The sequence below is a fragment of the Panthera pardus genome, unplaced genomic scaffold, assembly GCF_024362965.1.
Source record: "Panthera pardus isolate Hobbes unplaced genomic scaffold, ASM2436296v1 HiC_scaffold_27, whole genome shotgun sequence".
Classification (NCBI taxonomy): domain Eukaryota; kingdom Metazoa; phylum Chordata; class Mammalia; order Carnivora; family Felidae; genus Panthera; species Panthera pardus.
In genome coordinates this window covers 46,662,389-46,734,477 of record NW_026526843.1, presented here as the reverse complement: position 1 = coordinate 46,734,477, position 72,089 = coordinate 46,662,389, and the positions used below count along the sequence as shown (strand labels likewise).

The window sequence follows — 72,089 nt, the reverse complement described above, 5'->3', positions numbered from 1 at the left end:
GCCATCTGGATGTCTTCTTTAGAGAAGTGTCTATTCATGTCTTCTGCCCATTTCTTCACTGGATTATTTGTTTTTTGGGTGTGGAGTTTGGTGAGTTCTTTAAAGATTTGATATACTAGCCCTTTGTCTGATATGTCATTTGCAAATATCTTTTCCCATTCCGTCCGTTGCCTTTTAGTTTTATTGATTGTTTCCTTTGCAATGCAGAAGGGTTTTGATGGTTTCCTCTCTCACATTCAGGTCCTTTATCCATTTTGAGTTTATTTTTGTGAACGGTATAAGAAAGTGGTCTGGTTTCATTCTTCTGCATGTTGCTATCCAGTTCTCTCAGTACCATTTGTTAAAGAGACTGTCTTTTTTCCATTGGATATTCTTTCCTGCTTTGTCGAAGATTAGTTGGCCATAGTTTCGTGGGTCCAATTCTGGAGTCTCTATTCCATTGGTCGTTGTGTCTGCTTCTGTGCCAATACCATGCTGTCTTGATGATTACAGCTTTGTAGTAGAGGCTAAAGTCTGGGATTGTGATGCCTCCTGCTGTGGTGTTCTTCTTTAATATTACTTTGGCTATTGGGGCCTTTTGTGGTTCCATACAAATTTTAGAATTGCTTGTTCTAGCTTCAGGAAGAATGCTGGTGCAATTTTGATTAGGATTTCATTGAATGTGCAGATACCTTTGGGTAGTATTGACATTTTAACCATATTTATTCTTCTAATCCATGAGCACGGAATGTTTTTCCATTTCTTTATATCTTCTTCAATTTCCTTCATAAGCTTTCTATAGTTTTCAGCATACAGATCTTTTACATCTTTGGTTAGGTTTATTCCTAGGTATTTTAGGCTTCTTGGTGCAATTGTGAATGGGATCAATTTCGGAACTTCCAAACAATGGAAAATCATGCACTTCTCATAAAGTATGTGTATAATAACCCACAAGGGCATAGGGAAATTCTCATTACATAATGGTAATAAAACAAAGCATATAGATATATAAATACCTAGATTATAATCTCAATTATGTAAGGAAAATGCACCAATTATAAAAAGACTAGAAGACAATAAGCCATATGTTTTTCGTATTTGCCTTTTGATAGTTAAATTGTGCTCTTTTCCCAGTTTATTCTTTGTTGTGCTTTCCGAATTTTCTACAATCATTATAATCACAAAAATTCAAATGAAAACTTGAAAACATTGAAGATTAGGTGGAGATATAGAAAATGTTTAGTATATGATGCTATGAGAGAAGAGTAGAATACAAAATTATGTTCATTTGGATTGCAAACATGTAAAAAATGTGTATGCAAGTTGCAGTGATTTAAGGTGAATAAGTCTAGAGATCTGGGGGCACCTGGGTGGCTCAGTCACTTGAGCATCCAACTCTTGATTTTCGCTGAGGTCATGATCCCAATGTCATGAGGTTGAGCCCCTTATCACTCAGCATGAAACCTGCTTGTGATTCTCTCTCTTCTGCCCTACTACCCTGCTTGCACTCTCTCTCTCTCTCAAAAAATTTAGAGATCTAATGTACAGCATGATGATTACTAATAATACTGAATTTAATATGGGATATTTGCTAAAAGAGCAGATTTCAGGTGCTCTCATCACAAAACATGGTAACTATGTGAGAAGATAATATATTGATAAGTTTGACTGTAGTAATAATCATTTCTTTATGCATAGACATATCAAATCATAATGTGTACTTTAATATATATAATTTTATTTAAATATAAAATGAAACAAAATTAAATAGTTAATTAAATTGGATGCAGACTATAAGGGAAATGCAAAAGTGAAAATAGCTGCTGTGTTAGAGGGCTTGTGGATGATTTACTTTAAAAGTTTTCCTTCAATGTTGTCATAATCTTTTATTGAAATAAAAAATATGACATGTATTTTTTCAAGTTTTTATTTAAATTCTAGTATCTCTATTTTTTTAACAAGTTTGGGAAGAATTCCTCTTTAAATATATGGTATAATTTCCCAGGTAAGCTATCTGCCTCTGGGTTTTTGTTTGCTGGGAGATTGATTATTGATTCAATTTATTTTGGTTATGGGTCTATTAAAATTTTCGATTTCTTCCTGTTTCCATTTTGGTAGTTTGTATATATCTATGAATTTATCCATTTCTTCCAGCTTGGCCAGTTTGTTGGCATATAATTTTTCATAATATTCTCTCATAATTGATTTTATTTCTTTGGTGTTGCTTGTGATCTCTCCTCTTTCATTTTTTATTTTATTTGGGTCCTTTCTCTTTTCTTTTTGATAAGTCTGGCTGGAGATTTATCAATTTTATTAGTTCTTTCAATGAACAAGCTTTTAGTTTGGTTGGTCTGTTCTGCTGTTTGTTTGTTTTTTTTTCATTTCCATATTGTTTATTTCTGCTTTAATATTTATTATTTTCCTTCTTCTGGCTTTAGGTTTTATTTGCTGTTTCATTTCTAGCTCCTTTAGGTTTAAGGTTAGATTATGTATTTGAGACTTTTCTTGTTTCTTGAGGTAGGCCCATATTGCAATACACTTCCTTCTTAGGACTGCCTTTGCTGCATTCCCAAATCCCAATAGTTTTGGACTCTCGTGTTTTCATTTTCATTTGCCTCTATGTATTTTTTTTTTAATTTCTTCTTTAATTTCCTGGCTAACCCATTCATTCTTTAGTAAAATGTTCTTTACTTTCCATCTATTTGTGGTCTTTCCAAATTTTTTCCTGTGATTGATTTCAAGTTTCATACTGTTGTGGTTTGAAAAAATGCATGATATGATATCAATGTTTTTGTAATGCTGAATGATGATTTGTGACCCAGTATGTGATCTATTCTGAAGAATTTCCCATGTGCATTTGAAAAGAATGTGCATTCCACTGCTTTAGGATGAAGTGTTCTGAATATATCCGCTAAGTCCATCTGGTCCAGTGTGTCATTGGAAGCCATTGTTTCCTTGTTGATTTTCCATTTAGATGATCTGTCCATTGATGTAAGTAGGGTGTTAAAGTCCCCTACTATTATTGTATTATTATCAATGAATTTCTTTATGTTTGTCATTCATTGATTTATGTATTTGGCTGTTCAAGTTGGGGGGAATAAATGTTTACAATTGTTAGGTATTCTTGATGGAAAGATAATCTTAATTATGATATAATGTCCTTCCCCATCTCTTGTTACAGTCTTTAGTTTAAAATCTTGTTTGTCTAAGTATGGTTATTCCAGCTTTCTTTTGGCATACATTAGCATGACAGATGGTTCTCTGTCCCCTCACTTTCAATATGCAGGTGTCTTTAGGTCTAAAATGGGTCTCTTATAAACAGTATATATAGATGGATCTTGTTTTTTTATCCATTCTAATACCCTGTGTCCTTTGATTGGAGGATTTAGTCCATTTACATTCAGATTGATTATTGATAAATATGAATTTAGTACCATTGTGTTATCTGTAAAGTTGGTGTTTCTGGTGATGTTCTCTGTTCCTCTGTAGTCTTTGTTGCTTTTGGTCTTTTTTCCCCCTGTGAAGACTCCCCTTTATTATTTCTTGTGAGGCTGGTTTAGTTGTCACAAACTCATTTAGTTTTTGTTTGTCTGGAAAACTCTATCTCTCCTTCTATTCTGAATGACAGCCTTGCTGGATAAAGTATTCTTGACCACACATTTTTCCCATTCAGCATGTTGAATATATCAAGCCACTCCCTTCTAGCCTGACAAGTTTCTGTAGACAGATCTGCTGGAAATCTGATGTCTTCCCTTGTAGATTAAAGACTTTTTTCCCTTGCTGCTTTAGGATTCTTTCCTTGCCTATGTATTTTGTGAATTTGACTATGATATGTCTTAGTGATGGCCAGCTTTTGTTGAATTTAGTGGGAGTTCTCTTTACTTCTTGGATTTTGACATCTGTTTCCTTCCCCAGATTATTGAAGTTTTCAGCTATAATTTGCTCAAATAGACATTATTTCCCTTTGTCTTTCTATTCTCCTGGTAATCATATGATGTGAATATTATTACACTTTAAGGAGTCACTGAGTTCCCTAAGTCTACATTCGTGATCCAATACCTTTCTTTCCCTCTTTTTTCAGCTCAATTATTTCATTTTCAATATCACTGATTTATTCCTTTGCTCCATCCATCCTCATTGTTATTGTACCATTTGGTTTTGCATCTCAATTATACCATATTTTATTCTTACATGACTAGTTTTTAGTTCTTCTATCTCTGCAGTAAGGGAATCTCTAGTGTCTTCTATGTTTTTCTCAAACTCACCTAGTATCCTTTTGCATTCCTGCTCCTGAAAGTAATGGCTATATTCAGAAGACAAAAAGAAAAAAAAGAAAGAAGAAAGAAAGAAAGAAAGAAAGAAAGAAAGAAAGAAAGAAAGAAAAGAAGCTAGATCCTAAGTGAGTTTTGGTCTGTTTGTTAAAAAGAGGCTAGATCCAAAAAACTTTTTAAAATATATGTAAAACATGTTAATTTTTTAAAAAAGAAAGCTAGATCCTAAGTGTGCTTTGGTCTGTTGTTAAAAGAATCTAGATCCGTGGTGCCTGGGTGGTTCAGTCAGTTAAGCATCTGACTCTTGATTTCTACTCAGTTCATGATCTCATAGTTTGTGGGATTGAGCCCTGCATCAGGCTCTGTGCTGACAGCCCAGAACATGCTTAGGATTCTCTCTTCCCCTCTCTCTGCCCCTCCCCCACTTTTGTTCTCTCTCTCTCTTTTGCTCTCTCTCGCTCTCTCTCTCAACATAAACATTTATCTAAAAAAACTAGAGTAAAAAAATAAAAATAAAAAAATTTTAATTATAATTTAAAAAATTAAAAAATTGCTTTCTGTATCCCATTAAAAAAAAAGCCCAAAGGAAGCTATGTCTTATTTCCCCTAGAGTTGAAGTTTTGCAGCACTCTATGATCATCAGATGACATCTGTGCAAGGGATTTTTTCAGGTCTTCTGGAGTGGGGCCTGCTGTGCTGATTCTCAGGTGGACTTGCCCTAGAAGAGATGCAAGTGCAGGGCACAGGGGAGAGGGGCTTGGTGTAAGCAGCTCCGACCTCCACTTGGTGGCACTGTTTTGCTCACTGAAGTCAGTCAGTATTGATGGATGGGGTGGAAAATGCTCCTTCCCTGCTCTCTCATCCCCAGAGTGGGAAGCTTGAGCCTGCCATTCCTCAGGAAGCTCTCACAGAAGAGCAATCTCCCCTCCTGTGTCCCCAGCTTCCATCAGATCCCTGCCTTCACCCTGCCTGTGTCTGAGCCATCCACCAGCCAGGCAGCACAGCAGTCCTGTGTTTTTATCTCAGGTGCATGGCTGGGTTTCAAAATTCCAAATCCTAGAGATCCCTACGGTGTGGAGGCACTGATACTCTGGAGTAGGGTCTCTCCATGCTGTGGCCAGGTGCCAACTTGTCACATAAAACAATTGTGTAACCACACAATGGCTCTGAGTTTATGGTAAAGCACAGCAAAAAAACAGCACCAAGGTTTGCCACCCTCAGCCATCATCCTCATTACAATGTTAGTGAACAGGAAGCTCAATGACCTCCACTGGGTCTCTTTACCCTGGAGAGGCTGTGCCACCTCTCCCAAATGCACTCCAAGAAATGGAACTGTTTCTCCCCGTGCAACCCAGAGGATCCTCAGAGTATGCTGCCTGCTCCCGGGACTCCGCCTTCTGTCCCCACCAGAGCACAGCTAAGCCTGCCAGGTGCGACCTGCCAATGGTGCACACCTCCAAAACTCCAGATTTTTCACTCTGTTATTTACAAATCTTGCAATATTCAGCCTCTCTCTTTTTCCCAGTCAATGGTCTTAGGGAAGAGTTTTTCTCACGCAATCTCCTGCATGTGTTTTCACTCTTTCTCTCTCTCTTTTTCTCTTGCTTCTCTCTCCGTGATCAGGACTCCTTCCCTTCCACAGCACTCACAGCTCTTTTCTATCACCAAATCAACTCTCTGCAGGTCCTACCTTCCATGATGCGGCAGGTTTTTATTTTCTCTCTAGTTGTGCAGTTTTTTTCTCTTAGACTTTGGGTTCAGTTATTGGATGTTCAAAATGATTTGATATTTTTTGAGCTGTGTTTGAGGGATAAGGCAAATCTAGAGTCCCTCTACTCCTTTGCCATCTTAACCTCCCCCAACATGTAATTTTTAACCTATTTCCTTATCCCAAAATATTTACACTTTCTAGTATTTATTAAACTACAGTTTGAGCCTTAGCTGTGTATGATATTTTTCTGGATCAACTACCTCATGGGATACAACCTAAAATGTTTTGTGTTCATTCCTCAACTTAGTTTATTCTTCAACCAATCATTCAACCAGGTTAAAGTAAGGGTTACTCAAAGGACAGGAGGAAGCATTGCTAGTGATGAGTTTCTATAGTATATAATCTAATATTCTCCTGGCTATTTGCTTTTATCTCCTTTTCTACTTGCTACTACAGTTCAGCTAACAGTTCAGGGCTGTTTACAAGTTAATAGATGTGTGCTGGTTGTCCTGTGGGAGCTGGTGATGGGCTTTTGTCATTGGTACATCCTTCTGTAATGCTGGACACTTAAAGCCTATTAGAAGGATGCCCAATAGACTGAAAGTGTTTTAGTTGGAAAGGAATACATAAGTCTCACTCCTTTTAGCTTATGTTCCTCCACACAAGCACTCCAGTAAAATGCTGCGAAAACACCCTTATTTTTCCTGCACCCATTTGAACTCTGACCAGGCATATGCTACTCCTCTACCTCTGGTATTGGTACATCCCAGCTCAGCTGAAATGAAAATTGACAAAATCTTATGGGAAACAAGCTGGAAAGATGGTAATAAAGGTGTCTGCAGTGTCTACTTAAACAAGAAAGAAATTTCAGACATCTTTCTTGCTTGCATCTTCATTGTGTGACTGCTGTTCTGTTGCAGAGCAAGGACACTGCCCAGCTGCAGCAGTAAATCTTGTCTGCCAAAGCTGAGAAGGAACTCAGATGGATGGCAGCCGAAGAGATCCAAACTGTGTTCAACCCTGGAGCTGGAGATCAGCTGTTTTTTTGCTATAATCCTTTCCCCAATCAAAGGAACAGCAAAGTTATCTCTTTAAATAGAAAGTGTTTTTGTGTACAGCTCTAGCAATGTCTCCACTATGCAAAAGATAACTTTCACTAAATAGATAGTTTATTGGGAATAATCTATGGATTATTTGAAGCAATCTAATAATTTGAAAACAAGGAACATCTGATCAGCAGGCTGATCAGAAATTGGCATTTGTGAGAAAAGAAAAATATTCTAGGGTTCATCAAGCTTTCAATAACTGCTAAGTCATAAATGCTATAACTTGCATGCAAAATACCTGAAGCCCTTCTAGTACTTCCCAAAGGCACAATGCTGACATGTCAAATAACTGAGAGCAATAACTACTTGAAGAAGAATCTTGCCATTGCTTTGGGGGTGAGTTTTCCTAAAATCCCTACTTGAAAATGGCTAGTCATCCTCAGAAAAACTGTAAAGTCAGTAATTTGGCTTCCAAATTTCCAATCTTTCCCTTCTCACACTCCCTGTGCCCACCATTCCCACTTTCAAGCAGGCCATACTCTTGGACTCTATCTTTTCTATCTGCTAAGAAAATCTGCTATCAAAAAGATCTAACACTTCTGTGTAACTGTGGTCATGGCTCCTGTTAGAAAGATTGGGAGGGTAAAAGAAGGATTATGGAATGAAAGGCTCTGTCACCTTCTAAAATAATTTTACTTAGGGCATATGGGTGGCTCAGTTGGTTGAGTGACGGACTTCAGCTCAGGTCATGATTTCACGGTTTGTGAGTTCAAGCCCCGCGTCGGACTCTGTGCTGACAGCTCAGAACCTGGAGCCTGCTTCAGATTCTGTGTCTCCCTCTCTGTCTGCCCCTCCCCTACTCATGCTCTGTCTCTCTCTGTCTCAGAAATAAATAAACATTAAAAACATTTTAAATAATTTTACTCATCTGCCCGTAGGTAGGAGAAGTGATATATTTTTGGGAATGTGACCCCTGAAATCCTACTCCTTGGGTTTCTACTTTTCTATCTAGGGCAAATTTTTTGAGGCTTGAGCTAATTATGCAAGCACAAAGCCTCCGGGGCTCAGACAAATTTTTCCAGCAGTATTTCATCTCCCACTTCCTTTTGGGTGAGGCTCAGACCCACTGATGGAGTTCTGGAAAATAATGGTTGATTACCCCTTGTGTTTATCAGTCTGAAACTGTTACATTGGCTAATCTGTTGATTATGAATTGAGTCTAACTTTGGCCAACAAACTGTCCTTATTGTAAAGAATCTAACTCTAAACTTAAATTGCAGGAAGATACACATAAAAATTGATTGTTTGGCATTAAAAAGATATTCTCCCTGGAAACTCAAAAGAAGGTAAAGTCATCATTGATAGGGTGGGACTTGGTAGAGGTGAAGAGCAGACCTCAAGACAGGTTTCACTGTGATCACAAATTTCCAGCCAGTCTGAAGTAGTTTACAAAAAGAGGAATATTCCATCCTCAACTCCCACATAGGAAACTTTTCATGGTCACGTTTCTCTCACGGGACTGCAAGCTTTTCCAAGCACACCAAGCCCTTGCACTACACAGGCCAATGAGAGTTCAACTGAGATTCCTTTAAGGTCTCACATGTGTCTGATCCTGCCAAGTTTTTCCAGTGGAAAGTTTCAGATGTTTCTATTTCTGATCTAATGGCAAGGCTCCTCTGCCTTCCTTTCTGTTCCCTTCATGCAGTCCTTTGCTTTTAGTTGTGGGTGGAATAAAATTACAGAGTATTTCTCCTTGTCCATCTCTAGGTCCATAGGAGGGATGGTGGCAGAAAGTAAGTGTCTTGTTCTTAATCATGTGGACCTTCATCATTTCACAGGCCATTTTACCTCTGCATCATCTCTGTTCCTAGAAGGTACTTCTGCCCCTCTCACCATTTCAATTTCTCTTTTTCTAGTTGCCTTTAAAAGTTTTCTTTCCCATCCTCTTTATCTTTCCACTGGTTTGCAGGTCAAGTCAACCATTCTAGAATCACAGGCTCTCCTATAATTCATTCCTTTTCTCTGGTATCTTTAGCACCAATGATAACGCTTCCTTTATCTATGCTCTGGGGATTCCATGATTCTGAAGGATCAAAGAAGTACAAAAAATTAAACAAAGTACAAAGAAAATTAAATACTTCAATGCTTTGGGGTAGCTATTTAGTATGAACCATTTCTATAAGAAGATACTTTTTGAGGGGAAGACAGCTCCAAATCTGTGTAGAATGGCAAATGGAGTAGGGCACTCACTCAATGGGACCTCACCTCTATGAATGCTCTCTTTTAAAGCAATGCCCATGGGGTACCTGGGTGGCTCAGTCGGTTGGGCATCCCTTCGGCTCAGGTCATTATCTCGCAGTCTGTGAGTTCAAGCCCCACATCAAGTTCTGTGCTGACAGCTCAGAGCTTGGGGCCTACATCAGATTCTGTCTCCCTTTCTCTCTCTGCCTCCCTCATTCACACTCTGTCTCTCTGTCTCTCTCTCTCTCTCTCTCTCTCTCTCTCTCTCAAAACTAAAATAAAAACATAACAAAAATTTTAAAGCAATGCCTTGACTGAGATCTTTAGGGAAGGCCAATGTGGACATGTTTTGAGAAAGTTAGTGTAAAGTAGTGATAAGCATTTGTCAATCCCCTGCTGTGCTCCTGCCATCTGCTCTCCTGAGCTTGAAGGGGAAATCACAGGTTTATGACATCCTATTTAGGGCATTGCTTTTTCTCATCAGAGAACAAGGGGAAGCTCCTTTTTCAAGTGCTTTGCCCTATTGAGGTTAAGGTGTGGCATTGCTCACCCTCCCCAGGCAGCACTGTCCAAGAGGACTCCATCTGGAAATGTTTCCTTTTTATGTATTGAGATGTTCAGACATACTGGCAGAAATGAATCACACCCTATGTAAGTACCACTGTGCCCTAAATAAGAAATCTGGACTAAAGCTTGCCAAGAGACTAATTAGAGGCACTGGTCATGTGATCTGTCCTTACTCTAAACTGCCTAGCAGGAATCATTATCCTTGCTGGAGGGAGATTTAGCCTTCAGGTACTGTCCGTTTATTACTCAAGTGTAGGAACAGTAGGGAGGTAGTGCTGTACATCAGAATGGTCTAGTGACACAGTTCTAGAGTTTGCCATTCAGAAACAGCCAGGAATCTTGTTCCCCTTTTCCATTCGGAATGAACCAGCTGAGCAAGTGGGAGCAATGGAACTAAGGAGAAAGCCTCTTATGTAATTCCTTTGATGACATAGGAAAATATCTCCAGGAGAAATTAAACCAAAAATCAAGGAAACTAGACCATTTCACACCAAAATAAGAAAGTGGGATAAAAGCCCAAATGCAAAATGCTATTCCGAATACATCCCATAAGAAGTGAAGTGTTTTGATTTCACATATCTATAGGCAGATGAAATTATTGTCTAAAGAGATCAATAGAAATATTAAAATGTATATTTAAGGTTGACAAAAGAAGGTAGTAACTTAAAAGGGAGATCTTTCAGAAAATGGTAAATACTAATAAGGAAGGAACTGCTCTTTTCAGGACACCAGTGACCTCCATATTGACAAACTCAGGGGAAACTTCTCTATTCTCTTAACTGCTCAAAAACATTCAACATGATTAAACACTTTCTCCTTATTGATAATATTTATTCTCTTTGCTTCCATGACACCACACACCCTTCTAGTTACTCCTCATCAGTCTCCTTCACTGGATCCTCCTCTCCCTGCCCTCTAAATGTGATAGAACCCCAGGGCTGAATTCTGGTTGTCTTCTCTTGAGAAGCAAATAATAGCATGGTAGTTAAGAGAATGGACTTGGAAGCTAAACTTCTTGGTTTTGAATCCTATCTGCTATTACTTAGTGTGAAATTGTGCAATTTACCTAATCTATCTTCATCTGTAAAGTATGGATAATAATAGCACCTACCTCATGGTGTTGTTTTAAAGATCAAATGAGTTTATATAAAACCCTCAGAATAGTATCTAACATAATTAACGCTATATACATGTTTGTTATCATTATCATCATCACCATTACTATTATTATTATTCTCTTCTCTATCTATACTCTTCCTTTGGTAATCTCATTCACTTTCATAATCTTAAATACTATCCATAAGCATATGACTTCTAAATTCATATCCCTCTCTCCCATGACATCCAAACTCATAAGTCTAACTGTGTATTTAACATTTCCTCTGATATCTAATAAGCATTTCAAATTTAACATGTGTCTTAACTCAGGCTGATATAACAAAATACTATATAAACTGATAGTTTAAACATTTATTCCTCACAGTTTTGGAGAAATCCATAGGCTGAGAAGTCTAGGATCAAGATACTGGCAGATTCTGCTCCTAGCAAAAGCCTTCTTCCTAGCTTGCTGGCTGCCTCCTCACTGTGTTGTCACATGGAAGAGACAGAGCATGCAAGAGAGCTCTGATCTCTCTTCCTTTTCTTAGGCCCTACCTTCATGACTTCTGCTAAACTTAATCACCTCCCAAAGACCCCACCTCTAAATACCATTCATATTGGGGGTTAGTGCTTCAACACATGAATCTGAGGGGACACAAACATTCAGTTCATCACATGTCTTAAGTATAACTCTTGTTTTACCTCCCAAGCCTGTTCCTTTCCCTGACATTCTTATTTCAATAAACTCCCCCACTCACCCAGTCGTTCAAACTCAAAGCTAGTTATAATGTTCAATATCCAATCCATTTTCCAGTTATAGAGGTATCTCAAACATGACCATTCCTCTCCATTTCCACTGCTACTTGCCTACTTCCAGTACTCGAACTTTTAACTTAGACTACTTCGCTAGGATGCTAACTGGCCTCACTTATTCTATTCTTGCCCCCTTAAAATCCACACACCATACAACAGCCAAAGTTGGCTATTAAAAATATAAATCAAACTATGTCACTCCTCCACTTACAACCTATTTATAGCTTCCCATTTCATTTAGATTAATCCAGAATCCTCAACAGAGACTAAGAGACCTTTAATGATCTGTCTCTGTCTGTCCCACCTCATTTTCTATCTCTCTGCTCCTCACTCTCTAGATGCCAATCATCTTGGCCACCTTTCTCTTCTTTGAACACTTCCATCTCATTCTAAACTCAAGGCACTTATATGGGCTTTTCTTCTTCCTGAAATGCTCATCCCTGGCTCTTCAAGAGGCTAGCTCCTCCTCATTCTTTAAGCCTTAACATCAGTAGCAGGCCTCAGATGCTCTTCTTGACCATTCTTTCTACATAAAACAGCCTTTGAGTTACTCTATTTATTTATTATATAAATATTATACATTTATTTTTAATTTATTTACTAATTTATTTCATTCGTCTTCCACACTAGAATGTAACTCCACAAGGTGAGAACTCTGTTTTGTTCTCTCAAATACCCAACAATTATTGTAGTGCCTGCCACATATCAGTTGTGCAATAATTATTTCTTGAGTGAATGAATGGATGGATCGATGAATGAATGAATAAAACCATGTACTGAGCACCTTTACTGTTCTAGGTGCTTTAAACACATAATTTTATTTAATGGTCAGGATAAGACATTGAAATATCTTTTATTCTTACTGCACTAAAGAAGAAACTGAGACTCAGAAAAATTATATAGCTTTACCAGAATCACACAGCTAGGCAGAGCCAGAATAAAGATAAAAGTTTTCAAATTCCAAAAACCTTATACTTTCTTTTTGAGCAAAATTAACTTATTCATTCATTCAACAGTTGCTTAACATCTGTTTTTGCACCAAACACTGTGCCAGATCCTGGGGATACAGAAAACACCACCTCTGCCCTGCACAGAATTTTCAATCCAGTTATGGATACAGACAAGTAACCAGGTAGTTACACTAGTGGCAATAAATGTTACATTAGCTATACTAGGGAAGGGAGAGACAGTAGAGTATAGGCTTTGTAGCCTGAATGCCTGAGTTTGAATTCCAGTTCTGCCACTTCCTAACTTTGTTACTTTTGACAAGTTGTTTAACCTTTGCCTTAACCAATGCCTCAATTTCTTTATCTGTAAAATGGGAATAATAATAATAGATTGCCTATCTTAAAGAATGATTGTGAGGATTAAGTTAGTTAATATATGTAAATTCCTGGAACATAAGAAGTACTTAATAAATATTAGCTGTTATTAGAGGTGCATAAGAGGGGGGACAAGATGAGAAAGCCATGTTTACTGAAAGCTTCCCAGAAGAGGTAAAGATGTCTGAGCCGAGCTTTGCAGAATTACTAGATATAATAGCTAGGTTTAGAAGGCTGGGAATGGCACTCCAGGTAGAGGAAAACACATTCAAAGGCCTTTTCCTGTCAGCCGATTTCAGGCTTATCAGCCCAATCACAATTTATTCAGAAACTTGACACTGTGAACCCTGTTTTCTTTAAGCTAAAATGGCTTTCACATAAATCAAATGGCTCCAGTGATGTTCCTAGAATCCCAAAGATATATAAAATTAAACTAAAGAGAGAGGCAGAAGTTGTGAGAGCTCTGGATAGGCTGGTGGGCATGGAAAAAAAGTCAGGACATAAAGAAGCATATACCATATATATTGGTCTCTGTCCAAGTGCCTTGCAGCAGGGAAGGTGGCTAAGGAGGACAGGGAGAGAACCAGAGAGGAAACTAGGGTCCGAAGGGAGAAGTCTACTGCTGAGTTAAGATAGTTGGGGCTGATGCAGAAAAGATGAAGAGAAGTAGAAGCAGAACAAATATAAAGATAATTTAAAACTCTTCAAAGTATGCGCTCCCAATTAAACCAGCTAGCTTTATGCAGTTTCCCGAAGTCCTAGCAATCATTTTAATTTTTTTAACGTTTATTTATTTTTGAGACGGAGACAGAGTGTGAACAGGGGAGGGGCAGAGAGAGAGGGAGACACAGAATCCGAAACAGGCTCCAGGCTCTGAGTGGTCAGCCCAGAGCCCGACGCGGAGCTTGAACCCATGAACTGTGAGATTGTGAATTGAGCCGAAGTCAGACGCTTAACCAACTGAGCCACCCAGGCGCCCTGAGTCCTATAAATAATTTAAAAAGTTCCATTAAATTGCATTCGCCATGCAGGCAGCTTGCTGAGAATAAGCCACTGTGTTGTAGTTATAACTTTTGTAGAGACATTTCTGGAAGAGCCCTGTGAATGAGCCAGATAAAAGACTGCCAGCCCACAGCAGAGAGTTGATGGGGGAAATGGAAAGGGCCAGCTTACAGCCCAGTTTGTAACTCTGAAGAGTGGCAAGTCTGATGTTTTGCACTCTAATCTCACAAAGACAATTTTTAATGTCTCATGATGCCTCTTGCTTGACAACATCTGCAGGAATTGGGCAACCCAATGTGACATTTTGGTATCTAGAATCAGGATATAATTCCTTCCCGGAGTCCTTGTTCTATTCCCTTGGGATATGACAGGGTTTGATGAGGATGATAACTGGTGTTTGGGGCCTGCCTTGCTTTTTAGGCATTCATGATTAGAGTCTGTATGCAAACTTCATAGCATTCTCTCACCTTCTGAAATCAGCTGGAGGAGCTGTGAACCATGGTGGGGAGGAAGGAGAAAGCATGCAAGCTTACTGGATACAAAAGACTTGAAAATCCAAAACAGGATCTTAGAAGCAATTTGCTCTTTAGGGAAGAAAGGTACACCTGGAATGGGCATGGGAGTTCCCACAGTTGGTGACAGAGCCCTGATCCAGTTTCAGTGTTTTTTCAACCTAAGGGAAGCATTGGCCTGAATATTGTTTCATTAATACAGCTAACCACAACTTTTAAAAAGGAAGCTACATGATTCATGTTAATTCTCTTGATTTTGCTGCAATGTATTATTACTCTGTCTGGAGGTTACAGAGAAAATAATGTAATTTTTCATGCCAACAGGTTACTGACTTACATGATTTATGTGTGGCACAGACATTTCAAACATGGCTTAGAGTAAAATTCAAAAGATTTTAAATAACCCTCTCAGCTACAAAACAAACCAGTCCTTTTTTTATTGCCTTCCTAGGTCTTTCAGTCTGAGGATGCCAAGGGCCTTTGAATAGCCTTTATAGTCCTCAACAAGTCAGCCAAATTGACTTGTTTCCTCCACCCCTCTCTACCCTTTTCTCATTTCCCCTCCTTTCCAACATTCCCCAGGCCACCACTTGTTCAGTGCCCCACCTTCTTGCAAACTGCTCTCCCTACCAAGTACCCCATGCTCCCAACTTTTCCAAACATTCCTACCTTAATTTTTTATTAAGCATTTTTCCATGCCAGATACTATGCCAGGTACTTTGTACATGCTGTATCACTTAATCCCTAAAATTCCCTCTAGGATTCCTGTCCTCACCCATGGCATCCAGGCAAAATTTTCCTATCCCATGTCCCATGCTGCCAGGGCCTTGCTTGAATTGCCAAGGTAACAGCTACTTATCTGACAAATAAATCTGTGCTAAGATGTTAAATGACACCCCTCAAACACACTATGTAGACATCTCTAAACCACTATATTGGCCTTACCTATGGTTTGCCCAAGAGTCCTATTCAATACTCTTCATAATAACAATATCCTCCATTTCTACAGCTTGTAAAGGCCCTTTCACATAATTACTGAATACTATCACTTAGTTGTGTTAAGGTATTAATGAGGACTTTGTCCACTGCCATATAATATGAAGGCATGTTTTAAGGTACCTCTTAATTATTCCAAATTGCAACCTCAACCTGTTGTTTCTTCTGAGGTTCTGGCCCTATTCTGACAAATCCTGTCTCACTGACGTAGGAACTCAGAATGCCCAGGCCACCAAGGGACTGGGGGGGAAGATCAAAGATAGTAAGAAGGCCAGTAAAGTCAGGAGAAGTGTTAAAAACATGGTCTGCTAACCATGTCCCACAGTTTAATTCTGTAGCGGTCTGAACCTTGGGCCACACCTCTAGCCCATCCACTCCTGGCAGCTGCTGCAGCCCATACTAACTCCCATCTCAGGCTAAGGGCTTGGCTTTAATCTCTATTCCCTCACCTTCCACTAGCACAGTCTGGAGTAGGGAGGCAGACCTAATAGTGTAGTTGCCCCACTAAAAAGGGCATTCCTTAAGGCAGCTCTATGTCCCTTCCCTCTAACACCACCATTAGCCTGACAGTAGGAGCTTCTTGAGAGTAAAGCAATGTCTCCTCTAGTGGATGGAAACCCAACAAGACTAAAGGGTAACAGGAAACATTGAAGTGAAAGGTCAGAATGGTAGAGCTACAAGAAAATTTTGATATCATCTAGATCAGAAGATCTTAAATTTCAGTATGAAATCAGAATCACCTGGGGGACTCATTGAAACACAAATTTCTGGGCCCCACCCTGGAGTTTCAGGTTCAGCACAATTATCATTTTAAACAAGTTTCCTAATGATGTTGATGCTTCTAGTCCAGAAATCACACTTGAGAACGACTGTGCTAATCTACTATACACATTTCACAGATAAGGAAATTGAGGCCCAAAGAAGAGAAATAACATCTCCACTTCACTGATGTGAAAACTAGTGAACAGTATAGTAACTTGCCCAAGGATACACAACTTGTAAGTGGTACTGTCTTAAAATGTGGCAGCCCAATGCTAGTCTCTACTCTTCACTATGCTACTACTATCTCTAAGGGTATGGCTTTTGGAGTCTATGTTTGAATCCTGGCTCCATCATTTCCTAGCTATATGACCTTGGGTAGGTTACTCCATATATAAAATGGAGGTAATAATGGTATCTATTTCCTGAGGTTATTGTGAGAATGCAATTAGATAATATATGTAAAAATACACATGGGTAAATACTTTGCCCTCTGCCTCACCATAGTAAGTGCTCAATAAATGGCAGTTGCTGTCATCATCATGACTGAAGCTGTTTTTGTTGTTAGTTAAGGAAGGCTGGGGACACTCTTTCTCTTGGTTTCATGTTCCCAAGTGGAGGAATATCAATTAGCATAACACTGTTGACCTCTCTTCAACCTCTCATTTTCTCCTCCTCAGGAGTAGAGAATTCTGTTGGTAGATTTAGGAGCAGGAACAGGCCATGTGTAGACAGTAGGTATCTATCTGCTTTTAGACTGAATGATCTCTGTTCTATTTGCTGCCATAAAATCCCCTTTATGGGCAAGAACTACAGTTTTCTTGAATTTCTTGAGTCTAGATGGGTATCTCTGCCTAATTCTGAAGTTGAGAATTAAGAAGTCCACTCAGTAAACACATATAAGTCACTTCTATCAGAAATAAAGCTCTTTTGATCTCTACATGCTTGACTTCTTTGTCTCTATCACTTAAGAACTGGGACAAGAAAAGATGTCATTTATTTGACTACCTCAAACCTCTGTATTATTATTACTCATTCATGTGACTTAGAGGAAGAGTTTATACTGAACCTAGTCTCTAAACTCCTACTCTAGTGCATATTAACTATCCTGGCTTTATTATATTGAAAATGCCTTCATGGTTGCATTTCATTTAGTTCACATTTTGTAGAATTTTATTTAGGTATAACATATACATAAAAGGTCACAAATCATAAGTGTACAGCTCACTGAATTTTCACAAATTGAACACATTCATGTAACCAGCACCCATATCAATTAACTAACATAGCAGAAGCCCTCTCAATGCCCCCTCTAAGCACAACGCCCCCTTATTTCCTTCTATTTTTTTAATGTAAAGATGAACTCTTCAATCACTGAGAAAATTATTTACATATTTTACCATCACATAGTCTTGGGTTGAATTAAGAAATCAAATTAACCCTTTCGATCTTCGTTTGAATAAACAATCTCCTCTTCACAAGCTATGTAATCTGAGCACATTTGTAAATGCTTCCAGCATCATGTAAATATATCCTACGCATTCACTGGAATTGCCAATGCAAGATTCAAAGACCTGAAAACATCTTACCTTCATTTTCATTGGAAGCTTCATTTTATTCAGGAGGGACTCAGGCAGGTAGACCAAGAAATAGCCACAAGCACCAAGGAAAAGTGGTTATGGTTCCTTAAGCTGGAGAGGAGGTGAGCAGACAAGGTCTGTGGGTACTCCACCCATTTCCTTGACCCTCCAGATCTTATAGTCATGCATACCACCCTTACCTCTACACTGATACACACACACACGCACACACACACACACATACACACACACACACACACACGGGGTGACAACAACTGAACTGGAACCTTATGCCATGTACAAACTGACATTTAATAAGTGTTTTTGTCATGAAGGATATTGGTTATTTTAACTCTAACCATTAACAGAGTTAACAGACATTTTAACTCTGTCTGAGAGGTAGCTAAGATTTACATTTGGAATCCTAAATCATCAAGTTCAGTCTCAGAAGATTCTTCCATTAATACCGGGTGGAGAAAGTAGTTGAGGGTACTAGTGGCTCACCATCATTCTTAAAGTAAAAGCCAAACCCTTCATCATGATCTACAGTTATCTATATCACATACTCTTTTTCTCTCCCTCTCCAGTTAAACTGGCTCCTCTTCTAGTCCTTGCTGTACATCTGCCTGAAATGTCCTTTCCTCCTGATCTTTGAAGGCCAGTTCTGAGTCATACTTGACTAAGCTTCAATGTCACTTTCTCAGGGAAACCACTTATGACCACCTTCCAATTTCTCCTTATTTAATTTTCCTTAAACCACTTATGGCTACTAGAAAATTATATTTTGTTAATTGTGTACTTGTTAAACATCCATCTCCCTCACTAAGAGGTAGGTTCTTAGGAGGTAAGAGTAGGGATTTTATCTGACTTATTCACCACTCAATCCCAGTATATATAATATTTCTTCACACATAGTAGATACACAATAAATATTTCTCAAGTGAGTGCACGAATGGTTTTAAACTATCTGTATGCCCGGAAATCACCAGATGTAACTCATGACATTATTCTTTAGCAGTCTCTAGAAAGTGTGGACTTTGAAACCAACTAAACCTAGGTTCAAATGTTGGTTTTTCCCTTTACTGATAAACCTGGGTGAACTTGGGAAAGTTTCTTAGCCTCTCTGAACCTGTTTCCACTTCTTTAAAATTATCACAATCTCTACTTCACATAGCTGTTGTGATTAAGTTCTTTAACCTATATAAAGCCCACAACATAGTGGGCTAGGACATGATAGATCTCAATGCACAATCTCACTACTTTCCACAAACCACTCCTTGCTATTATATGCCTCTCCATATGCCTTGTTTTTTTTTTCTAGGTGTGTGTAACTCTACCCTCTTCTGTTATCCCTATTCTCATAAACTATTGAAACCAAACAACTATGGCAACAACAAAAAATTCTGATGCCTGCCAAGGACACATGGAAGAATCACCATTTAAGCTCCAATTTCTGCAGTGACTGGTCTTATTTCCTGCCTATCATCTGTAGCCTTCCACTGCCTCCTGTTGTAAGGAAATCAAGCTGAAGTGCTGTAAGTATGGACTTTAAGTCATAATAAATCATTCATATGTCAACAATCCTAATCTGCCAATCTGAGGGCAGAGAGATTGATTAGAAGGCTTAAAAGCTTTACTTATCGTTTGTAAAAGTTTGTTCTTTCTCCTTCCTCCCTTCCTCTCCTCCTTCTCCTCTTTATTCTTCTCTTTTTTTTGTTTTTATTTTATTTATTTTATTTTTCTTTCTTTCTTAAGAAGATTTCAGGATACCTCAGTCTCCTTCCCTGTATAGAAAGCTAAGTTATTTAATATCAAAAGGATGTCTGCTACAACTCTACTAGAGAAAATGCCAGTCACTGTGGAGTAAGCACTAGATGTTACTGTGGAAGTCATCTGATTCAATCCTTTCATTTTACAGAACAATTGAGACCTACACAGGAGCCATGTCACTTACCCAAGTTCAGAGAGTTAGCTGAAGAACCAGAACAAAGTGCTAAGTCTTCTAACCCTTTGTTTGGTGTTCTTTTCATTAGACAAGCTGTCCCCTCATTGGAGCTAAGCATCTCAAAAGAAGGAATAGGGCAGCCGATTCAGACCTTTACAGACAAACTGAGTTCATGTGTCTTCCTTCTATTTGTCATAGACATTTAAAAATGGTAAGAGAATGTATCAGTCAAGGTCTCAGCAAGAAATATGCAGTTATGCTCAAACTGAATAATTTGAGGACAGTTTAATAAAGGGACTATTTACAAAGGTGTGGTAAACCACAGAAAGAGATAAAGTATTGGGAGAGATAGAAGGGGGTTGTCACCTCAGGCCTGAAAGAGCAACAGAAGAGGGAGGGTTCCATGAAGAGGGCTTCCTGGCTGTAGTTATAACCCTTCCTTGAGGAACCTAAACAGCCCATGGCATCCCATTGGATGGAAGCTAAAGGAATAAATACCTCAACTTGTTTCCTCCCTCTGATCTCCTACTAATGCTCCCATTGGTCTAACCCACCAGGAAGCCAGAGAACAAGGAATCCTAGTGATGAAGTCTATACAGATCAGTCTTCCAGAACACAGAATAGGATAAAAAAAAAAGGTGGAGAATGGATCTGGAGAGGCAAAGGGAAGATGTCACAGTTCAACACAGTTCAACAAGGGAGAGAGAACAAACACTTATGGAGCAACTATTGCATTTCAGATATCATTTTTGGAAGTTTTCAGATTGCACTTATTGCTTACAACAAAACTTTGCCATACACAATATTTCTCCCATTTTATAGATGAGAGAAAACTGAAGCTAAAATGGGTTAGGTCACTTATTCAAAGTGACACAGTTAATATTTGAAACCAGGCTTGTCTGACTCCAAAGACTGCTTTTAACTACTTCATAGTATTGCCTTGATAACTAGTCTGTGTCTTAAGAACCATGGGATATATTCACCCCAATGCTTATAGCAGCACTATCGATAATAGCCAAATTATGAAAAGAGCCCAAATGTCTATGAACTGATGAATGGATAAAGAAGATATGGTATATGTGGTACATATATAATGGAATATTACTCAGTGACCAGAAAGAATGAAATCTTGCCATTTGCAAAAACATGGATGGAACTGAAGGGTATTATGCTAAGCCAAATAAGTCAGTCAGAGAAAGAAAATATCATATGATTTCACTCATATGTGGAGACAAAACAGATTAACATAGGGGAAGGAAAGGAAAAATAACATAAAACAAAGATGAAGGCAAACCATAAGAGACTCTTAAATACAGAGAAAAAATTGAGGGTTGTTGGACGAGTGTTGGGTGGGGAGATGTGCTAAATGGGTGATGGACATTAAGGAGGGCACTTGTTGGGATGAGCACTGCGTATTATATGTAAGTAATGGATCACTAAATTCTACTCCTGAAATCAAAAATTAATTAATTAATTAAATTAAAAATAAAGAAAACCTGGACACCTGACCACAAGGCAGGGGCCCTTGAGGCCAGCTCTACTACTGGATTTTTCAACTACAGGAGCCAATAAACCTCATTTTATCTTTAAAAAAAAATAACCATGGGATAAATACCATCCAAGCAAACTCAGATATATAAAGAAAACTATACTTACTTCTTAATTACTTCTTAACCACCTTCTCCAAAGTGCTTAGTGTTTATTACCCACCACCCAAGCCTCTACTGAGGTATTAATGGACAACTATTTTGTTAACTAATAATTTAGTATTAATTGATACAATTTTAAGGTGTAACTGCTTCAGAGGAATCTGCATTTTAATAGAGAACTTCTAAGCAGAGCCCCCGAGTCTGGCTGGCAAAAGCGGAGGGGCCGGACAGACTGTGTTCCGACAGCAAGCGCGACTTAGCGTCTGGGAGGTCATAAGTTAACAGCTCTGCTCGGAAAGCGGGAAGGCTGGAGGACAAAGGGAGGGAGAGCTGCTGAGCCCCCGGACGGCAGAGCTCAGCTTGGCGGGGAACAAAGGCGCCAGCGCCAACTCCCCCGCCCATCCCCCAGCCAAAATCCCAAAGGGAACCAGTTCCTGCCAGGGAACTTGCTCGCTCCGAGCAAACACCCAACTCTGTGCTTCTGCGGAGCCAAACCTCCGGCAGCAGATCTGACTCCCTCCCGCTGCCACAGGGCTCCTCCTGAAGTGGATCACCTAAGGAGAAGCGAGCTAAGCCTGCCCCTCCAGCCCCCGTGCACCTTGCCTACCCACCCCAGCTAATACGCCAGATCCCCAGCAACACAAGCCTGGCAGTGTGCAAGTAGCCCAGACGGGACACGCCACCCCACAGTGAATCCCGCCCCTAGGAGAGGGGAAGAGAAGGCACACACCAGTCTGACTGTGGCCCCAGCAGTGGGCTGGGGGCAGACATCGGGTCGGACTGCGGCCCCGCCCACTAACTCCAGTTATACACCACAGCACAGGGGAAGTGCACTGCAGGTCCTCACCACTCCAGGGACTCTCCAAAATGACCAAACGGAAGAATTCCCCTCAGAAGAATCTCCAGGAAATAACAACAGTTAATGAACTGATCAAAAAGGATTTAAATAATATAACAGAAAGTGAATTTAGAATAATAGTCATAAAATTAATCGCTGGGCTTGAAAACAGTATACAGGACAGCAGAGAATCTCTTGCCACAAAGATCGAGGGACTAAGGAACAGTCACGAGGAGTTGAAAAACGCTTTAAACGAATTGCAAAACAAAATGGAATCCACGATGGCTCGGCTTGAAGAGGCAGAGGAGAGAATAGGTGAACTAGAAGATAAAGTTATGGAGAAAGAGGAAGCTGAAAGAAAGAGAGATAAAAAAATCCAGGAGTATGAGGGGAAAATTAGAGAACTAAGTGATACACTAAAAAAAAATAATATACGCATAATTGGTATCCCAGAGGAGGAAGAGAGAGGGAAGGGTGCTGAAGGGGTACTTGAACAAATTATAGCTGAGAACTTCCCTGAACTGGGGAAGGAAAAAGGCATTGAAATCCAAGAGGCACAGAGAACTCCCTTCAGACGTAACTTGAATCGATCTTCTGCACGACATATCATAGTGAAACTGGCAAAATACAAGGATAAAGAGAAAATTCTGAAAGCAGCAAGGGATAAACGTGCCCTCACATATAAAGGGAGACCTATAAGACTCGTGACTGATCTCTCCTTTGAAACTTGGCAGGCCAGAAAGGCTTGGCACGATATCTACAGTGTGCTAAACAGAAAAAATATGCAGCCGAGAATCCTTTATCCAGGAAGTCTGTCATTTAGAATAGAAGGAGAGATAAAGGTCTTCCCAAACAAACAAAAACTGAAGGAATTTGTCACCACGAAACCAGCCCTACAAGAGATCCTAAGGGGGATCCTGTGAGACAAAGTACCAGAGACATCACTACAAGCATAAAACATACAGACATCACAATGACTCTAAACCCATATCTTTCTATAATAACACTGAATGTAAATGGATTAAATGCGCCAACCAAAAGACATAGGGTATCAGAATGGATAAAAAAACAAGACCCATCTATTTGCTGTCTACAAGAGACTCATTTTAGATCTGAGGACACCTTTAGATTGAGAGTGAGGGGATGGAGAACTATTTATCATGCTCCTGGAAGCCAAAAGAAAGCTGGAGTAGCCATACTTATATCAGCCAAACTAGACTTTAAATTAAAGGCTGTAACAAGAGATGAAGAAGGGCATTATATAATAATCACAGGGTCTATCCACCAGGAAGAGCTAACTATTATAAATGTCTATGCGCCAAATACCCGAGCCCCCAGATATATAAAACAATTACTCATAAACATAAGCAACCTTATCGATAAGAATGTGGTCATTGCAGGGGACTTTAACACCCCACTTACAGAAATGGATAGATCATCTAGACACACAGTCAATAAAGAAACAAGGGCCCTGAATGATACATTGGATCAGATGGACTTGACAGATATATTTAGAACTCTGCATCCCAAAGCAACAGAATATACTTTCTTCTCGAGTGCACATGGAACATTCTCCAAGATAGATCATATACTGGGTCACAAAACAGCCCTTCATAAGTTTACAAGAATTGAAATTATACCATGCATACTTTCAGACCACAATGCTATGAAGCTTGAAATCAACCACAGGAAAAAGTCTGGAAAACCTCCAAAAGCATGGAGGTTAAAGAACACCCTACTAACGAATGAGTGGGTCAACCAGGCAATTAGAGAAGAAATTAAAACATATATGGAAACAAACGAAAATGAAAATACAACAATCCAAACGCTTTGGGATGCAGCGAAGGCAGTCCTGAGAGGAAAATACATTGCAATCCAGGCCTATCTCAAGAAACAAGAAAAATCCCAAATACAAAATCTAACAGCACACCTAAAGGAAATAGAAGCAGAACAGCAAAGGCAGCCTAAACCCAGCAGAAGAAGAGAAATCATAAAGATCAGAGCAGAAATAAACAATATAGAATCTAAAAAAACTGTAGAGCAGATCAACGAAACCAAGAGTTGGTTTTTTGAAAAAATAAACAAAATTGACAGACCTCTAGCCAGGTTCTCAAAAAGAAAAGGGAGATGACCCAAATAGATAAAATCATGAATGAAAATGGAATGATTACAACCAATCCCTCAGAGATACAAACAATTATCAGGGAATACTATGAAAAATTATATGCCAGCAAATTGGACAACCTGGAAGAAATGGACAAATTTCTAAACACCCACACTCTTCCAAAACTCAATCAGGAGGAAATAGAAAGCTTGAACAGACCCATAACCAGCGAAGAAATTGAATCGGTTATCAAAAATCTCCCAACAAATAAGAGTCCAGGACCAGATGGCTTCCCAGGGGAGTTCTACCAGACATTTAAAGCAGAGATAATACCTATCCTTCTCAAGCTATTCCAAGAAATAGAAAGGGAAGGAAAACTTCCAGACTCATTCTATGAAGCCAGTATTACTTTGATTCCTAAACCAGACAGAGACCCAGTAAAAAAAGAGAACTACAGGCCAATATCCCTGATGAATATGGATGCAAAAATTCTTAATAAGATACTAGCAAATCGAATTCAACAGCATATAAAAAGAATTATTCACCATGATCAAGTGGGATTCATTCCTGGGATGCAGGGCTGGTTCAACATTCGCAAATCGATCAACGTGATACATCACATTAACAAAAAAAAAGAGAAGAACCATATGATCCTGTCAATCGATGCAGAAAAGGCCTTTGACAAAATCCAGCACCCTTTCTTAATAAAAACCCTTGAGAAAGTCGGGATAGAAGGAACATACTTAAAGATCATAAAGGCCATTTATGAAAAGCCCACAGCTAACATCATCCTCAACGGGGAAAAACTGAGAGCTTTTTCCCTGAGATCAGGAACACGACAGGGATGCCCACTGTCACCGCTGCTGTTTAATATAGTGCTGGAAGTTCTAGCATCAGCAATCAGACAACAAAAGGAAATCAAAGGCATCAAAATTGGCAAAGATGAAGTCAAGCTTTCGTTTTTTGCAGATGACATGATATTATACATGGAAAATCCGATAGACTCCACCAAAAGTCTGCTAGAACTGATACATGAATTCAGCAAAGTTGCAGGATACAAAATCAATGTGCAGAAATCAGTTGCATTCTTATACACTAACAATGAAGCAACAGAAAGACAAATGAAGAAACTGATCCCATTCACAATTGCACCAAGAAGCATAAAATACCTAGGAATAAATCTAACCAAAGATGTAAAAGATCTGTATGCTGAAAACTATAGAAAGCTTATGCAGGTAATTGAAGAAGATATAAAGAAATGGAAAGACATTCCCTGCTCATGGATTGGAAGAATAAATATTGTCAAAATGTCAATACTACCCAAAGCTATCTACACATTCAATGCAATCCCAATCAAAATTGCACCAGCATTCTTCTCGAAACCAGAACAAGCAATCCTAAAATTCATATGGAACCACAAAAGGCCCCGAATAGCCAAAGTAATTTTGAAGAAGAAGACCAAAGCAGGAGGCATCACAATCCCAGACTTTAGCCTCTACTACAAAGCTGTCATCATCAAGTCAGCATGGTATTGGCATAAAAACAGACACATAGACCAATGGAATAGAATAGAAACCCCAGAACTAGACCCACAAACGTATGGCCAACTCATCTTTGACAAAGCAGGAAAGAACATCCAATGGAAAAAAGACAGTCTCTTTAACAAATGGTGCTGGGAGAACTGGACAGCAACATGCAGAAGGTTGAAACTAGACCACTTTCTCACACCATTCACAAAAATAAACTCAAAATGGATAAAGGACCTGAATGTGAGACAGGAAACCATCAAAACCTTAGAGGAGAAAGCAGGAAAAGACCTCTCTGACCTCAGCCGTAGCAATCTCTTACTCGGCACATCCCCAAAGGCAAGGGAATTAAAAGCAAAAGTGAATTACTGGGACCTTATGAAGATAAAAATCTTCTGCACAGCAAAGGAAACAACCAACAAAACTAAAAGGCAACCAACGGAATGGGAAAAGATATTTGCAAATGACACATCGGACAAAGGGCTAGTATCCAAAATCTATAAAGAGCTCATCAAACTCCACACCCGAAAAACAAATAACCCAGTGAAGAAATGGGCAGAAAACATGAATAGACACTTCTCTAAAGAAGACATCCGGATGGCCAACAGGCACATGAAAAGATGTTCAACGTCGCTCCTTATCAGGGAAATACAAATCAAAACCACACTCAGATACCACCTCACGCCAGTCAGAGTGGCCAAAATGAAGAAATCAGGAGACTATAGATGCTGGAGAGGATGTGGAGAAACAGGAACCCTCTTGCACTGTTGGTGGGAATGCAAATTGGTGCAGCCGCTCTGGAAAGCAGTGTGGAGGTTCCTCAGAAAATTAAAAATAGACCTACCCTATGACCCAGCAATAGCACTGCTAGGAATTTATCCAAGGGATACAGGAGTACTGATGCATAGGGGCACCTGTACCCCAATGTTTATAGTGGCACTCTCAACAATAGCCAAATTATGGAAAGAGCCTAAATGTCCATCAACTGATGAATGGATAAAGAAATTGTGGTTTATATACACAATGGAATACTACGTGGCAATGAGAAAAAATGAAATATGGCCTTTTGTAGCAACATGGATGGAACTGGAGAGTGTGATGCTAAGTGAAATAAGCCATACAGAGAAAGACAGATACCATATGGTTTCACTCTTATGTGGATCCTGAGAAACATAACAGAAACCCATGGGGGAGGGGAAGGAAAAAAAAAAAAAAAGAGGTTAGAGTGGGAGAGAGCCAAAGCATTAGAGACTGTTAAAAACTGAGAACAAACTGAGGGTTGATGGGGGGTGGGAGGGAGGGCAGGGTGGGAGGGAGGGCAGGGTGGGTGATGGGTATTGAGGAGGGCACCTTTTGGGATGAGCACTGGGTGTTGTATGGAAACCAATTTGACAGTAAATTTCATATATTAAAAAAGAAAAAAAAAAAGAAAAAAAAAGATAGAAAACAAAAAAAAATATTCTTCATGATATTTAATTATTGTTTTTTTAAATTGTGTCAATTAAACTATATTTCATCAAAAATTTAAAAAAAAATAATAGAGAACTTCTTGTCATTTCATTCCCTTTTATACTTTTCTTAGAGTAAATATATTAAAAATTAGACTTTTGAGCTCACAGAAGTACAGAAAAATGGTGGTTGCTCACAGAGAAATGGTGGTTGCCAAGGACTGGGAGGTGTGGTAAATGGGAGATGTTGGTGAAAAGGCACAAAATTTCAGTTACAAGGTTAATAAGTTCTGTAGATCTAATATACAGCATGGTGACTGCATATACACAGCATGGTTAATGATATTGTATTGTATGCTTGAAATTTGCTTAAAAAGTAGATCTTAAGTGTTTCACATAAACAAGTAATTATGTGAGGTGGTGGATGTGTTAATTAGCTTGATTGTGGTAATCATTTCACAATGTATACATATATCAAATCATTGCATTGTATACCTTAAATGTATATATTTTTTATTTGCTAATTATACCTCAATAGAGCTGGAAAAAATAGATATGAAGGAAGACTTGCAAAAAAATAAGAAGGAAAACTTAGTGCTGAGTTGGAAAGTTAAATGAGTCTTGCCTTAGTCTGTAATGAATTGGAGAATGCATTTGTTAGAGGAAGTACAAATTTACACGATGACTCAATTCCAAAAAAATCAACTTAATGTTCTATATCTGACTTCATCTTGTTTTGGAACCTTAATTCTCCCAGTATCTGTCAGATTAATATTCATTCAATTTAAAGTTCAAAGTTATTAGGGCTGCCTCTATTAAAATCCCTTCCCCTTCCTCAAGATGGCATTGGGGTGCAGAAGAAAGTTTATATAACCTCATTGCACTGGAGAAGGATCCTCTGTATTGCATGTTGGTCTCTGGTTCCTCTCTGACTTCTGCTGAGTTTGCCTCTAACTATCCCTGATCGTTGTGAGTTTTGCATAAATGACCACCGCATAGTGTCTTACGGCCACCTGGCTTTTGAGGAATCATGTTGGTAGTCACTGCTAATGACCATGAACCTTGCCATTTTTCTGATGGTAAGGTTCCTGCACTCAGCATCTTCTTATTCTAACCCCAGTCCTCTTCTAGCCACCTATCCCTTCTATACTTTTACATTCCCCACCAGGGCACATGACAACTTAAGATCTCTTTCATAGTCCTTCAGGACCAGGTACACTATCCCAAGACCTCTCTTTGCTTTATTATGTTATGGTGCGCACTTCTACTCAATGGCTACTCTGTGTTGATACACGGCACCATGTGATTGATCCCTTTCAAGAGCTATAAACAGGAAAAGCAATACTAGCCCCTTTTGTGGCCCAGATTGTCAGATGAGTACCTTAAGTGTAAGCACATTCCTCCCCAAATATATTTCCAAACTCCTCTGAGTACCAAAAATGGTTTGGTTTTCTGAGTGGCAGGAACTTCCCTTAGGTTAGTATCCCCCATCCTCTCTACACAATAGCTGATGGTGACCTACTATTTTCACACCACATTTTTCTCTTGGTATGTAACTCATCAAAGCCTGGATTTTGAAACTATTGTCTCACAATGAACTAAAAAAATTACAGTTTGAAACTCAGAAATGAGCAATGATACATTTGTTCCAGGTTATATCTTACCTGGAGCAGTAAATTCAATTGATTCAATGAGTAGGAGTACAAGACAAAAAGGCAACAGATTATCAGGAGCAACTGGCAACAAAAATAGGTTTAATATCTTAAATATATATATGGCATATACATTCATTCTTCTATTTAGACAAAAAAAATTTTTAAGCACTTACCATGTTAAGGTCACCCACTGGTCTGGGTAGATGCACATAGTGAATAACAACAAACACCCCAGATCAATTTCTAGTACCACAAATTTACTATAAAACAAAACCATTTCCAAATCATTGGCAGTCATTTTGGCTGCTGTTAATACAATGACACACCATCATTCCCAATCCTTTTTTCACTGGGTCTGAGAATAAAATATTGTGGCTGTTTTTTGTCTGGGTACATTGGGGTTAACATGACACCCTATTATTTTTCAAAATCTATGGCTAGAAATCCTCTGAGTCCAATTTCGTATCTTAGTGAGTACAGTATAATAAGTTACATTAGTGAACAAAATTTAATATTTAAAGATTGAAGATATTACTGGGTCTGGGAGTCATCTTTCCACCATCTATGGCATCAGCCAAGACTAGTGATGTAGCTATAAAAGGCTTAAGAGATTGTGTTTAACCCATAGTGAACTCACAATATACTGTAAATGGCCATTTTTTTAAAGAGTAGAACATGATGATCTTTTGATACACCTCTTCCTGCAAAAATATAATTTAAGAAATGGTTTGGTTAACTAAAGGTATTGGTTAAAGAAAATTGTATTAGTCACTTGGAAACTTGTTTGAAGCTCACTGGAATGAGATTTTGAAGTACATTAAATGAAATTTTATTTCAAATGATGCTGCAAGATTCTTAGACATTCCAGTAAGCCTTCTTCTTACTGAAAGATCTTTAAGATTGTTCACCATTATCATTTTGCCTTCCTGAGCCTAGAATGCAATGACTTTTATATTTCCAAATAAGACTTGAATAAAGTGCTTATAAGCTTTCACAGCAGAAACTACTTATTAGGGCATTGATGTTATTCTAAAATTTTTCCTGATGTTATTGTACTGCCCCCATATTGTTCAGAATCATTACAATTCTTGCTCTAATTTGAGAGAAGCTGCAATTAGTTAAAGAGATTCTTTAGACAAGTCACTAGAAGCATCTTGCCCTCCCCTCAATAATTACATTTTCTACCTAATGATAAACTTGTGGTTAAAAAACATCTCCAGTTATATCCAGGCAAAAACATGAAAGGGAGAGATACTTACATGAATATATGAGATTTCATATCTTTTTAATTGCTAAGCAAATTTTGCAGACTTGAAAGGGGCTAGTTTGACAGCCCTGAAGCAAAAGCCCAAGCTTATTAACAGTTGTAACCTTAACCTATTGAAAAACAATATGAGGCTAAAATAGAGAGCAGCTCAAGGGTTTCTTAGGAATGGGAGTGTAAGAGGTCATGAATGAAAAGTTGCCTAGCAGTTGAGGCAATTACCCCTGTCAAGGGAAGAACAAAGTACCTTTATTTTTCTCCTTTCCTCCCCCAAACCTGGTAGAAATTGCCCTTACATCAATAAGATAGGCTTGGTGATTAAAGCAGAAATATTATCATCCAGGTCAACCACCACTTCCTCTTCACAGGATGTCTTAGGGAAAATTACAATGATTGATTTATGTGCATAGATCATGGGCCACTCTAAGATGACAATTAAGGAGGGCTTGAGAATGTATTGGAGAATGTCTTAACTGTAGCAGGGACATTTCTAGCAGCAGGGGAAACAGAGAAGGCTGGGTGGTGTATGGATGAATGCCAGCTAGCAGAAGCCAAGAGGCCCAGCCCAAGGCTTGTCTGCTAATCACATTCAAACCTACACCTTGCCAGAAAGCCATATCCCAAACTCTAAATAGTGCTTGCTTCAGGGGTCAATTTTTCCAAGAGCTTTCTCTGAAAAGATTTTAAATGGAAATATAAGTTTCATGTGAGCAATACGGAGGAAAAATGTAAATCTCTTCTCCACCTGCATTTACTTTCCCTGGTGTGTTTTAGGCAAAAGAAAAACTCATCAGAAATGACTCCAGAACCCAGACTCTGACCTCCCCAGATCCTGCTCCCTCTAATCAGGCCACAGTTGACTGACAGTCAGGAAATAAACTCTTCTTTGAAGGTACAGCTGGAGCAGGTTTATAGCAAATGACTAATATGATCTAATCTTGCAGCAATTTCGACAGTTTTCAATTCTGGAAGATTCATATATGTCTGTTTAACTTTGTGATTCTGTCCTGTCACTGCTCATTGAATTATCCTTCAAGATTCAATCTTCTCAAATATTGCAACCTTCTTCATTATCAAACTCCAGTGTAATATCAGGATCCACAATGTGCCCAAGCCCCACAATATCAATCTGGACACATTGAAAAGCCAAAAAAAAAAAAAGGCCTAACAGCCAAAACCTTATTGGTAGGAGGAGTGGATACCCACTTATACAATTAGCAAATTCTCATTGAACTACTACTAGGTATACCAGCCACTGTTAAGTATTTGGGGTGGTACAATCATCCATAAATTTCTGAGATGCCTAAGGTCTGGTTGCCAAAAATCTACCTTCCCCACAAGCTGGATGCCTGAAATCTATTTAATAAGAGACAGTATTTAATTCCATAATTGGAGATAAGCTTAGAAAAATGCTCTCTGTGATGGGGAAGAAAGTTGATTTAAATCCATACGAAGTCATAAATGATTAATATTACAGTGACTCCTCTGAGCAGATTTTAATAGGAAGGAAGAAAGAGAACAGACAGTACTGGAATCAGGGAAGGAGGAGAAGAGGTGGGGAAGAGGAGGAGGGCAGATAACACAAAGAGAAAATCCGGACAGAGTAAGGAAGCTGGGGGGTGGGGGAGGGGGAGAGGGTGTCCAAAAACTAACTTGGTCAACTACACTGTTTTACCAAAGGCAATCTAGCCTAGAACTCAAGTAAGCAACACTGGGGCCTAAAAAGGAAGATACAAAATTCAGCTGGTGCTAGACCAGACTCCGCAAGAGTTTTACATTTTCTTTTGAATCCAGTAATAAATTATATACCCAAAGGATCCCTACTGGAATAAAAAACACTGCCTCAAGTGTAAAGCAGGATGAAATTCAAAACTTAAAATTACAAAGGGTATTAACATAAATATTAGCTATTCCTAAAAGATTTTCAGACTCACCTGTGCATATGGCTCATTTTCTTTGGCCCATTTTAATTACCTTTTACATTTGTAGCTCCATTTTATTTTATTTTTTTCCATTATAAAAATTTATCAAGGGAATACTTTGAGTTTTTAAAGGTTTGGTTTGGCAAAGTAAAAGACTAAAAACCATGAAAACACTTTAAATTTTTTTTAACCTACCAAGTAGGATGTAAATTAAATAAATCCTGTATTACTTTAGGAAAGAGACTGCTTTCCTAAATCAGAAAAATTGATTTCCAAGTCATGCTCTCTTATCTCTACTGCCTTGTAACCTGAAGGAGAACTGAACTTCATGAGGGTGTGGATCCTCTGGAAATCAAGGTGGGAAGAATAGGTGATATCCCAACACGGATTAGGTGGAGACTGAGCCAAAAGCAGAGTCTGTGAAACAGGATGTGATCATCCAACCAGGGTATTTTTGAGAGAGAAAGGGTACTAATTACTTGAGAACAAAAGGCATAAAATGGGACATGTGGCCACTCTAGTGATAAGATAGTTTGAGAAACTACATTTCTCAGTATGCCCTGCCACTTGAAAGTCAAAAGGCCCAACTGGAGCAAAGCACCCTGGGACCTGTAGTTAGCGCCATTTAAGATATAAACAGTATAGGGCTGATTCTGACATGGAGCCTTCCACCTTCCACGGGATATTTAACCAGACACAGAACACAACACCTGAGGTGAAATTTCAATCGATATTAAGTCTGGGTGGAAGCTCTCTCTCCCTCACAACTCGAGTTTGCAAAGAGGTGGAGCTGGTAGAGCTGTCCACTGGTCGAAGGCCCTGTTTCTCCTGGGTGCAGTGCTGCTTCTGCCTTCCCACATCACCAGCGTCCCCATTGCCACTAGTCTTTCAGGGGATTCTGGGGCAGGCTGTTCCCACCCGACTTCAGCCAACTCATACAACTTCATGGTGACTTGAGCGTCTTCCACAGAGGAATGTCCACTTTTCCCAATCTGGATGTCCCATTTCAGAAGCTTCTTGGTGAGATGCTTCAGAGACATGGTAGCATTCTCCAGGCAGTCAACCTTCCGTTTGAGGGTTGGGAGGATATGGGAGGTGTTGCAGGTGAGGGATGTAGTGTGGAAGTACTAAAGGGCTTTGAAGTTGTGAATGGGATGCCCCACCACTATGTTTCCTGAGAGTATCTTCAAGATCTGGTTCTGAGTGATCTTAAAGGGTGTATCATTCATCATGCACTGCTTCCAGATGCCACTCTATCTTGTCCGGTAGTCCACGATGTGGCAGGGGGGAAGGATGTACTCATCATAAAGCACATCTCCGTGGTAGTTGACAGTGCTACATCAGGCCAAAGAACTTATATGCCCCTGGGGTCCTGTGCCCACCATCTCACAGTCAATTGCCATCATCTTCTTTGGCATCTTCTAGGATGCTCCAGAGCATTTATTCTCTGAATGAGATTGGGTAGAGTTCCGTAGAGCATTCTTCTGAGTAGGGTTCTTCTGGGGTCCTTACTTCTAGAGGCAAGTTGAGTGGCTCATAATCTTTGGAAGAGCACTCTGGAACTCCCATTTTGGACTTCACTATCAGATCAGGTTCTTCATTTGCTTTGTTTATAATTTGATACATAGGGCTCCGAAATGTCCTAACATACAATTCAGACTCCATCCACCCTTATTTCTATTTTCATTTTCAATGGTCTGTGCAAGGACTGTGCTTTCATAGCATGAAGGTTCTACTAGAGAGGGAGTGTATATGCATGTGTGTCTAGTGGGGAGACAGGGGTTTCCAGATTCTCACAGAGTACATCTTTCAAATGGAGACACAAATGAAAGCATAGTTACAAAATCAGGAGAACACATTCTACACTGATGGAACAGGTTTTCTGAAGCTCATAACTCTACCAAAGAGGAGACAAGTCTTAGGTCTGACACACTGCTGCATTCGTGATTCCATTTCCCTCTAATTAGGAGATGTTGAGATTGTAGTGCTCAGCCAGTTTCTGAGAATTATTATGCTCTTTTTTGTTCCTTCACTAGGACTTTTAGAACCTTAGGGTAGTTGGTAAAAAGAATGTTCATGTATAGCTGATAACATGAAAGGCCTTTATGAGCTCCATGGGAAAGAGACATTTCATATTTAAGAAGAAAAAATTATAAGAGAGGTTTCTTTCTGTCATTTCTCTGACAGTTATGTCTCTCCTGCTGGTAGCTTTTAAGACAAGGAGATTTGTATGAGTTGCCATGAAATTCATTATCATACATTTATGCTCTAAAAATGCAATTTCAACCACTCTTCATGTATGTCACATTTACAATAAGTATCCCAATAAAACTTTATCCACATAAATGACTAATAAGAACTCCAAGTGGGAAAAGAGCTGTTTTTTTCATTATCCGATCATATCTCAGAGCTTAGGACAATCATGTTATATAAGCCAAATACAGCCTTCTCATGAGTGACACAATTACCTTTTCATCTAAGAATTCCCACTCCCAGCCAAAAGGCCTTTCCAAGCAAGGTCCATTGGACAAATCAGTTCACAATCCACCCGGCTCTCCAAAGTTTTCATGCTCCTTCATTATGCTGAAGAAACAGCATAAATGTGGGAGTTAGAAATGTAGGGGTCTAGGTTTGGCTCTGTGAGCAATTCATGGCATAACTTTAAAATGGGTCTCAACTTTCTGGTCTACACAATAAGGCAAACAACACTACTTGAACACAGTAACATTCGAGCTTTCTGTTCCAAAAAAGTTTAAATGTGGTAATGAATATTAACATAATTTTAACTGTATAAAATGTAATACAAATACAAGATGAAAATATTCCTTTTAACTCCAGAAAAGAAAGATGATCCAGTGGGGAAAAATCATGACTAATTTTCTCTTCTGGAAGATATGCACAAGACCTTTTGTACCATTAAACTATAGCTGTGGAAGCCTTTGATCAATTACCAATTAATTCAGTTCTTCCTCTGGTTTCTCCTCTCTCCCAGCCTTTTTCTCTGTGACGCTCACCTATTAATCTCCCCAATGATAATTTATTTTCTTCTTACATCTAATGCTGCTATTGAGAAGTCTGAGATCAACCTGATTCTTGTTCCTTTGTAGGTGCACCATTTGTTCTTTCAGGACACTTTTAGAATTTTCTCTTTGATTCTCTTAATGTTTATTATAGAGTATCTAGTATAAGTTTTCCTTTTCTCTCCTGTTTGACTCTCTATGACTCTTTACTACATGAAGTCTCTCATTATTCTTCAATTCCAAAACATTTATCTCCATTATTTCTTTTTTTAATATAATTTATTGTCAAGTTAACTAACATACAGTGTATACAGTGTTCTCTGGGCTTCAGGAGTAGATTCCCATGATTCATCGTTTACATACAACACCCAGTGCTCGTCCCAACAAGTGTCCTCCTCAATGCCCATCACCCATTTCCCCTCCCCATCCCGGGCCCCATCAACCCTCAGTTTGTTCTCTGTATTTAAGAGTATCTTACAGTTTGTCTCCCTCTCTGTTTGAAACTATTTTTCCCCTTCCATTACCCATGCTCTTTTGTTAAGTTTCTCAAATTCCACATATGAATGAAAACATATGATATCTTTCTCTGACTGACTTATTTCACTTAGCAAAATATCCTCCAGTTCCATCCACATTGTTGCAAATGGCAAGATTTCATTCTTTCTCATTGCCAAGTAGTGTTCCATTGTATATATAAACCACATCTTCTTTATCCATTCATCAGTTGATGGACATTTGGGCCCTTTCCATAATTTGTCCCTTATTTCTTTTTTTTTTTTAAGTAAAATAAAGCCTTTTATTTTTCTTATTCTTTTTTTTTTCAATATATGAAATTTATTGTCAAATTGGTTTCCATACAACACCCAGTGATCATCCCAAAAGGTGCCCTCCTCAATACCCATCACCCACCCTCCCCTCCCTCCCACCCCCCATCAACCCTCAGATTGTTCTCAGTTTTTAAGAGTCTCTTATGCTTTGGCTCTCTCCCACTCTAACCTCTTTTTTTTTTCTTCCCCTCCCCCATGGGTTTCTGTTAAGTTTCTCAGGATCCACATAAGAGTGAAAACATATGGTATCTGTCTTTCTCTGTATGGCTTATTTCACTTAGCATCACACTCTCCAGTTCCATCCACGTTGCTACAAAGGGCCATATTTCATTCTTTCTCACTGCCATGTAGTACTCCATTGTGTATATAAACCACAATTTCTTTATCCATTCATCAGTTGATGGACATTTAGGCTCTTTCCATAATTTGGCTATTGTTGAGAGTGCTGCTATAAACATTGGGGTACAAGTGCCCCTATGCATCAGTACTCCTGTATCCCTCGGGTAAATTCCTAGCAGTGCTATTGCTGGGTCATAGGGTAGGTCTATTTTTAATTTTCTGAGGAACCTCCACACTGCTTTCCAGAGTGGCTGCACCAATTTCCATTCCCACCAACAGTGCAAGAGGGTTCGCGTTTCTCCACATCCTCTCCAGCAGCTATAGTTTCCTGATTTGTTCATTTTGGCCACTCTGACTGGCGTGAGGTGATATCTGAGTGTGGTTTTGATTTGTATTTCCCTGATGAGGAACGACGTTGAGCATCTTTCCATGTGCCTGTTGGCCATCCGGATGTCTTCTTTAGAGAAGTGTCTATTCATGTTATCTCCCCATTTCTTCACTGGGTTATTTGTTTTTCGGGTGTGGAGTTTGGTGAGCTCTTTATAGATTTTGGATACTAGCGCTTTATCCGATATGTCATTTGCAAATATCTTTTCCCATTCCGTTGGTTGCCTTTTAGTTTTGTTGGTTGTTTCCTTTGCTGTGCAGAAGATTTTTATCTTCATAAGGTCCCAGTAATTCACTTTTGCTTTTAATTCCCTTGTCTTTGGGGATGTGTCGAGTAAGAGATTGCTGCAGCTAAGGTCAGAGAGGTCTTTTCCTGCTTTCTCCTCTAGGGTTTTGATGGTTTCCTGTCTCACATTCAGGTCCTTTATCCATTTTGAATTTATTTTTGTGAATGGTGTGAGAAAGTGGTCTAGTTTCAACCTTCTGCATGTTGCTGTCCAGTTCTCCCAGCACCATTTGTTAAAGAGACTGTCTTTTTTCCATTGGATGTTCTTTCCTGCTTTGTCAAAGATGAGTTGGCCATACATTTGTGGGTCTAGTTCTGGGGTTTCTATTCTATTCCATTGGTCTATGTGTCTGTTTTTATGCCAATACCATGCTGTCTTGATGATGACAGCTTTGTAGTAGAGGCTAAAGTCTGGGATTGTGATGCCTCCTGCTTTGGTCTTCTTCTTCAAAATTACTTTGGCTATTTGGGGCCTTTTGTGGTTCCATATGAATTTTAGGATTGCTTGTTCTAGTTTTGAGAAGAATGCTGGTACAATTTTGATTGGGATTGCGTTGAATGTGTAGATAGCTTTGGGTAGTATTTACATTTTGACAATATTTATTCTTCCAATCCATGAGCAGGGAATGTCTTTCCCTTTCTTTATATCTTCTTCAATTACCTTCTTAAGCTTTCTGTAGTTTTCAGCATACAGATCTTTTACATCTTTGGTTAGATTTATTCCTAGGTATTTTATGCTTCTTGGTGCGATTGTGAATGGGATCAGTTTCTTTATTTGTCTTTCTGTTGCTTCATTGTTAAAGAATGCAACTGATTTCCCTACATTGATTTTGTATCCTGTGACTTTGCTGAATTCATGTATCAGTTCTAGTAGACTTTTGGTGGAGTCTATCGGATTTTCCATGTATAGTATCACGTCATCTGCAAAAAGTGAAAGCTTGACCTCATCTTTGCCAATTTTGATGCCTTTGATTTCCTTTTGTTGTCTGATTGCTGATGCTAGAACTTCCAACACTATGTTAAACAACAGCGGTGAGAGTGGGCATCCCTGTCATGTTCCTGATCTTAGGGAAAAAGCTCTCAGTTTTTCCCCATTGAGGATGATGTTAGCTGTGGGCTTTTCATAAATGGCTTTTATGATGTTTAAGTATGTTCCTTCTATCCAGACTTTCTCAAGCGTTTTTATTAAGAAAGGGTTATGAATTTTGTCAAAGGCCTTTTCTGCATCGATTGACAGGATCATATGGTCCTTATCTTTTCTTTTATTAATGTGATGCATCACATTGATTGATTTGCAAATGTTGAACCAGCCCTGCATCCCAGGAATGAATCCCACTTGATCCCTTGTTTCTTAAGGTAGTTACCTCTCCCTATTTTTTATTTTCTCTATTTCTTGGACTGCTTTTATTTGATGTTGGAATTTTACTTCCATCTTCCATATCCTACAGCTTTTCTTTTATATTTTCTATCTCTTTACTTTTTCCTGCTACCTTCTGGGAAAGTTCTTCAATTTTATATTTAACTCACTAATTTGTTCCTTAGCTAAATTTATACTGGTATTAACTTCATCAGTCATATTTTTTAATTTCAATTATTATATTTTTTTATGAATAGAATTTCCACTTACATTCATGACAGATAAACTGGCACGGTCTTGTCTTCTTACCATAAATGACTAGAAAACTGAACAAAATATAGGAGACAAGTGTTTTCAGACAATAGACAACAGGCAGTGCAAGACTGCAATTTTTGAAAGAAGGGGAAAAAATGAGATAATCTCTATGATTGTCTCACCTTACTGCCTACAGGCAATTTCTGGACAACAGCATAGGGATGGAAAGTCCAAGCACAACATAGTGATCTTGCTGATTTGAAGAGTCAGAGATCAGAATTCAGGGAGGCTGAGGCAGCTACAATTAGTGGAACAGAGAAGTGGAGAGGAGAGAGCTATGCAAAGAAAGAACTCTACAAATTGGCTTAGCAACACCCTTGAATCTTTGATACGTACTGAGCTCTGCATGCATAAAGCAAAATTCCTATGAGAATGGGCAAAGAACAACTCCTGGGGAATGAACAATTCCTAGAGCTCATACACGACTAGGGAATGATTGATTTCCAGCCAGCCATAGCAGACAAATGTTGAGAATCAAGAAATTTAAGTAGAGACCCCAGGATGATGACACTTTAGTGTGGGCTAGTCTAGCCCTTCAACAAAGGCTATCCTAGGCCTACCATAACAAAACTTATCAACAATCCTTGAAAATTTGAAGCTGATATGAAACTGACTTAACTGCTTCCCAAAACAAAATTCAACATTCTCTAAAATAAAAGTAAAATCCAGGCTCTCAACAATAAAACTTTCACAATATCCAGCAACCAATTAAAAAAACTACTAAACAAATGAAGAAGCAGGAAAATATGACCTATAACCCGGAGAAATATCAGGCAACATAAAAAGACACAGAAATGACAGAGAGGATGGAATTAGCAGGCAAAAATTTAGAATAACTCTTAAAATATTAAGGTTAAAGCTTAAAGAAGTGTCAAAGGTTAAAGTAAAATATTGAAGTAATTAGGAAAGAAATGGAAAGTATAAGAAAGAACCAAATGAAAGTGTTAGAGGTGGCTATACAATATTTGAAATGGAAATTTCACTGGGTATGATTGACAGCAAATTAGACACTGTGGAAAATGAGTAAATTTGAGGACATAGCAGTGGGAACTACCCAAATCGAAGCCCAAGAAGAAGAAAAAAATGAGGGGCGCCTGGGTAGCTCAGTCAGTTAAGTGTCTGACTTTGGCTCAGATCATGATCTCACAGTCCATGCATTCAAGCCCCATGTCATGTTCTGTGCTCACAGCTCAGAGCCTGGAGCCTGCTTTGGATTCTGTGTCTTCCTCTCTTTCTTCCCCTCCCCTGCTTGCACTATGTCTCCTCTCTCTTTCTCCTTTCTCTTTCTCTATTAAAAAAAATTTTTGTAAATAGAAGGAGAAAAAATGTGAGAAAAGATGAGCACAGCCTCAGTGGCATGTGGGTCAATATCAAATAGTGTAACCTATAAGCAATTGGAGTCCCAGAATGGAAGGTTCAGAGAAAATACTTGAAGAAATAATGGCTGAAAGTTTTCCAATTTTATAACTGTGAATTCACAGACCCCCAAAATTCCACAAGACTAAGCAGTATAAAGTCAAAGAAAAACATGTATAGGCATACCATAATCAATATGCTGAAAACTGATACAGGAAAATCCTAAATGCAGTTAGAGGAAGAAAAAGAATACCTTATATATAAGGGAATAAAGATAAGAATGAATACTGACTTCTTTTCAGAAAGAATATAACCTGGAAACGAATTCTATATCCAAGGGGGGAGAAACTTCAAAAATAAAGACCAAAGGAATAACTTTGCCAGGCAAATGAAAGCTGAGAGAATTTGTCACCAGCAAACCTGCACAAAAGGAAATATTAGACCCAGTGCCCAGATCTTGGTTTCTAATATCATTCTGCAATAAAAGAAACAAGGACTCTTTGTAGAAATGGCAGACTCTAAGGCTGCAGATGGGAGTAGACAAGATGAGCTGGGAGCATCTTGTAATACCAGAAAGTAAGGAAGTGTTAAAAAAAGAAAAAATGATAGGGTCATGTCAAAGAGACACAGCAATCAACTGAAAGAGCTCCCAGTGGCCAAAGTTGGAATTATGTGAAAAAGAAAATAAATTAGTATTAGATTATAACCCAAATTATAAAACAAATATCCATAAATCCATATTGGTATAAATAAAAGATTTAGTAAACAAATAGAGGATAATATACCCATAATAAACCTCCTATATATTATAAATTCAAATAAATTAGGTATTGTCTCTGTTCGAGGAGGTAGAGCATAAATTCCACTCCTCAAATGTGGGTTGCACAAAATAACTCCATTCCAAAGAGAACAGTATGGAAAAAGAGGAGAAAGAGTAACTTTAGAGTGGAGAAATCTAACAAACACTGCTTCAGACAAATATCAAGGTTAATATCATCAGTGATAAATCATGCTGATAGCATGTACACATGATAGGATGTGATGAGAGGTGAACTTTGTGTCTTCCTCCCAAGAGCATATAACCCAGTCTAATCATGAATAAAACATCCTACATACCCAAATGGAGGACAATCTACAAAATACCCGACCAGTATTCCTCAAAATTGTCAAGGTCATCAAGAATAAAGAAAGTCTGAGTAACCATCATAGCCAAGAGGAGCCTAAAGAGACATGATAACTAAGTGTAATGTGGTATCTTGGATGTGTTTCTAGAAATGAAAAAAGAAATGAGGTTAAAAACTAAGGAAATCAAAAAAAGTATGGATTTTAGTTAACAATAATGTATCAATATTGGTTCATTAGTTGTGAGAAATGTACCATACTAACATAAGATATTAACAGTAGGGGAAACAGAATGCAAGGTATATGTAAACTCTCTGTACCATCTTTGCAATTTTTTATAAATCTAAATCTATTCCATAATAAAAATATATTTAAAAAGAAATGACAAGGGATTGTTTTTAGGCTGAAGTAAAATGTTATGAAATGGAAATTGAGGTCTACACAAAGGAATGAAGAGTGTCAGAAATGGTAAATATGTACATAAATATATGTTTTATGGCTAATATTTTCCATTTGATCCTTTAAAATTATTTTATTTCATATTACTAATTTATTACCTTAAATCTTTAAATATATTTACCTTGTATATTTTAAATTATTAGCCCATCTATTCCAGTAATTCTGAATTGAATGGTATATATTTTCAATTTGTTGTCCTTTTCTATAGTAGTCATCCATCCTTCTCAGAGGTTTAAGTATGCTTATTCTTATTTCCTGGGGTATCAGCTACTGCATCTAATAAATGTATATCAAAAAAGGGTCAAGGATCAAGGGCCAGGCTCTAGTTCAGTCCTAGTGAAGAGTCCCAGATACCACAGAACTACTGTTACTCCTTCATTGTGGCACCTTATGAGGCAACTCTTCTTGTTAGTTGCCTTGAGTTGCAAACCACCAGATCAAAGAGTTTGGAGGGGGAGAGGTGGAGGAATGAATGTCAGATGGCAACTGGTTAGTCCATCCTTATTTCCATCAAGTCACTCCAGTAAGACTTTTGCATTGCCTATCTACTCATGAGCCTGCTGATACAGGCAGTTTGGTCTATTGCAGCTGATTTCTGCAGTGAATGAGGTAAGCGGAAATTATACTAAGGATATACAAGGGATCATAAGGAACAGAGCTCTAGAAGTTTTGTTCTGCCCTATCCCATCACCAATACCTCTGATCATCCGTTGCACCAAGCTACAACCATCTAACTTCTACACACATCAGTTCGAGGCCGTTTTCAGTTTCTCCAGGGACTTCTCACAGTGGTATTGCCATAGTGGTTGATATTTTTCCTGGAATCTATGTTTCCCTCCGGCTTCTCTCTCTATAGTTGATTTTGGGTAGGAAGTAAAAATCCATTTGTCAAGAATTGTAAATATAACTCTTGTTAGGAGCTTACTCTGTGCATAGAACTTTACTTGCATTAATCTCATTTAATCCTGTCAACATCCCTATGCAGTACATACTATTGTTATACCCATTCTACAGATGAGGTAACTGTAGCACAAGGACATTAAACAACTCACACATGATCACAGTGTAAGAGATGGAGCCAAAATTCAAAACCAGTCAATCTTACTTCAGAAACTAGGATCCTTGCTCACCACCAGATACCCAGTGATTAGCATATGATAAGTGCTCAAAAATATTTATTGAATGGTTTTCAAAAAATGAACAAGTGGATAGATGGCTAGAAGTACACTGCCAGCTTCCTCAGCAATCCATTTCTCTGTTTTCCTCTATTCAATTGCTTTAGTGTCTCTGAAATACACTATGAAGCCTATCTGTGTATCTTTCAGAGTGACACATTTTACTTTCCTTTTAGTCTTTATCATTTAAAAAAGCATATATGTACTTCTAATGAAAAGAAGTATCTTTTGCTTTTTCAGAGTAAGTATAGGAGACACACCTTTTTCATTACCAGAGCTCTGTCACAAAAGCTGGATTGTTTTCCCTCTGCAATTTCTGATGGAAATAGGTCCTGCAAGAGAAAGAACATAAATGGTCATCAAACATATGGAAAGATGCTCTGCCTCACCAACTGTGAATGAAATACACATTAAAACAACACTGAACTGGAAAAAAAAAAACTTTTCAAACTGGCAAAAAATTACAGGATTTAAACACCCTGTATTGGTAAGGGTTATAGGAAACAAGCCCTCTTAGACATTGGTAGAGTTTAAATTGGTACAGCTTTTGTAAAAAGAAATTTGACAATCTACGAACATTTAAATATGTAGACATTTTGACCCAGGATTTCCATTTCTAATTATTTATGTTACCAAAAAGAACCTTGTGTCATACAACACATTTGTTGTAGCATAATTCATATAGAAAAAAACTGAAATAAATGAAATTTCTGTTAATGGGGGAATGGTTAAATAGACTGAAAATGGGATACTATGGAATCATGAAGTGAGGGAATTATATATGTATTTATGTTGGAAACTATTCATATTATATTGATAGATTAGAAAACATAGAAAAGTATATAAAATACCATCAAATTTATATAAACCAAAATAATTTATATATCTAACTGTATATGTTTATATATGCATATTAAAATTCTGAATTTATACCAATCTGTTAACAATTGTTACCTCTGAAGAGTGCGATTAAACAGAGAACAATTTGGTTCCAAAGATGGCAGCTTAGGAGGACGCTGGGCTCACCGCGCATCCTGCTGATCACTTAGATTCCACCTAAACCTGCCTAACTAACCCAGAAAACCGCCAGAAGACTAGCAGAACGGAGTCTCTGGAGCCAAGTGCAGACGAGAGGCCCACGGAAAAGGGCAGGAAGGGCGGCAAGGCGGTGTGCGCTCCACGGACTGGTGGGAGGGAGCCGGGGTGGAGGGGTGGCCCGCCAGCCAAGTAGAGGCCACGAGTCTGGCTGGCAAAAGCTGAGAGGCCGGAGGGAGTGGACGGAGTGTGTCCCAGAGCAAGCGGGACTTGACACCTGGAGGTTATAAGCTAACAGCTCTGCTCAGAGAATGGGAGGGCTAGAGGACAACGGGAGGGAGAGTTGTTGAGCCCCAGACGACACAGCTCAGCTTGGCAGGGAACAAAGGCGCTCGCCAGCGCCATCTCCCTCGCCCATCCCCCAGCCGAAATCCCAAAGGAAACCAGTTCCTGCCAGGGAACTTGCTTGCTCCGTGCAAACACCCAATGCAGTGCTTCTGCGGAGCCAACCCTCCGGCAGCGGGTCTGACTCCCTCCCACTGCCACAGGGCCCCTCCTGAAGTGGATCACCTAAGGAGAAGCAAGCTAAGCCTGCCCCTCCTGCCCCCATGCACCTTGCCTACCCACCCCAGCTAATACGCCAGATCCCCAGCACCACAAGCCTGGCAGTGTGCAAGTAGCCCAGACGGGCCACGCCACCCCACAGTGAATCCCACCCCTAGGAGAGGGGAAGAGAAGGCACACACCAGTCTGACTGCAGTCCCAGCGGTGGGCTGGAGGCAGACATCAGGTCTGACTGCGGCCCCACCCACCAACTCCAGTTATACACCACAGCACAGGGGAAGTGCCCTGCAGGTCCTCACCACTCCAGGGACTATCCAAAATGACCAAACGGAAAAATTCCCCTCAAAAGAATCTCCAGGAAATAACAACAGCTAATGACCTGATCAAAAAGGATTTAAATAATATAACAGAAAGTGAATTTAGAATAATAGTCATAAAATTAATCACTGGGCTTGAAAACAATATAGAGGGCAACAGAGAATCTCTTGCTACAGAGATCAAGGGTCTAAGGAAAAGTCAGGAGGAGCAGAAAAACGCTTTAAACGAAATGCAAAACAAAATGGAAATGATGACGGCTCAGACTGAAGAGGCAGAGGAGAGAATAGGTGAACTAGAAGATAAAGTTATGGAAAAAGAGGAAGCTGAGAGAAAGAGAGATAAAAAAAATCCAGGAGTATGAGGGGAAAATTAGAGAACTAAGTGATACACTAAAAAGAAATAATATACGCATAATTGGTATCCCAGAGGAGGAAGAGAGAGGGAAAGGTGCTGAAGGGGTACTTGAAGAAATAATAGCTGAGAACTTCCCTGAACTGGGGAAGGAAAAAGGCATTGAAATCCAAGAGGCACAGAGAACTCCCTTCAGACGTAACTTGAATCGATCTTCTGCATGACATATCATAGTGAAACTGGCAAAATACAAGGATAAAGAGAAAATTCTGAAAGCAGCAAGGGATAAACGTGCCCTCACATATAAAGGGAGACCTATAAGACTCGTGACTGATCTCTCTTTTGAAACTTGGCAGGCCAGAAAGGATTGGCACGAGATCTTCAGTGTGCTAAACAGAAAAAATATGCATCCGAGAATCCTTTATCCAGCAAGTCTGTCATTTAGAATAGAAGGAGAGATAAAGGTCTTCCCAAACAAACAAAAACTGAAGGAATTTGTCACCACGAAACCAGCCCTACAAGAGATCCTAAGGGGGATCCTGTGAGACAAAGTACCAGAGACATCGCTACAAGCATAAAACATACAGACATCACAATGACTCTAAACCCGTATCTTTCTATAATAACACTGAATGTAAATGGATTAAAACACCAACCAAAAGACATAGGGTATCAGAATGGATAAAAAAACAAGACCCATCTATTTGCTGCCTGCAAGAGACTCATTTTAGACCTGAGGACACCTTCAGATTGAGACTGAGGGGATGGAGAACTACTTATCATGCTACTGGAAGCCAAAAGAAAGCTGGAGTAGCCATACTTATATCAGACAAACTAGACTTTAAATTAAAGGCTGTAACAAGAGATGAAGAAGGGCATTATACAATAATTACAAGGTCTATCCATCAGGAAGAGCTAACAATTATAAATGTCTATGCGCCGAATACCATAGCCCCCAAATATATAAAACAATTACTCATAAACATAAGCAACCTTATTGGTAAGAATGTGGTAATTGCAGGGGACTTCAACCCTCCACTTACAGAAATGGATAGATCATCTAGACACATGGTCAATAAAGAAACAAGGGCCCTGAATGACACATTGGATCAGATGGACTTGACAGATATATTTAGAACTCTGCATCCCAAAGCAACAGAATATACTTTCTTCTCAAGTGCACATGGAACATTCTCCAAGATAGATCATATACTGGGTCACAAAACAGCCCTTCATAAGTTTACAAGAATTGAAATTATACCATGCATACTTTCAGACCACAATGCTATGAAGCTTGAAATCAACCACAGGAAAAAGTCTGGAAAACCTCCAAAAGCATGGAGGTTAAAGAACACCCTACTAACGAATGAGTGGGTCAACCAGGCAATTAGAGAAGAAATTAAAAAATATATGGAAACAAACAAAAATGAAAATACAACAATCCAGACGCTTTGGGACGCAGCGAAGGCAGTCCTGAGAGGAAAATACATCGCAATCCAGGCCTATCTCAAGAAACAAGAAAAATCCCAAATACAAAATCTAACAGCACACCTAAAGGAACTGGAAGCAGAACAGCAAAAACACCCGAAACCCAGCAGAAGAAGAGAAATCATAAAGATCAGAGCAGAAATAAACAATATAGATTCTAAAAAAACTGTAGAGCAGATCAACGAAACCAAGAGTTGGTTTTTTGAAAAAATAAACAAAATTGACAAACCTCTAGCCAGGCTTCTCAAAAAGAAAAGGGAGATGACCCAAATAGATAAAATCATGAATGAAAATGGAATTATGACAACCAATCCCTCAGAGATACAAACAATTATCAGGGAATACTATGAAAAATTATATGCCAACAAATTGGACAACCTGGAAGAAATGGACAAATTCCTAAACACCCACACTCTTCCAAACCTCAATCAGGAGGAAATAGAAAGCTTGAACAGACCCATAACCAGTGAAGAAATTGAATCGGTTATCAAAAATCTCCCAACAAATAAGAGTCCAGGACCAGATGGCTTCCCAGGGGAGTTCTACCAGACGTTTAAAGCAGAGATAATACCTATCCTTCTCAAGCTATTCCAAGAAATAGAAAGGGAAGGAAAACTTCCAGACTCATTCTAGGAAGCCAGTATGACTTTGATTCCTAAACCAGACAGAGACCCAGTAAAAAAAGAGAACTACAGGCCAATATCCCTGATGAATATGGATGCAAAAATTCTCAATAAGATACTAGCAAATCGAATTCAACGGCATATAAAAAGAATTATTCACCATGATCAAGTGGGGATTCATTCCTGGGATGCAGGGCTGGTTCAACATTCACAAATCAATCAACGTGATACATCACATTAATAAAAGAAAAGAGTAGAACCATATGATCCTGTCAATCGATGCAGAAAAGGCCTTTGACAAAATCCAGCACCCTTTCTTAATAAAAACCCTTGAGAAAGTCGGGATAGAAGGAACATACTTACACATCTACAAAACCATTTATGAAAAGCCCACAGCTAACATCTTCCTCAATGGGGAAAAACTGAGAGCTTTTTCCCTGAGATCAGGAACACGACAGGGATGCCCACTCTCACCACTGTTGTTTAACGTAGTGTTGGAAGTTCTAGCATCAGCAATCAGACAACAAAAGGAAATCAAAAGCATCCAAATTGGCAAAGATGAAGTCAAGCTTTCGCTTTTTGCAGATGACATGATATTATACATGGAAAATCCGATAGACTCCACCAAAAGTCTGCTAGAACTGATACATGAATTCAGCAAAGTTGCAGGATACAAAATCAATGTACAGAAATCAGTTGCATTCTTATACACTAACAAGCAACAGAAAGACAAATAAAGAAACCGATCCCATTCACAATTGCACCAAGAAGCATAAAATACCTAGGAATAAATCTAACCAAAGATGTAAAAGATATGTATGCTGGAAACTATAGAAAGCTTATGAAGGTAATTGAAGAAGATATAAAGAAAGGGAAAGACACTCCCTGCTCATGGATTGGAAGAATAAATATTGTCAAAATGTCAACACTACCCAAAGCTATCTACACATTCAACGCAATCCCAATCAAAATTGTACCAGCATTCTTCTCGAAACTAGAACAAGCAATTCTAAAATTCATATGGAAACACAAAAGGCCCCGAATAGTCAAAGCAATTTTGAAGAAGAAGACCAAAGCAGGAGGCATCACAATCCCAGACTTTAGCCTCTACTACAAAGCTGTCATCATCAAGACAGCATGGTATTGGCACAAAAACAGACACATAGACCAATGGAATAGAATAGAAACCCCAGAACTAGACCCACAAACGTATGGCCAACTCATCTTTGACAAAGCAGGAAAGAACATCCAATGGAAAAAAGACAGTCTCTTTAACAAATGGTGCTGGGAGAACTGGACAGCAACATGCAGAAGTTTGAAACTAGACCACTTTCTCACACCATTCACAAAAATAAACTCAAAATGGATAAAAGACCTGAATGTGAGACAGGAAACCATCAAAACCTTAGAGGTGAAAGCAGGAAAAGACCTCTCTGACCTCAGCCGTAGCAATCTCTTACTCAACACATCCCCAAAGGCAAGGGAATTAAAAGCAAAAGTGAATTACTGGGACCTTATGAAGATAAAAAGCTTCTGCACAGCAAAGGAAACAACCAACAAAACTAAAAGGCAACCAACAGAATGGGAAAAGATATTTGCAAATGGCATATCGGACAAAGGGCTAGTATCCAAAATCTATAAAGAGCTCACCAAACTCCACACCCGAAAAACAAATAACCCATTGAAGAAATGGGCAGAAAACATGAATAGACACTTCTCTAAAGAAGACATCCGGATGGCCAACAGGCACATGAAAAGATGTTCAACGTCGCTCCTTATCAGGGAAATACAAATCAAAACCACACTCAGATATCACCTCACGCCAGTTAGAGTGGCCAAAATGAACAAATCAGGAGACTATAGATGCTGGTGAGGATGTGGAGAAACAGGAACCCTCTTGCACTGTTGGTGGGAATGCAAATTGGTGCAGCCGCTCTGGAAAGCAGTGTGGAGGTTCCTCAGAAAATTAAAAATAGACCTACCCTATGACCCAGCAATAGCACTGCTAGGAATTTATCCAAGGGATACAGGAGTACTGATGCATAGGGGCACTTGTACCCCAATGTTTATAGCAGCACTCTCAACAATAGCCAAATTATGGAAAGAGCCTAAATGTCCATCAACTGATGAATGGATAAAGAAATTGTGGCTTATATACACAATGGAATACTACGTGGCAATGAGAAAAAATGAAATATGGCCTTTTGTAGCAACGTGGATGGAACTGGAGAGTGTGATGCTAAGTGAAATAAGCCATACGGAGAAAGACAGATACCATATGTTTTCACTCTTATGTGGATCCTGAGAAACTTAACAGAAACCCATGGGGGAGGGGAAGGAAAAAAAAAAAGAGGTTAGAGTGGGAGAGAGCCAAAGCATAAGAGACTCTTAAAAACTGAGAACAAATTGAGGGTTGATGGGGGGTGGGAGGGAGGGGAGGGTGGGTGATGGGTATTGAGGAGGGCACCTTTTGGGATGAGCACTGGGTGTTGTATGGAAACCAATTTGACAATAAACTTCATATATTGGAAAAATAAAATAAATAAAGTTAAGAACAATTTTTAAAAAATTAAAAAAAAATAAAAACATACCGTTTACACAAGCATCAAAAAATGAAGTACTTAGGTATAAAGCTAACAAAATATGCACAAGATCTACATGAGGTAAAGTATAAAACTGATGAAAGAAATCAGTAAAGAACTAAATAAACAGAAGGATATTCCATGTGTATGTATAGGATGACTCAATACTATCAAGCTATCAGTTTTTCCTATCTTTATAGATTCAGTGCAATCCCAATCAAAATACCAAGATACTATTTGTGGATATTGACAAACAGATTCTAAACTTTATACAGAGAAGCAGAAGACTCAGAATGGCCAACACTGTGCTGAAGAACAAAGGTGAAGGACTAACACTACTAACTTCAAAACTCTCTAATAAAGCTACAGTAATTAAGACAATGTGGAATTGGTGAAAGAATAGACAAATAGGTCAGTGGAACCTAATAGACACTAATGGACCAACATAAATATGGTCAACTGATCTTTGACAAAGGAGCAAAGGCAATGCAATGGAGCAAAGATAATATTTTCAACAGATGACACTGCAATAACTGAGCATCCATATACCAAAAAACAGAAAAGAAAAAAAGAAAAGAAAAAATAAGGAAAGGAAAGGAAAGGAAAGGAAAGGAAAGGAAAGGAAAGGAAAGGAAAGGAAAGGAAAGGAAAGGAAAGGAAAGAAGTCTGGGCACATACCTTACAACCTTCACAAAAGTTAACTGCAATGGATTATAGACCTAAATGTAAAATTAAAGTCTATAAAAATTCTGTAAGATAACATAGGAAGAAACTTAGATGACGCTGGGTATAGTAATGCCTTTTTAGATACAACTCCAAAGTACAACCCATGGAAAGAAATAATGAATAAGCTGGATTTTGTGAAAATGAAAATCTGCTATGTAAAAGACATTGTCAGAAGAGTAAGACAAATATACTAGGATAAAATTATTGTAAAATACATATGATCAAGGATTGTTATCCAAAATACACAAGAAACTCTTAAAATTCAGCAATAAGAAAACAAACATACCATTTTAAAAATGGGCCAAAGATCTTAACAGACCTCACCAAAGAAGATATACAAATGGTAAATAAGCATATGAAAAGATGTTCCATATCATATGTCACTAAAGTAATACAAATTAAAAACAGCAATGAGATTTGACTACACACCTATTAGAGTAGCCAAAATCCAGAACACTGATAACACCAAATGCTGACCAGGATATGGAGCAACAGAACTCTCATTCATTGCTGGTGGGAATGCAAAATGGCACAGCTACTTTGGAATACAGTTGGACTGGACAGGTTTTGTTTTTTGTTTTTTGTTTTTTTTTTTTTTTTACAAAACTAAACATACTCTTACCATGTAACCTGGCAATTGTACTTTTTGGTATTTACCCTACACAGTTGAAAAGTTATGTCCACAGAAAAATCTGTACACAGATGTCTATAGCAGCTTTATCCATAATTGCCAAAACATGGAAGCAACTAAGATGTCCTTCAATAGGTCAATGTATAAATAAACTGTGTATATCCATCAATGGAATATTTTTTAGCACTAAATTAAAATGAGTTATTAAGCTATGAAAGGAGGAATCTTAAATGCGTATTATTACTAAGTGAAAGAAGTCAATCTGAAAATGCTACATATTATATGATTCCAACTATATGACCTTCTGGAGAAGGCAAAATTATTGAGATAGTAAAAGAATCAGTGGTTGTTCACAGCTAGCAGGGAGGGAGGGAGACATGGATAGGTGCAGCAGAGAGGAGTTTTAGGGCAGTGAAAGTATTCTGTATGATACTATAATGGATACATGTCACTATATATTTGTCAAAACCCATAGTATGTACAACATCAAGCATGAATTTTAATGTAAACTATAGACTTTGAATGATGATTATATGTCCATGTAGGCTCATCAATTGTAACAAATGTACTGTTCTGGTGCAGGATTTTGAGAGTGGCGGAGGTTATGCATATGTGAGTACAAGGAGCATATGGATAAACTTTATACCTTCCACTCACTTTTGCTGTGAACCTATAAACTGTTCTAAAAATAATTTAAAAAACACTAAACCAATAGGTAAAGATATAAAAATAGTAGAGAAAAGATAATAAAATTTAAGCATCAATCTGGTGGGTCTAACATCCACATGATAATCAGAGTTCAGAAAGAGAAAATATAGGGATGAAATTATCAAATACATAGTGCAAGAAAATTTTCCAGAATTGAGAAATACAAGTCTCTAGGGTACTTGGTGAGCCCACCAAATGCCCAGCAGAATGCATAAAAACAGACTGACCACTATGATTTTTTTTATCATCAATGGCAACTGGTCTGTAGTAAGCTCATGTTGACAAAGATATAGCTCTTTTTCAGTAGCTCTAGTTTAAGGCTTGGGAAGCCATTTCAGCCACCTCAGTGGAGCTTTCATTAGAATCAGTTGTCTGAGCCACGTTGCTAATAAGGCCCCAGTTATGGGCCCAAAGTGGGTGGGCCATTCCATTTATTCTGTTCCCTGGCAAGCCTCTTAGCACTGAGCATGAGGGAGGAAGCGTTAGAAAGTACAGATGGATCAATACAAAACCACCCCAAGTATGAAAAAAATACTCCAAATACCTGCCCTAATGCAAGTTTTGTACCTTCATATAAAAAATGCAGCATCCTCATCTTGGATAACCAAAAGCTACCAATTGTTTTATATAGTTAATTACTATCTACACGGTAGGCTAGATCTGGACTTTGAACTATTCTCTGGAGGAGAAAATAGTTGGATTCTCTGTGTTTTGGTGGATTCCTAGTTTTCTCTGTTAACATAAAAATTCAAGCAAGAGCCCAAAAGTAATTTTTCAGGCTAGTATTTCCAGGCACATGAAATTTATATGCCAGTCAGATTTATTGTAATAGGAATAGAATGAATTAAGTCAGCTGCTTCATGATGTTTCTGATTGATTTCCCAGAGCACCTTGGAGACTGCCCATTTATCTCCTACTGTTCTCAGTTAAAAAAAAATTTAAAGCTCTTTGGCCAGGCACATGCTATTTTCCACCCATCCTCTTTGGCACTTACTACTACACAGCACCACATGTTCTTTTCACCCAAATTGCTTGACTTTACCACATCTCTCTGAGGTTTTATTCTCCCTACAGTCATTGCTTTTTTGTAAAATTCTCTTTGAATCATCTCTTTCTTTTCTTGTCTCTTTCTTTCATGTTCATTTTCTAATGAATCTTTTAGTAAAATCTAATAGGCCTATTTAGAAAAAAGATCAGTAGTAAGAAAAACATCTTCTACTCCAGAGTTTTCTCCCATTTCAAAACATGATATTCTCTTTATCTTGGAGGGTTTTTTTTTTAAGTTTCAAAAGTTAAAATTAATCAAGACACAGTGAGGAGTCCATTAAGCTTTCTTATCTTTTGTAAAAGGCAGTCACTAAGTTGCCCAAAGCTGATACTCCTTGAATATAAGTAACTTCTTTTTTTTTAAGCAACTGCTTTCTCATTGGTCTCTGTCTAAGCACTCTGAGTAGAATCCTCTCTATAAAATGAAGAAACTGAGAGACAGAAGCTCATCATGATTTGATGAGGGTCACATGGCTGGTAAGTGGCATTCAGAAATAGCCTGGTAAGCCCAGTATGCCAGACAGTCTTCCCACTCAATTGTAAATCATTTAAACTCAGATTTAAGTATTATACCTTGCCTTGGTCTCAGTGCCACAGCAGTCATTTTATTGTTTCTGGCAGAGATGAGGGGGAAAAATGAAAACTAATACAGTGGTTAAAAGTTAAATCTTTTTAACAGACTAAGCTTAAAAAGAAACTCACTATTTTCCTTCAGTTCTTCCTTTTGCACACCAGACTTGGTCCTACTTGAAGAACATATGAAAAATCATTAGTTTATCTTCTCTGGGGATAACAATCCCTGCTATAGTAGGAAATAGTATATATAGTAGCCTTGGAAATAGAATCAGAAGACCTTGGTCTGGTCTTCCCTGGGTCACTAACTAGCTGTGTTACTGTGGACAAGTTGTTTCATGACTCTGGCCTTGAGTTTTCTTAAAATAAAATAAAGTAAAAATAAAATCTCTAAGTTCACTTTAGTCCCAACTTTCCTTGATGCTATGAACAATTAAAAAAAAAACCCTCTGTGAATAAGCACATGAAGTAAATAGTGAATTAAGAAAAGAGATTAGGGGCGCCTGGGTGGCTCAGTTGGTTAAGTGTCCAGCTTCAGCTCAGATCTTGATCTCACAGTTCATGGGTTTGAGCCCCACCTCAGGCTCCGTGCTGACAGCTCAGAGCCTGGAGCCTGCTTAGATTCTGTGTCTCCCTCTGTCTCTGCCCCTCCTATGCTCTCTCTCTTTCTCACTCAAAAATAAAAATAGGGGCGCCTGGGTGGCTCAGTCGGTTAAGCGGCCGACTTTGGCTCAGGTCATGATCTCGCGGTCCGTGAGTTCGAGCCCCGCGTCGGGCTCTGTGCTGACGTCTCAGAGCCTGAAGCCTGTTTCATATTCTGTGTCTCCCTCTCTCTCTGCCCCTCCCCCGTTCATGCTCTGTCTCTCTCTGTCTCAAAAATAAATAAACGTTAAAAAATAAATAAATAAATAAATAAATAAAAATAAATAAACATAAATTTTTTTTTTTAAAAAAGAAGAGACTTTTTGGTCAGAAAAAAAGAGAATGCACAAAGAAAAATTCAAAGAGGCATGAAGCTGAAAAGTATCAGAAGCTATTAACAACCTAGGAATAGATTTAGATATTGTTTGATATAAGTCAGTCATTTTATAGAAGACCTCAAGACATGGATTAGATGGTCAATTTCCACCCCTAAATTCCTCTTTTGTTTAGGTTGATGTAGTTACTGATCAAAAGGGATATAAGATAGATCAAAAGCAATGAGTCTTGACCTTAAGAGACGAAGAATATAGAAAGATGAAACCTGACCAATAGAAGATCTTAACACTACTTAATAACTCACACAGGAAGGGCATCATTGTTATACCCAAATGCTAATGACATCATTGGAAACATAACAGAATGTTTGACAATTGGCATTTTTTGAGGCTGTGCACCCTTGTACCCAAAGGTAGCCAAATAAACTCATGTTGCTATAATCAGTGTCTCTTTTAAGTAGGTCTCATCTCTGTTGCATTCGAGTAAATGTGTCAGCTTAACTAACTTTTAGAAGGATGCTTCCTCCAGGGCCATGCTTTTCAAATTTAGGTGTGCATAAGAATTACCTGATGGAAGTTGTTAGGATGCAGATTCCAGGGTACCACTCCAGGGGTCGTGATCCAGTAGTTATGTAATTAAACTAACCAATTTGTACCTTTAGAAATATTGCTGGTGATGCTAATGCAAGTCAAAACATAGTTTGAGAAACTCTGGCATAAAAAGAATAGATCAGACCTCTTCTACCTGGAACCTGCTTATATATGACCTGTCTTCCAAGCAAAGAGTCCCCTACAGTAAGTTTTCTACTATATCAAAAAGCTTAAGTAATATGCAGAAAATTCAGGTGTAATTCATATCCAAAGATACTATTCAGTGACTGAAATAAATATAGTTTACTGATTATCTCCTCTGTCTTTATTTAGTATCTTTACCATCACCTTTACTGGTTTTATTCCTTAAGCATTTTAACATGCCCTAATCTACCCAAGACATTATTTTACTAAAGTTTTCAGCACTACTGAAAGCATTTCATGTCCCCCAAACTAATGACTACTCTCATTTTTTGGAAACTCTTTCTTCCCTTGACTTCCATAACACTGCACTTTCAAGATTTAACTCTTAGTTTTTTGGCAGTGACTACTCAATTACCTTTGTGATCTCCTTCTTATCCCCATTATTTATGGGATATTGACCTCTGTTCTAGGCCTCGTTCTTATTCTAAACACTTTTCTTGGGCAATGTTATCTTTTCAAGGGATTCAATAAATATCTCTTTGTTGACATCTACTAAATCTGAATCTCCAGAGCAAATCTCTCTCCTAAATAAATAAATAAATAAATAACCAACTATCTCCCTGACTTCTCCTCTTAAATGATGTTCAAGGACCTCTACCTCAGCATGTCTAAAACTGAATTTGCAAAACAAAACCAAAACCAAAAACAACAACAACAAAAAAATTCAAAAACCTCAATTTTCAAAACTCGGTAGATCTACTATAAAATCTATCCAGGATAATTGGGCAAAGAAAAGAAATAAAAGCCATCAAATATGGAAAAAAATAATTAAAACTATGTTTGCATCTGACATGATCCTATAATGGAAAAACCTAAAGAATCCACTAAAAAAGTATTAGAGCTAAATAAGTTCAGCAAGGTTTTAGGATGCAAGATCAATATACATAAACCACATGTATTTCTATACACTGTCAATTGATCCAAAAATGAAATTAAGAAACAATTTCATTCATAATAACACCAAAAAAATAAAGTTTTAGTAATAAATTTAGCCAAAAGTGTAAGACTTGTATACTAGAAACTAGAAAGCATTATTAGAAGACATTAAAGAAGACCTAAATAGGGGCTCCCGGGTGGCTCATTCGGTTGAGCGTCCAACTTCAACTCAGGTCATGATCTCACAGTTCATGAGTTCAAGCCCTGCGTCAGGCTCTGTGCTGACAGCTCAAAGCCTGGAGCCTGCTTCAGACTCTGTGTCTCCCTCTCTCTCTGCCCCATCCCCACTCATGTTCTGTCTCTCTCTGTCTTAAAAATAAATAAAACATTAAAAAAAATTTTAAAATAAAGAAGACCTAAATAAATGAAAAGATGTCATCATATTTTTATGGGTTGGAAGACTTAATATTGTTAAAAAGGCAATACTCCCCACATTGATCTACAGATTCAAAAAAATCCCCATCAAAATTCCAACTGCCTCTTTTGCAGCAACTGAAAGGCTGGTCCTAAAATTTATATGGAAATGCAAGGGACCTATAATAGCCAATAGCTTTTTCTTCTTGTAAAAAAAGGACAAAGTTGAATAAGCCCCATTTTCTGGTTTTAAAACAAGGTGATACTGGCATGAGGATAGACACATAGACCAACGGAATAGAATTGAGAGTCCAGAAATAAGCCCAAATCTTTATGGCCAATTGAATTTTGACAATTGAATTTTGACAAGGGTACCAACATCATTCAATGGAAAAGGACAGTCTTTTTAACAAATGGTGGTTTGAGGATGAATGGATAAAGATTTGGTATATATATACAATGGAGTATTACTCGGCAATCATAAAGAATGAAATCTTGCCATTTGCAACTACATGGATGGAACTGGAGGGTATTATGCTAAGTGAAATTAGTCATAGAAAGACAAAAATTATATGTCTTCACTCATATGAAGACTTTAAGAGACAACACAGATGAACATAAGGGAAGGGAAACAAAAATAATATAAAAACAGGGAGGGGGACAAAACATAAGAGACTCATAAATATGGAGAACAAACAGAGGGTTACTGGAGGGAGTGTGGGAGGGGGGATGGGCTAAATAGGTAAGGGGCACTAAGGAATCTACTCCTGAAATCATTGTTGCACTATATGCTAATTAATTTGGATGTAAATTTTTTTAAAAATATGATGGTTTGAAAACTGGATTTCCACATGCAAAAGAATGAATTTGGATCCTTACCTTATATCATATACAAAAACTAACTCAAATGGATCAAAGACTGAAATGTAAGAGCTAAAACGATAAAACTCTTTGAAGAAAACATAGGGATAAAGTTTCGTGACCTTGGATTGGACAAGAGTCTTGGATATGACACCAAAACCACAAGCAACAAAAGAAAAAATATATATAAGTTGGAATTCATCAAAATTAAAATTTTGTTCATCAAAGAGCATTATCAAGGAATAATATGGCCAAATAAGAAGAAAATATTTGCAATTCACATGAGAACCCAGGTATTTGTATTCAGAATATATAACAAAATCTCTTACAACTCAATAATAAAAATACAAATAACCTAATTTAAAAATGGGCAAAGGATTTGAATAGACACTGAAAAGGGTACAATGGCTAATAAGTGCATGAAAAATGCTAAACATCATTAGTGATTAGGGAAATATAAATCAAAACCACGATGCAATACCACTTTACATCTACTTGGATGGTAATAATTTTTTAAAAGGACAATAACAGGGGCACCTGGGTGGCTCAGTTGGTTGAGCGTCCAAATTCAGCTCAAGTCATGATCTCAAGGTTTGTGAGTTCGAGCTCTGCGTTGGGCCCTGTGCTGACAGCTCAGAGCCTGGGGCCTGTTTCAGATTCTGTGTCTCCCTCTCTCTCTGCTCCTCCCCCATTCACACTCTGTCCCTCTCTCTTTCAAAAATAAACATTTCAAAAAAGACAATAACAATTTGTGGCAAGGAGGTGGACGAATTAAAACACTCATACATTGCTGGTGGGAATGCAAAGGTACAGCCACTGTAGAAAACAGTTCGGTGGTTCCTCAAAAAGTTAAACATCTAGGAGCGCCTGTGTGGCTCAGTTGGTTGAGCATCCAATTTCAGCCCAGGTCATGATCTCACTGTTCATGGGTTCAAGCCCTGCATCTGGCTTGCTGCTGTCAGTGCGGAGCCCACTTGGGATCCTATGTCTTCTCTCTCTGCTCCCCCCCCCCCCACTCAAACTCTTTCTGTCAAAAATGAATAAACATAAAAAAAAGCTAAATATATATACTGAAAGATATCAGATGACTCAGAAATTCTACTCCTAGGTATAATCCCAGAAGAATCTAAAAACCTGTTCACACATAAATGTACATCATATTTCATAATAACCAAAAAGTGGAAACAAATCAAATGTCCATATACTAATAAATGATTAAACAAAATGTAGTATGTTCATGCAATGGACTATTGTTAAGCAATAAAGAAGAATTAAGTGTTTATACATGCTAAAATATGAATTAACCTTGAAAAGATTATGCTAAATGAAAGAAGTCAAATACAAAAGGTCGTATAACATATAATCTCATTTATATGAAATGTCCAAAATAGGCAAATCCATAGGGACAAAAATAGATTAGTGGTTGTCAGGGGCTGGGAGAATGGAGAAATGGTAAGTGATAGTAATGGCTACAGGGTTTCTTTTGCGAGTGATGAAGATGTTCTGGAATTAGTGACGATGGTTGAACAACTCTTGAATATACTAAAAATGACCAAATTGCACAATTATAAATGGTGCATTTTTATGGTTATTAACAATCAATCCACATAAGAAATACTAACAGGACTGCAATTAAATTGAGATATAATTTTTTCAGCCTAAATGCAGTGGCTGCCATCCTTATAAGGAAAGGGAGATTTGAAGATACACAGATTCACACATGGAGGGAAGAAGGCCATTTGAAGACAGAGGCAAATATTACAGTGGTGCAGCTATAACCCAAGGAATGCCAAGGATTGCCCAGAGCCATGAGAAACTAGGAAGAATCAAGGAAGACCTGTGAGAGAATAAATTTCTGTTGTTTTTAAGCCACCAAGTTTGTGGTTATTTATGGCACCCCGAGGAAACTAATATACCCTACTAAGAATCTATCCTACAGAAATGCTTATAGAAGTATGCAAAGATACTTATAATGCATCAAGGGACCTGTTGCAACATTCTTTATAATGTCAAAAAATAGAGGTCATCCAAACGTCTGTCACAATAGTGAACCTGTAAATAAATTACAGTATATTCTATTGTATGTGGAATGTCATTTAGCTATTAAGAATGAGCTCTTGTACTGACAAGGAAGGAGGTCTATGATATACTTCTTATTTTTAAGTTTTTATTTTAATTCCAGTTAGTTAACATATAGTGTTATAGTAGTTTCAGATGTACAGTATAATGATTCAATAATTCCATACATCAGCCAGTGCTCATCACCTATTTCACACATTCCACCACCCACCTCTTCTCTGGTAACTATCACTTTGTTCTCTATAAGAACAAACAAGGCTGTTCCTTGGTTTGTCTCTCTTTCTTTTTTTCCCTTTGCTTATTTGTTTTGTTTCTTAAATTCCACATATGGGTGAAATCATATGGTATTTGTCTTTCTCTGACTTATTTCACTTATCATTATACTCTCTGGATCCATCCATATCATTGCAAATGGCAAGATTTCATTTTCTTATGGCTGAATAATATTCTAATGTATACATATTCCACCTCTTTTTTATCCGCTCATCGGTCGATGGACACTTGGGCTGCTTCTATAATTTGACTATTTTAAATTAATGCCGCTATAAACATAGGGCACTGCATGTATCCCTCTGAATTACTGTTTTTGTATTCTTTTGTAATTACCCAGTAATGTGATTACTGGATCATAGGGTAGTTCTGTTTTTAAATTTTGAGGAACCTCCACACTATTTTCCACAGTGGCTGCACCAGTTTGCATTCCCACCAACACTGCAAGAGAGTTCCTTTTTCTCCACATCCTCACCAACACCTTTTGTTTCTTGTTTTTTATTTTAGCCATTCTGACAGGTGTGAGGTGATATCTCACTGTAGTTTTGATTTATATTTTCCTGATGGTGAGTGGGGATGAGCATCTTTTCATGTGTCTGTTGGCTATCTGTATGGCTTATTTGGAGAAATGTCTGTTCATGTTTTCTGCCCATTTTTTAATTGGATTATTTGGTTTTTGGGTGTTGAGTTTGATAAGTCTTAAAATATTTTGGATACTAACACTTTATTCGATATGTCATTTGCAAATATCTTCTCCCATTCTGTAGGTTACCTTTTAGTTTTGTTGATTATTTACTTCACTGTGCATAACTTTTTTTAAAATTTTGATGTAGTCCCAATGCTTACCTTGCCTTAGGAGACATATCTAGAAAAAAGCTGCTATGGCTGATGTCAAAGAAATTATTGCCTGTGCTCCCTTCTAGGATTTTTATGGTTTCAGGTCTCATATTTAGGTCTTTAATCCATTTTAAATTTATTTTTGTGTACAGTGTAATAAAGAGGTCCAGTTTCTTTCTTTCTTTTTTTTTTTTTTTTGTATGTTGCTGTCCATTTTCCCAACACTATTTGTTGAAGATACTTTCTTTATTCCCATTGGAATTGTTTCTTTCTTTGATGGAGATTAATTGACTATATAATCATGGGTTTATTTCTGGGGTTTCTATTCTGTTCTATTGATCTATATGCCTATTTTTGTGCCACTACCATACCATGTTGATTACTACAGCTTTGTAATATAACTTGAAGTCCAGAATTGTGATGCCTCCAGCTTTGCTTTTATTTTTCAGAATTGCTTTAGCTATTCGAGGTCTTTTGTATTCCCATACAAATTTTAGAGCTGTTTCTTCTAAACAGCTTCTTATTCTAGTTCTGTGAAAAATACTATTAGAATTTTGATAGAGATTGTATTAAATGTGTAGACTGTTTTGGGTAGTGTAGACATTTTAACAGTATTTATTCAATTTCTTTCTTCAGTGTTTTATAGTTTTCAGTGTATAGGTTTTTCACCTCTTTGGTTAGGCTTATTCCTAGATACCTTATTATTTTGGGTATAATTGTAAATGGGATTGTTTTCTTAATTTCTCTTTCGCTGTTTCATTATTGGTATATAGAAATGCAACAGATTTTTGTGCATTGATTTTGTATCTTGTGACTTTACTTAATTTATCAGTTCTAACAGTTTTTGGTGGTCTTTCAAGTTTTCTGTATATAGTTTCATGTCATCTGTAAATTGTGAATGTTTTACTTCTTCCTTACTTATTTGAATGCCTTTTATTTATTTTTGTTGTCTTATTGCTGTGGCTAAGACTTGTAGTACTGTGTTAAATAAAAGTGGTAAGAGTGGACATCTTTGTCTTGTTTCTGACCGTAGGTGAACAGCTCTCTGTTTTTTCCCCAATATGGATGATGTTAGCTGTGGGTCATAGATGGCCTTTATTATGTTGAAGTATGTTCCCTCTCAATCCACTTTGTTGAGAGTTTTTATCATGAATGGATGGATGTTGTATTTTGTCAGGTGCTTTTCCTGTGTCTATTGAAATGATCATTTGGCTTTTATCTTTTCTCTAATTGATGTGATGTATCACATTGATTGATTTGGGAATACTGAACAACCTTTGGAACCCAAGAGTATCTCCCCTTTGAACATGGTGAATGATTTTTTAATGTATTTTTGGATTTGGTCTGCTAATATTTTGTTGAGGATTTTTGCATCTGTGTTCATCAGGGATATTGGCTTGAAGTTCTGTTTTTTAGTGGTGTCTTTATCTAGTTTTGGTATCCGTGTAATGCTGGCCTCCTAGAATGAATTTGGAAATTTTCCTTCCCTTTCTATTCTTTGGAATAGTTTGAGAATAGATATTAACTCTTCTTTAAATGTTTCGTAGAATTCACCTGTGAAAGCATCTAGTCCTGGACTTCTGTTTGTTGAGGGTATTGATTACTGATTTAATTTCCTTGCTAGTTATAAGTCTGTTCAAAATTTTATTTCTTCTTGGTTCAGTTTTGGTAGTTTATATGCTTCTAGTAATTTATCCATTTCTTCTATATTGTCCAATTTGTTGGCATATCGTTTTTCTTAATATTCTCTCATAATTCTTTGTATTTCTGTGATGTTGGCTGTTATTTGTCCTCTTTCATTTGTGATTTTATTTGAGTCCTTTCTCTTTTTTTCTTGATGAGTCTGGCTAGAGGCTTATGAATTTTATTCATTTTTTTCAAAGGACCAGCTCCTGGTTTCTTACTCTGTTCTATTGTTTTTTCAGTTTCTATATCATTTATTTATGCTCTACTCATTATTATTTCTTTCCTTCTACTGGTTTTAGGTTTTGTTGTTTGTTTTCTGGCTCCTTTAGGTATAAGGTTAGTTTGTCTACTTGAGATGTGTCTTGCTTCTTGATGTAGGCCTGTATTACTCTAAACTTCCCTCTTAGAACCACTTTTGCTGAATCAAAAATGTTTTACAGCATTGTGTTTTTATTTTCATGTTTCCATGTACTTTTTTACTTCTTCTTTCATTTTATGGTTGAATCATTCATTGTTTAGTAGCATGTTGTTTAACCTACATGTATTTGTGATCTTTCCAGATTTTTTCTTGTGGTTGACTTCTAGTATCATAGCATTGTGGTCAAAAAAGATACATGGTATGACTTCAATATTTTTTAATTTGTTGAGACTTGTTTTATGGAGTAATATGTGATCTATTCTGGAGAATGCTCCATGTGCACTTGAAAAGAAGGTGTATTCTGCTTTTTTAGGATGCAATGTTCTGAATATATCTGTTAAATACACCTGGCGCAGTGTGTCATTCAAAGCCATTGTTTCCTTGTTGATTTTCTGTCTAGATGACCTGTCTATTGATGTAAGTGAGGGTATTAAAGTCCTCTAATATTATTGCATTATTATCAACTAGTTCCTTTATGTTTGTTATTAACTTTTTAATGTATTTGGGTGCTCTTTTGTTGAGTGCATAAATATTTATAATTGTTATATCTTCTTGTTCAATTTTCCCCTTTATGATTATATAGTGCCCTCTTCGTCTCTTGTTACAGTCTTTGTTTTAAAGTCCAGTTTCTCCGATATAAGTACTGTTACTCCAGCTTTCTTTTGACATCCATTCTAGATGTTTCTCCATCCCTTCACTTTGAATCTGCATGTGTCTTTAGGTGTAAAATGAGTCTCTTGTAGGCAGCATATAGATGGGTCTTGATTTCTTATCCATTCTGTCACCTTATGTCTTTTGATTAAAGCATTTAGCCCATTTACATTCAAAGTGATAGATATGTATTTATTTCAATTTTATTACCTGTTTTGTGGTTGTTTCTGATGATTTTCTCTGATCCTTTCTTGTCTTTCTCTCTTTCATGTTTTTCTGATTTTCTTTAGTGATATATTTAATTTCTTTCTCTCTAGTCTTTGCATATTTATTAGTGGCTTTAATTTGTGGTTGCTATTTGGTTTGTATATAGCACCTTCTGCATATAACAACCTACATTAAGTTAATGGTCATTTAAGTTTGAACCCATTCTTAGTCCTCTCCTCCCCATATTTTAAGTATATGGTGTCATACTTTACTTGTGTGTGTGTGTGTGTGTGTGTGTGTGTGTGAATCTCTTGACTGATTGTTACATATATACTATTTTTACTGCTTTTCTGCTTCCTAATTTCATTACCCTTACTTATGGTCTTTCCTTTCCACTCAAAGAGTCCCCTCTAGCATTTCTTGCAGGGCTAGTTTAGTGGTCATGAACTCCTTTAAACTTTGTTTCTCTGGGAAACTCTTTATCTCTCCTATTCTGAATGATAGCCTTACTGCATATTCTTTGTTGCATATTTTTCCCATTGAGGACTTTAAATATCATGCCACTCCTTTCTGCTGAAAAAATCCCCTGATAGCCTTATGGGGTTTCCCTTGTATGTAACTGTCTTCTTTTGTCCTGATGATTTTAAAGTTTTTTTTTTTTCTTATCAGTATATCTTGCCGTTTTAATTATAATGTGTCTTGGTGTGGATTGGTTTTTGTTAATTTTGTTGGGAGATCTCTATGCCTCCTGTATCTGGATATCTGCTTTCTTCCCCAGATTATGGAAGTTTTCATCTATTATTACTTCAAATAAATCTTCTGCCCCCCTCTCTTTCTTCTTCTTCTTCTGGGACCCTATAATGTGAATGTTACTAAATTTGATGGAGTCACTGAGTTTCCTATTACATTTTGCATAATTTTTTTCTCTTTTTTTCAGCTTGATTACTTTCCATTATTCTCCCCTCTAGGTCATTAATTCATTCTTCTGTTTCTTCCAGCCTGATATTCATTCTATTAAGTATGGTTTTCATTTTGTTTATTGAGCCTTTTATTTCTTCTATGTTATTCCTTATCCCTGTGTTAAGGGTTTCATTCCACTCTTTTCTCAAGTCCACTGAGTATCGTTATGATAATTACTTTAAGTTATTTATCAGTCATGTTATTTATATCTGTTTCACTGAGATCTCTAGTTGTGGCCTTGTCCTATTCTTTCATTTGTGACAAATTTTTGTCTTCTTATTTTGTCTAAGTTTCTGTGCCTGCTTCTGTGTTAGGAAAGTCAGCTACTTCTCCTGTTCTTGAGGGTAATGGCGTTATAAAGAAGAGGTCTTGTAGTCCCTTTTTCCTCAGGGCCTAGGGATTTGGGAGTTTCTCTAATGTGTGTTGCATGGGCTCTGTTGTTGTGCCCTGGCTGCTTTATCCTTCAGGCTACTCATTTTCAGAGGCTCTGTTTGCCTGCCGTGGGTAGTGTTTGGTCCCTGGCCTGAATGTGGCAAGTTTTAACTAGGTGTGCTCTGGTCTGCTTGTGAAATTAAACTTGTTGCCACTACCGCCAGATCCAAGGCCTTGCAAAACTTCTGGGTTAGGAGACATGGTGTGGGCAGGAGTACTGGCCAGTCTTCTTGTAGAAGGGGTCCACTTGGTGGGACTGAAGCAAGTGTGACTGGGAAAGGCAGTTGCACTGGGGCATGGAGGGCCAGGCTTGCTGTAAGCAAGTTAGGTAGTGAGTGTTCGTGCTCATGCTATTTTTACAGTCCAGAATGCTCTTCCACATTCCCCCCACTAAAAAAATATATATTTTCACAGTATTTCTAACTTGTAGAAGGTTTAATTGAGTTCAATGCCACCTTCTTTGTCAAACACACTTTTTTATTGGCTTTTGTCACACCTCAGTGTTTTCCTCCCATTATCCTGGCCACCTTATTTAATTCTCATTTGCTAGCTCCATCTCCTCTATCATCTGACTTCTAATGCTGGAATCTCTACAGTGAAATATGGCCAACCAAAGAATAAATGGAGGGACCATAAAGGACCAGTGTAACCCACAATGCCAAAAGGTAGTGAAGCAATATCAAACTCTTGAGAGAATCAAAGTGTGACCCAAGAATTTTATATGCTATCGTTTTTCCCTTCAACAGATATTTCCAAGTATGCAAAAGTTCAAGAAATGTAACATTTATGACTGCCTCTTTTTTAAAAACTAGTAAATGAGAAAATGTAGACAACCAAGTGATTATATCAAAACAAATAACTCAGGAATAAAGACCTGGGTGTTACATATAACAGCCAGTGGTCATCATAACAAGTGTTCTCCTTAATACCCATAAACCATTTAGCCCACCCCTCACCCATCTCCCTGCATCAACCCTCAGTTTGTTATATATCATTAAATAGTCTCTTATGGTTTGTTTCCCTCTCTCTTTTTTCCCCTTCCCATATGTTCACCTGTTTTGTTTCTTAAATTCCACATATAAGTGAAATCATATGGTGTTTGTTTTCTCTGACTTATTTCACGTAGTATAATACACTCTAGCTCCATCCACATCATTGAAAATGGCAAGATTTCATTCTTTTTGATGACTGAGTAATATTCCATTGTATATATATGCCACTTCTTCTCTATTCATTCATACATTGATGGACATTTGAGCTTTTCTATAGATTAGCTATTGTTGATACTGCTCTTATAAACATCAAGATGCACATACCCCTTCAAATTTGTATTTTTGAATCCTTTGGGTAAATACCTAGTAGTGCAATTGCTTGATTGCAGGGTAGTTCTATTTTTAACATTTTGAGGAACTTCCATACTGTTTTCCAGAGTGGCTACAACAGTTTGCATTCCCACCAACAGTGTAAGGTTTCCCTTTCTCTGCATCCTTGCCAACATCTGTTGTTTCCTGTGTTGTTAATTTTAGCCATTCATTGAATTCATTTAAACATAGAACCAAGACCAAACGTAAAGAATTCTGGGGTGGAGGGTGTGGAAAACAGAAGGTAAAAATAATAAAATAACTAACAAAAATCAGAAAATGGTAGGGAAAGTGCAAGGGGTCTCATTTTATCATGTTTCATAACAATAACACATTTCTTCACATTTATAATAATAGTTTATTATGTACCAGGCACTATACCAAATATTTTATACATATTAACACTTATTACAACAACTCAATGAAGTAGCTACTTGTTAATCCCTATTCTGGAAATAAGAAAACTGAAGCATGTAGATATTAAATAATTTGACCAGCTAATAGCTAGTTAAGTGGCAGAACTGATTTGAACCAAAGCAAGCTATCTACAGAACCCATGCTCTTAACCAACTACCCAAGGAATCAGTCAACACTATCAAAAATTTAAACATGGTAATAAAAATATAGTGACCACAACTTCTTTATATTTTTCAAATCGTTGATCTTAACTTTAAAATAGTTTTTCAGAAACTTCTATTTTTTGAGAGAGAAGAAACATTGATCTGAAGTATATCAATTCCTTTCACTTTGATTTATTTTTCTTTTGTTCAAACAATTAAAAAAATCTCATACTTTTTAAAAATAGCATGTATATTACTTCCATTTAACTTTTGTATTCATTTATTAATCCTATATAATAAAATTGATGCCCATAATAATGTTCATTAATCTTAGCAGCTAATGCTTATGAAGTGTTTACTATCTCCCAAGTAACAGAATAAGCACTTTAAATGGTTATCTCACTAAATTAGCACAAGAATCTCATAAATAGGTACTATATTTATCCGTCTTTATTCCGATAAGGAAAATGAGACCCAATAATGGCTATCCCTGGTTAGTGCTGATTTGGAAAGATTTTTTTTCCCCCTTTGCTGGGTTTTTCTATATTACTTGCATATTTTTTAATGGGTATGTATCTTTTTCATAAAAATGTAAAAACTATTATAAAAGTACATTTTTAAATAAGTAACTGAAGATTCCCCAGGGCTTAATCTTGAGTCTTTTTCTCTTTCTATTCTGCACTTTTTCTCTATACCATGTCATCAACTGCCATAGTTTTGAATACCATCTAGTCAAAAGGCTTGCAAATCTACAGGCATAACCTCAGATATATTGTGAGTTAAGTTCCAGATCACTTCAATAAAGTGAAAATCACAATAAAGTGAATCAAATGAGATTTTTTTGTTTCTCAGGGCATATAAAAGCTATGTATACACTATGCTGTAGCCTATTAAGTGTGCAATAGCATTATGTCTAAAAAATGTACATACCTTAATTAAAAAGTACTTCATTGCTAAAAAATGCTAACCATCATCTGAGCTTTCAGTGATCATAATCAGTAATCACAGATGACCATAAAAAATATAATAATGAAAAGTTTTTCAGTATTATGAGAATTACCAAATGTGACAGACACAAAGTGAGCAAATGCTATTGAAAAAACGTGGCACCAACAGACTTGATCAATTCAGGGTTGCCACAAAACTTCAATTTGTAAAAAATGCAATATCTGTGAAGCTCAGTAAAGCAAAGTACAATAAAATTAAGTATATCTGTATATTTCCACTCCAGGTCCTATCTTCTGACCTCCAAACACATATACCCAACTGCCAACTAGACATCTTTTGTATGCTTCATACATACCTCAAATTCAACATGTCCAAAGCCATACTCATTACCCCAAACTTGTCCTCCTCCATGTTTCCTAATCCCAGTGAATGGCACCACACTCCACCCAAATTCACAAACAAAAAAAATACATGAATCATTTTTTATTCCTCCTTTTTTCTCACCTTGTATATCCAATCTATCACCGAGTATGTGCTACCTCTAAAATATACCCCGAATCTGTCTACCACCTCTATTATCACTTCCTTGGTCCAGGCTACCATCATCTCTTGCAATTACCTCCTAACTGATGAACCTTTTAAAATTCTTGTCTCCTCACAATTGATTCTTCTCATAGCAGCCAGAGAGATGCTAATAAATGAAAAAGGAATTGTGTGTCTCTCTTGCTTAAAACCCCTCAATGAATTTCCATTAGAATAAACTTCAAATCCTGTGGCAGAAACTGTGAGTTACCTGCCCAATATGTTTCCTCATTCTATAACAAACTCAGCATTTTGTTAGGAGTAGTAATAGGCTGAGTTGAAAATAAAACCTCCCCAGACACCAGTATAGAGAACCCAGTTCTAGGCAATAAGATAAGCAGAAATCTACAATATAGGGATTCCAGGAAAACTCCTATTTTCCTGATGGAAAGAGATAGATTCACCTGTCACATGTCTTTTGCCTTTTACATTATTTTCTTTTTCCTGACTGGGAGTGAAATAGTCATCTCGGAAGCATGAAGAAGGAAGCGATGGTCAAAGGATCACAGAAAATAAATATGGAAGCTTGGGTCCTAGAACTTGTACAAGCCCTGGCTGGACTGCTGACACTGAGGTTGTTACCTCAGAAAAATAAACTTATTGTGTTAAGCCACCACAGCTTGGTTTCTTTTACATGCAGCCAAAAACAATCCTAATAGACACAATCTTGTATGGGATGGTCCTTTCCCACCTCGTCAGCCTTATCTTAAACAACTCTCTTCCTCATTCACTGTACTACAGTCACACTGACTTTACTTTTACTCTTCAAATACAAGATCTCTTCTGCTTCAGGGTATTTCCATGTGCTGTTCCCTCTGCCTGGGATAATCTTTTCTTCACTCTTCATCAGCTAACATCTACTCATTATTCAGGTCTGAGCTTAAGATATATCTCAGCATGGACTTCCGTGACACCCCCAATTCAAATTAGGTGATTTCATAGTACCCTGAACTTTTCTTTCTTACCATGATTCATAATTTATATTTTTTCTTTATTTACAGGATACAGAATATTTTCCTTTTAGTTTAGCTTTTGGCTCCCCAGCTAGACTCTGAGCTCTATAATGTCAAGGGCTGTGTTTCTCTTGTCCACTAATAAATAAATATCTAGCCCCTATAACAGTGATAATGTGTGATAATAATCACATAGAGGGCACTGAATAAACAGTGCTAATAAATGACCAATCTACTGAAATTCCATGTGCTTCGTGCAATTTTCTTTGCACTCCTGAATCAAAAGTGATCACACACACACACACACACACACACCGGCTATGCTTCCAAGGCATATTGCTTTGACCTCAATTTTAATTAAATACTTTTTAACAAATATGGCACATTTTAAAATATCTCAAAGTCTGCTCAGGAGAAAAACACATATAAATGGATTATAATGCAGTATAATAAGTGCAACATTTAAAGTGGTAAGCAAGATACCAAACAAACAAACAAACAAAGAAGGGAAATCTAAGCAAAGAGTATAGTGTGTGCAAATGCCCTGCAGTGTGAAAAAGTGCAGGGTCTCAGTATCAATAAAAGGTAAAGTATAAGGAAGGTATTTGAGGCATAATGTCACATTGGGGAGGGGGAAATAATCTAAAACAGTAAACATAAGTTTCTTATGACTTTCTCTGTTTCTCCAAGCTTGGCGAAAAATTGTAAAACAAATGGAATCATGACTTAAATTTCATTAATTACAGAATCAATGTCATGCAAAATTATGCCTGCAACAATTAGAAAATTATTTTTCTTTGAGACATTAAAACATGGATGAAGTCACATGAACATGCTTCATGGCCCTGCCCAGCTGAGACCCCTGGTTGGCTCCATCTCTATGAAAGAAATTGTCTAAAATCGAAGCTGGAGTATGGAACCACAAAAGACCCCAAATAGCCAAAGTAATACTGAAGAAGAAGACCAAAGCAGGAGGCATTACAATCCCAAACATTAGCCTCTACTACAAAGCTGTCATCATCAAGACAGCATGGTATTGGCACAAAAACAGACACATCGACCAATGGAAAAGAATAGAGACTCCAGAATTGGACCCACAGAAGTATGGCCAACTAATCTTTGACAAAGCAGGAAAGAATATCCAATGGAAAAAAGACAGTCTCTTCAACAAATGGTGCTGGGAGAATTGGACAGCAACATGCAGAAGGATGAAACTAGACCACTTTCTTACACCATTCACAAAAATAAACTCAAAATGGATAAAGGACCTGAATGTGAGACAGGAAACCATCAAAACCTTAGAGGAGAAAGCAGGAAAAAAACCTCTCTGACCTCAGCTGCAGCAATTTCTTACTTGACACATCTCCAAAGGCAAGGGAATTAAAAGCAAAAATGAACTATTGGGACCTCATGAAGATAAAACTCTTCTACACTGCAAAGGAAACAACCAACAAAACTAAAAGGCAACCAACAGAATGGGAAAGATATTTGCAAATGACATATGAGACAAAGGGTTAGTATCCAAAATCTATAAATAACTCACCAAACTCCACACCAGAGAAACAAATAATCCAGTGAAGAAATGGACACAAGACATGAATAGACACTTCTCTAAAGAAGACATCCAGATGGGCAACAGGCATATGAAAAGATGCTCAACGTCACTCCTCATCAGGGAAATAAAAATCAAAACCACATGTAAGATACCACCTCACGCCAGTCAGAGTGGCCAAAATGAACAAATCAGACTATAGATGCTGGAGAGGATGTGGAGAAACGGGAACCCTCTTGCACTGTTGGTGGGAATCCAAACTGGTGCAGCCACTCTGGAAAACAGTGTGGAGGTTCCTCAAAAAATTAAAAATAGACCTACCCTGTGACCCAGCAGTAGCACTGCTAGGAATTAACCCAAGGGATACAGGAGTACTGATGCATAAGGGCACTTGAACCCCAATGTTTATAGCAGCACTTTCTACAATAGCCATATTGTGGAAAGAGCCTAAATGTCCATCAACTGATGAATGGATAAAGAAATTGTGGTTTATATACACAATGGAGTACTACGTGGCAATGAGAAAGAATGAAACATGGCCCTTTGTAGCAACGTGGATGGAACTGGAGAGTGTTATGCTAAGTGAAATAAGCCATACAGAGAAAGACAGATACCATATGGTTTCACTCTTATGTGGATCCTGAGAAACTTAACAGAAGACCATGGGGGAGGGGAAGGGAAAAAAAAAAAAAGAGGTTAGAGTGGGAGAGAGCCAAAGCATAAGAGACTCTTAAAAACTGAGAAGAAACTGAGGGTTGATAGGGGGTGGGAGGGAGGGGGCAGGTAGGTGATGGGTCTTGAGGAGGGCACCTTTTGGGATGAGCACTGGGTGTTCTATGGAAACCAATTTGACAATAAATTTCATATTAAATAAATAAATAAATAAATAAATAAAACCATCATAATGCAACCAAAAAAAAAAAAAAGACATTAGAGGTAATGCTTGGTATCATACTTTTTCATTAAGTTTACTAGGGTGAGGGGCGCCTGGGTGGCTCAGTCGGTTGAGCGTCCGACTTCGGCTCAGGTCATGATCTCACAGTCCGTGGGTTCCAGCCCCGCGTCGGGCTCTGTGCTGACAGCTCGGAGCCTGCTTCGGATTCTGTGTCTCCCTCTCTCTCTGCCCCTCCCCT

General features: G+C 37.9%; 1 pseudogene; it reads right to left on the bottom strand.

Moving 5' to 3' along the window:
• Positions 1 to 33,009: 33,009 nt before the first annotated feature.
• LOC109258832 (interferon-stimulated 20 kDa exonuclease-like 2) lies at positions 33,010 to 68,472 on the bottom strand (annotated as a pseudogene).
• Positions 68,473 to 72,089: the final 3,617 nt, after the last annotated feature.